Below are 60,948 nucleotides of genomic sequence, written 5' to 3'. Positions count from 1 at the left end.
TCAGTCCAGTAGGACCATACCAACATACCAGACTGGACATACACACCAGATCAGACCGGCGGGGCCATACCAACATACCAGACTGGACATACACACCAGATCAGATCAGTGGGGCCATACCGACATACCAGACTGGACATACACACCAGATCAGACCAGTGGGGCCATACCGACATACCAGACTGGACATACACACCAGATCAGACCAGTGGGGCCATACCAACATACCAGACTGGACATACACAACCAGATCAGTCCAGTAGGACCATACCAACATACCAGACTGGACATACACACCAGATCAGACCAGTGGGCCATACCAACATACCAGACTGGACATACACACCAGATCAGACCAGTGGGGCTATACCGACATACCAGACATGGACATACACACCAGATCAGACCAGTGGGACCATACCGACATACCAGACTGGACATACACACCAGATCAGATCCAGTGGGGCCATATCCGACATACCAGACTGGACATACACACCAGATCAGATCCAGTGGGCTATACCGACATACCAGACAGGACATACACACCAGATCAGACCAGTGGGGCCATACCGACATACCAGACAGGACATACACACCAGATCAGACCAGTGGGGCCATACCGACATACCAGACAGGACATACACACCAGATCAGATCAGTGGGGCCATACCGACATACCAGACTGGACATACACACCAGATCAGATCAGTGGGGCCATACCGACATACCAGACTGGACATACACACCAGATCAGACCAGTGGGGCCATACCGACATACCAGACTGGACATACACACCAGATCAGACCAGTGGGGCCATACCGACATACCAGACTGGACATACACACCAGATCAGACCAGTGGGGCCATACCGACATACCAGACTGGACATACACACCAGATCAGACCAGTGGGGCCATACCGACATACCAGACTGGACATACACACCAGATCAGACCAGTGGGGCTATACCGACATACCAGACAGGACATACACACCAGATCAGACCAGTGGGGCCTTACCGACATACCAGACAGGACATACACACCAGATCAGACCAGTGGGGCCATACCGACATACCAGACAGGACATACACACCAGATCACACCAGTGGGCCATACCGACATACCAGACTGGACATACACACCAGATCAGACCAGTGGGGCCATACCGACATACCAGACTGGACATACACACCAGATCAGTCCAGTGGGACCATACCGACATACCAGACTGGACATACACACCAGATCAGTCCAGTAGGACCATACCAACATACCAGACAGGACATACACACCAGATCAGATCAGTGGGGCCATATCGACATACCAGACTGGACAAACACGCCAGATCACACCAGTGGGCCATACCGACATACCAGACTGGACATACACACCAGATCAGTCCAGTGGGACCATACCGACATACCAGACTGGACATACACACCAGATCAGTCCAGTGGGACCATACCGACATACCAGACTGGACATACACACCAGATCAGTCCAGTGGGACCATACCGACATACCAGACTGGACATACACACCAGCATCTTTGTTCTCAATGCCATTACTCTTTCTTGTCGACTCGTATGTTTTCATGACCCGTGACGTATTTGGAGTTGATGCTTCCGCACATTAGTGTGAACGACTTCTCCAGAAGGAAGGGCATTGAAATGTTTATTTGGAGGAAATCACTATGTCCCTACTCGTGAAAGTATTTAACTGATCTATATCCATGTACAATTATAGTGGACCCCATTCATTTAACAGGTATGCAAATAGCACGCGCCACATACTACACAGTCATTCATTCGTTCAGAATATCTCATTATCTCTGTTCGGTTAGTACGCATGCACGGAATGACGGCTAGGGTAATTTGTTGTTTGACAAAATAAAAGTTAATTACCAGCACGTGCGTGTACATGTAGACTGGACGCGTGAAGGTTTGTTAGGGCGGTTATCGTGACCGCGGAGAAGATGATATTTTAATGACATACAAGTCTTGGGTGACAAATCATCTATGACTTGTAAACAGATCAAACCAGTTGAGTGTCTCAGGTTTAACGAGCTGGTGTTTGGTCAGTTTTCTATTTAGCACTGTTGTCTTGTCCTTCATTCAACTACCAATTAGAAATTTCCAATTAGACACGGTCAGTTTACAGAACGTGCTAGGACAACATGTTGTACCTTCGCTCACACCTGCGTGTCTCGTGTCATCTGCCGTTTTATTTGGGGTGTAACTTTATATTTGTGATATCGCGCCAACCGTTCAGAAATGTTTGTAACTACAGTCCAATGGCGTAAAGACGATTGGTTGTCTCGCGTTAAAACATTCACTATAAAACACTTTATATAAATCCTCCTTTCTTCAGTCTGCCACTTTGTCGTCGCATTTCTTGTCTCCGCATTATCATGACTGCTTTCATACGTAAATCTGCATCTAGATAATTCTATGACACAAGTGTAATGATAGCTTTATGTGAAAATGAATGCTTACACAAATCACATTTCTGGTATCTTTGTGTAACACTTTAAACTCCTATTTATAGTATATAATAGCTAGCAGTAATATTAGGACATAATTGTCACGTCACAAAGGTAGTGTATAGTTATACAGAATGTAATGGTGTTTGTTGGAAGTGGACGGTGCAGGGCAAATGGGTCGGACGTACACAAGTAGCTGGAGGGATGGAGGTGTTTTATGACCTACTAACCTCTACTAGACGTTAAATACGTACTGAATATTGAAATGGAGAGTTTTATCAGTAAGACGGCATAAGAAGGGATGTGGATGTACACTTTAATTGTTTCATGCGTATCTCGTGTTTACCGTTCACCCCTGCCTCACCTTGACGCGCGAACATGTTGGTATCGCGCGCGCTATCAGGTTGCTTTGGAATACGGTCGGAGTCGCGGTGGCACAGGCTGTCCGGATCACGTTTAACTCATTTTATCTTGTAGGTGGAAAAAATATGATAAACTTATTTATGACTTAGATACTTCCGTGTGGTGTCCTTTAAATCTTTCTCTCTTACTTGGATTTTAGACACAGCTGGTGACCGAATACATTGGTAGATACAAATTGACAGGTAGACAAAGCATGTTCTCATCTGTAATTTAATTACATTATATTACGACACATATTATTCAGTAATGTGAGTCAAAGTAATGCTTCCCGCCAAATATCCCAGATGCAGCGCTCATCAGCTCAGACTCACTAAAATACATCGATCCCGGTCGAGGGAGTTACGTAGTGCAGTGTCAGGACACTCCTTTTGTTTCAAATCTTTTCTAATTTAAATGAACACAATCATTTATCGCCATCTTTCTAAGACCACACGACATCGCTGTTGTCTGCTCTTCATTACACCACACTGGGTCAGAATATCAATCAGTATTGCCTTTTGTCCTCTGTTACGCATAAACTTTCACGTCAATCTTTAGGAAACACAAGAAATGTCAGATAAACAGCGTTAAAGTACAAAGCCCCCTATTTGCTAGGAAGTAGACATATTTGGGATAGCCTTCTCACGAGGAGTGCAATCTGAGGACTAGAGGGAGATACTCGTGGCTCTGATGACAGGGGGACGTGCTCTGCTTTCCCGATCGTAATACGGCAGATGTTGTAATGGGGCACGTGAGTGAGAGAAAGGGCGGGAACAGCGCAGACGACATGCGACAGCCGCCTCGAACATCATCGCGCGCTGATGATAGTGTTTTTGATGTTTGAATGTACATATATTACCAGAATAGCAGGGTCCAAAAATCAGCATTTCAATGAGATATTGCATGTTTTATCCGCGTCCTATTACTGGAAGCGATAACAACCCCAAAGATGCCAGTATACTCATAAAGAGTTCTGAAAATCGATCATTTGGTCGGCAGGCTGAAGGGTGTGATAAATGGATTAAATCAATCACGATATTACATTGAGATTTAAAGATATTTCAATTGTGGGGAACCAGTCGAGAACTTAGACACACAGGGCGACATAAATTTGAGGACGTGAATGTCCCGTTATCGATAACTAAGTTAGGGTGAATGTAACAAACTACTGATCAGCTAGCCAAGGAAAGGCTTCCTATGGGTCTAAATGCTATTAGGCCTGCTTCGTGTGAATGATTGTGAATACTGTTTAGTTGTGCTAAATAGCTGCGCAGAGGCTGCATGTGAAACCTTATGCTAAAATGTGCTAAACAGTTTGAAATAGCAAAGGTGTCATGTGAAATCGTGTGCTCATATGTGCCAAATAGCTCAAAAATAGCCAGCAAAGGTTTCCTGTGAGCCTTGTGATTAGCTATGCTACATGGCTCAAAATATTTGAGAAATGGATTCATTGGACAGTAATTTGTCTTAGGCCTATAGCTCGACATATCTGATGAAAGATTTCTTGTGATCAGTAGCCAAGATTTAGGTGTGTGGCCGTAAGATTATACTGTACGATATATAGCAAAGTCTTGTCATGGACCTAACTGGTCGTACGTTTGCTTCCTGTCAATGCGGTCTGTAGCTCGGTTTGTATAAATTAGCAGATTAAGGCGGACTATACAGCTGGACATGATTTAGGCGGACTATACAGCTGGACAAGATTTAGGCGGACTATACCGCTGGACAAGATTTAGGCGGACTATACAGCTGGACAAGATTTAGGCGGACTATACAGTCGGACAAGATTTAGGCGGACTATACAGCTGGACAAGGTTTAGGCCGACTATACAGCTGGACAAGATTTAGGCGGACTATACAGCTGGACTATACAGCTGGACATGATTTAGGCGGACTATACAGCTGGACATGATTTAGGCGGACTATACAGCTGGACAAGATTTGGGCGGACTATACAGTCGGACAAGATTTAGGCAGACTATACAGCTGGACAAGATTTAGGCGGACTATACAGCTGGACAAGATTTAGGCGGACTATACAGTCGGACAAGATTTAGGCGGACTATACAGCTGGACAAGATTTAGGCGGACTATACAGCTGGACAAGATTTGGGCGGACTATACAGCTGGACATGATTTAGGCGGACTATACAGCTGGACATGAGTTAGGCGGACTATACAGGCGGACAAGATTTAGGCGGACTATACAGTCGGACTATACAGCTGGACAAGATTTAGGCGGACTATACAGTCGGACTATACAGCTGGACAAGATTTAGGCGGACTATACAGCTGGACAAGATTTAGGCGGACTATACAGTCGGACAAGATTTAGGCGGACTATACAGCTGGACAAGATTTAGGGCGGACTATACAGCTGGACAAGATTTAGGCGGACTATACAGCGACTATACGCTGGACAGATTAGGCGGACTATACAGCTGACAGATTAGGGACACATGACTATAGGCGGACAAGATTTAGGCGGACTATACAGCTGGACAAGATTTAGGCGGACTATACAGCTGGACAAGATTTAGGCGGACTATACAGTCGGACTATACAGCTGGACAAGATTTAGGCGGACTATACAGTCGGACTATACAGGCGGACAAGATTTAGGCGGACTATACAGCTGGACAAGATTTAGGCGGACTATACAGCTGGACAAGATTTAGGCGGACTATACAGGCGGACTATACAGCTGGACATGATTTAGGCGGACTATACAGCTGGACAAGATTTAGGCGGACTATACAGCTGGACAAGATTTAGGCGGACTATACAGTCGGACTATACAGCTGGACATGATTTAATCGGACTATACAGGCGGACAAGATTTAGGCGGACTATACAGCTGGACAAGATTTAGGCGGACTATACAGTCGGACTATACAGGCGGACATGATTTAGGCGGACTATACAGTCGGACAAGATTTAGGCGGACTATACAGCTGGACAAGATTTAGGCGGACTATACAGCTGGACAAGATTTAGGCGGACTATACAGCTGGACAAGATTTAGGCGGACTATACAGTCGGACTATACAGCTGGACATGATTTAGGCGGACTATACAGCTGGACAAGATTTAGGCGGACTATACAGCTGGACAAGATTTAGGCGGACTATACAGCTGGACAAGATTTAGGCGGACTATACAGTCGGACTATACAGGCGGACAAGATTTAGGCGGACTATACAGCTGGACAAGATTTAGGCCGACTATACAGCTGGACAAGATTTAGGCGGACTATACAGGCGGACAAGATTTAGGCGGACTATACAGCTGGACAAGATTTAGGCGGACTATACAGGCGGACAAGATTTAGGCCGACTATACAGCTGGACAAGATTTAGGCGGACTATACAGTCGGACTATACAGCTTAACAAGATTTAGGCGGACTATACAGGCGGACAAGATTTAGGCGGACTATACAGCTGGACAAGATTTAGGCGGACTATACAGCTGGACAAGATTTAGGCGGACTATAAAGCTGGACATGGTTAAGGCGGACTATACAGGTCGAAGAAGTTGAGGAAAGCTGAGAATAAGCTTTGTGGCCTTAATCCTACAGACACTTTATTACTAGCCCTCCACCACTGGGTTGTGAGTTCGAAACCTACGTGGGGCAATTGCCAGGTACTGACCGTAGGCCGGTGGTTTTTCTCCAGGTACTCCGGCTTTCCTCCACCTCCAAAACCTGGCACGTCCTTAAATGACCCTGGCTGTTAATAGGACGTTAAACAAAAACAAACAAACAAAGTGTACTGTAGAATAGTATCTGTATACCTGGGAGTTGCGGCTATCATTGAAGCATTGAAAATTTGTCTACATTGTAAAGCTTGTATAATTTCAAGTTATTGAAATAAGCTGATCTATATTTAATTTGGTAGCCGGCAGTGTTTATAGATTCAGCGGCCAACAGTACAGGCCGCACAACCAGGGGAAACCCTAACAAGGCCGGAGCCAGCGTCTTCAAACTGATTACAAGCTTTAACATGGCATTAAACTTTTAATGCATTTTTGAAAAATTCGAGATGAAAAACCAATGAGGGGTCTCACAAGGTTAAAAGCTGTATTGAAACATCTGACAACGCTGGTAACCTGGGTACTTACGAACTGATTTAAACTCAAGGCGAGGGTATTTAAATAATTTACTTAAAGAGCCTAGAGCATCATTGACTGTAGATACATTCTGTACCTCGGAATGATCAGTGTTCGCGTTCAATAACCAAAACCGTCCCATTCCCGCCGAGTTACACACCGGCAATTAAAATACACGTCATCTGAGTTGGATATAGGTGGTGCACGATGTATTGACACGGAATTCGTTTTAAAAACTGAAGGCAGACTTTGTAACCCACATTCTACATCCGAATGGTTGTAACAATGTTGGAGAGAAACTCGATATACATTAGTTACTTTGCATGTGTACCAAACCTACATTTAGAAGGAGTTTCGTAACACTATTATTACCGAATGTGGCGCCACAGAGGATAAAACCGTATATGACATCACGAAATTATAGCGACCCTTTTAGTGCGCGCACCAAATGGTGTTTTCCAATGCAAATTCTGGATTAATTGCAGTCAGTCGTCCTGAGTAGACGGAGAAAATACAAAGTTGCGCAGCTTGAAATGTTACGAGACTGCGATTTCTCGACAAGCTGTTCCCGGCCATTGTCTCCTATGTCCGGATTCTTAGCTGAACACACGTGTACAGTAGAATGGCATGGACGTGAACTTCTGGGAAAGAAGTGGAATGGTAATTAATTGATTTTATTAACGACACACGATGTCATTGTTTCAATGGGAGATAGGCAATGTTCTCGATCATACAGCAATATTACCCCAGTGTTTCTAAAACTAGAAACCACATGTTAACGTCTCAAAATATTAACCTCCACTTGACCATGTTTTAACCAGTGACAATTGAGGGAAATGGTCCAAAACGCAGATAAGAAGAGTAAAAACATTACACAAAGCGCGAAGGCTTATAAGGCTACAGATCTTAAAACAACGAAAACCAAATTGTTAAAAAGAAGCTCATTTTTATGGATTACATATGATAAGGTGCTGAATAGTATACTTCAAATGTTCTCTGTTATAAAAAAAAACTCTGTACGGTTACATATCATTACTTGATCTTTATTTGCCAGTACTTTGGGCATTATCAATACATACATTACTCATTGACGTCAATTCAGAACACGTGTTGCAGCAATACAATATTTTAAATTCTGAACTCTGTACACGTGTACTGCTAATAAGGGGACATTTTTAATCTTTGGGCTTTCCCTTTAGATGCCCCCTATACCGGACCATTGGACATCAAAAGGGCACCTTTATTACATTTCCTATGAAATTACAGAGACATTCTCCACGCAATATTAATGTTTTCTCTGCCAAATATACATTTCCTGTTTATAAATAGACAACTAAACACTGAATGAATCCCGCGGCGCGTAATGTTTATGGACAAAAATCAATACTCTGATATAATTTCATGTGGATGTTGGCTCTTTCAGCAATCATTAAAATGGAGTTTACGATTCGGTGAGAAACCTATTACCTATAGCCCTCTACACCGGTGTGTATGATTTCGCATCAATCAATTACGACTCCTGTGGCCTCAATGTGTACGGTATTTTACACTATTTGGCTTTCTGCCAACTTTCTGCCCGGTGTTACAGTATATTGCAATGAACCAATCAGACAACGGTTCCAAATAGACTAGTCCAATGTGAAAGGGGGATGAAATCGGAATAATTTCTTTATAACTTTTGTTTTTTTCTTTAGATCGATTGTTTCCTAAAGTGTTTTTAAATATTATTTCCATATTATAGTTTTCTTGTATTTATTTTTGTAATTTGTTTCATTAGGTGCAATTTTATTAACTTGACCTAGTTTTCGTTAGAGTTTCCCCCCCTGTGCAAATGAAATATTCCTGCAGTTGATATACACAGTGCGATATCGTTTTACTACGGTCGTAGTAAGGGAAACCACACGTCGGGAGGGTGACAACGTGTGTAAAACTATGCATGATTTGTAAGTGAAACAATACGTACAAGAAATGGTTTATATTCTATGACATGGATACACGTGTGTTTGAGTGGTGACCATTCGGTGTAGATTTAATCTTTAGCCATCTGATGCACCTGCGGAATCTCAAAACGCGAGGACCGGCCTACCCGCAGCCTTCCTTGTCAGTAATAAAGTTGGAGTTCCTGGGGGTAGCCCGGGTGGCTAGCGGGCACCACCACCAGACCAGGGCATATGTCATCAAAACGGGATATGCTCAAGTATCTCACCCAAAAGCTCAAGTCACAGACTCTGAACGAAGTTCAGCCTTACCAAGAAAAGGTGAGATATCCTCAGATTTTAAAGAGGGTGGGGGTTATTTTTTATTTCTTTAGATCATAATCTAGACTTATATGTATTAAATGTTAGGCAAATGTTGCGACAATGGCACGGGTGGACGTATGGTAATAAATGAGTTGTAGTAGTTTGTGTGTTATTTTGATTGATCACATTAGAAGGGCAGTTATAACTCACTTCAGTGTCTAAAATTTCAGTTCCTGAATTTGAAACCATGAAATAATGGTCATGTTAAAAAGCTACCTTTCTATAATATGTCCATTTTCCTTCACTGGAAACACGCCTCAGACAATGCTTGGCACCTGGAGGGGGAGGAGATCTACACCTGCTAGTGTGATCGAAATGAAACCCAGGGGATATATGCAGCTGACCAGTGTTTGGCTGGGTGTATCCCTGGTCAGATTGATTCACATAGAAATAACTACAATAAGTATATTGTGAGAAGTAATAGAGAATAGAACTTAAAGCTTCGGTGTGTTGAGTGATGAGAGGGATGGAGAGAAGTTGGTTGATTATAGTCTACTGCAGGGGAATGTCTTGTCCCCTTAATCACAGACTCCAGACTGGTAGATCTACCTGTTGTTATTTGCCAATTTCAGAACGGGTGATTAGCTGATTTTAATGGGGAGTGGTTAGAATATAAGGGGATTTCTACTAGGGAGAGGGAATTGGGTTGAGGAAATTCTACTGAGGGGAGAGGTTAGGATTGAGGAAATTCTACTGAGGGGGGTAGGGTGGGGGGGGGAGGTTAGAATTGGTGAAATAACAACTAGGGGAAGAGTTTACGTTTAAGGTTGGTTAAATTCTACTATGGAGAGGTTAGGATGGGTGGAATTCATATTCTACTGCAGTACTGGGGGAGAGGGTGGGGTTGGGGAAATTTTACTGGAGAGGTTAGGATTGAGGAAATTCTACTTCGGAGAGCCTCGAAAGGTTAGGGTTGGTTAAGTTCTACTGGAGAGAGGTTAGGGTTGGGGAAATTATACTATGGAGAGGTTAGGATTGAGGAAATTCTACTTGGGAGAGCCTCGAGAGGTTAGGGTTGGTTAAGTTCTACTGGAGAGAGGTTAGGGTTGGGGAAATTATACTATGGAGAGGTTAGGGTTGGTGAAATTCTACTGGGGAGAGGTTAGGGTTGGTGAAATTCTACTGGGGAGAGGTTAGGGTTGGTGAAATTCTACTGGGGAGAGGTTAGGGTTGGGGAAATTCTACTGGGGAGAGGTTAGGGTTGGTGAAATTCTACTGGGGAGAGGTTAGGGTTGGTGAAATTCTACTGGGGAGAGGTTAGGGTTGGGGAAATTATACTATGGAGAGGTTAGGGTTGGGGAAATTATACTATGGAGAGGTTAGGGTTGGGGAAATTCTACTGGGAGAGGTTAGGGTTGGTGAAATTCTACTATGGAGAGGTTAGGGTTGGTGAAATTCTACTGGGGAGAGGTTAGGGTTGGTGAAATTCTACTGGGGAGAGGTTAGGGTTGGGGAAATTATACTATGGAGAGGTTAGGGTTGGGGAAATTATACTATGGAGAGGTTAGGATTGGGGAAATTCTACTGGGAGAGGTTAGGGTTGGTGAAATTATACTATGGAGAGGTTAGGGTTGGGGAAATTATACTATGGAGAGGTTAGGGTTGGGGAAATTCTACTGGGAGAGGTTAGGGTTGGGGAAATTCTACTATGGAGAGGTTAGGGTTGGGGAAATTATACTATGGAGAGGTTAGGGTTGGGGAAATTATACTATGGAGAGGTTAGGGTTGGTGAAATTATACTATGGAGAGGTTAGGATTGAGGAAATTATACTATGGAGAGGTTAGGGTTGGGGAAATTATACTATGGAGAGGTTAGGGTTGGTGAAATTATACTATGGAGAGGTTAGGGTTGGGGAAATTCTATTGGGGAGAGGTTAGGGTTGGGGAAATTCTACTGGGGAGAGGTTAGGATTGGGGAAATTCTCCTTGGGGGAGAGGTTAGGGTTGGTGAAATTCTACTGGGGAGAGGTTAGGATTGGGGAAATTCTCCTTGGGGGAGAGGTTAGGGTTGGGGAAATTCTACTGGGGAGAGGTTAGGATTGGGGAAATTCTCCTTGGGGGAGAGGTTAGGGTTGGTGAAATTCTACTGGGGAGAGGTTAGGATATAGTGTTACTATGAAATCTATTGAGGAGAGCTTATGATTTGGAGAATTATAGTTGATAGGGGAAATTCTACTTTCTTTGAGGTAAAGGAAGGCAAAACTTTTTTGAGGACAGGTAAGGCTTTGGAATATACTGATGAGAAAATTCTACCAAGGTGAGGTTAGGGTGATACAGTTCTATGAATGAGATTAAGGTTGGGAAAATTCTACTGACCAATGTGTAGCCTGGGTCAACAGTGACTACTTGTACATTGCCGGTTAGCTAGATTTATCAGGGTGTGGAGATAGCTGGTGGCAGACCACCAAGTGATTGGAGATCTTATCCCGAGTGTTCGGGGAGGAATCTGCTGATGCAGTGAATTTGATCTATTCATCAACAGTTTCAGGATATTGTGAGGAATTGGTGACGATCTGTTATATAGTAATTAAAGCACTTGTGATCATGATAATGCTGTACCAACCAAACAAGCTTTTTACATCAAAATAATGTTTTATGCTGTGTTCAGTGTAGTTGTACACAGACAATGTTGAATGTGTATTTATATCTATGATATTTGTTATTGCTAACATATAGACTGCCAAGTACAATAAGTACACAGAGATGAAGATTAGGTCACAGACACCAGTAAAATTGTACCTGTGTTGTTAAAATGCCCCGGAGACACCATTGACAATTTAATGATCACATATAGCCCACATTCAATTTCATTGGAAAAAATAACCCGGCTATTCTGTTTGAGTATAATGTATTTTTCACTGGCACTGTGCCATTGCTTGAATAATTCACCAGTAGCTATATTCCAATACAACCACATGTTCTCAATGGTGAAATCTGTTCAATATCTTGTGTGTCACACTGTACCTTTAAATTTTAGAATGACACATTTATAGAAATTGCAGAGATTCACATTTCATATGAGATGAATGTATTATTTTTAACACGTTTCAGTCAGACTAGAATGTAAACAGTTTTATTTTTAACACATTTCAGTCAGACTATAGTAATTGAAGGAAAAATTTGAAAGGTGTACATGTTCTGTGAATTCCATTTAGTGTTTTCTACCAACTGTTAAAATTCTTTTTACATCCTGGTATTCTATTGATTCTGAAACAAGTACATTTTTGTAGGTATATTCAGTTATTTATTGCTTGCAATTGGCTTTAAATTGATTTTCCCAATTGTCTCGCTCTGGTCCATGATAATGAAATACTTCAGAAAAATATATCAGATACCAGGGGAAATCACTGAATCTTAAAAAATATTGCAATCCTTTAATGTTAATGAACATCATGATTGCTTACATAGACATTATAAAATACTCTACATGTATATATATACGTAACTTTACATTTTTGCTTGGGACATTTAACATAGTGACACGTTTTTGCTTGAGACATGTCACATTTGCCGTAGTCACATTTTTGATTGCGACATGTATCGTAGTCACATTTTTGATTGCAACATTTACCGTAGTCACATTTTTATTGGGACATATACCATAGTCACATTTTAGCATGGGATATTTGATGTAGTCACATTTTTTATTGGGATATATATTTACCGTAGTCACATTTTAGCATGGGATATTTGATGTAGTCACATTTTTTATTGGGACATTTACCGTAGTCACATTTTAGCATGGGATATTTGATGTAGTCACATCTTTTATTGGGACATTTACCGTAGTCACATTTTAGCATGGGATATTTGATGTAGTCACATCTTTTATTGGGACATTTACCGTAGTCACATTTTAGCATGGGATATTTGATGTAGTCACATTTTTTATTGGGATATTTACCGTAGTCACATTTCTACTTTATTCTATAATTATTGTTTATACACATGACTTAATTCTTTGAAAGCAGGACATAGATATAGAATATGTTAATTTAATTTCAATATGTATGTCTATGGAGAGTGCTCAAGATTTATAAGTCAGAATACATGCCAGTAATATATTGAGATTAATTTTTTTATATGTTAATAATGGAAATAGAATACATTGGTTATTGCTATTTTTTGTCAATTGAATATACATGTTTGTAGACATTCCATTAGCTGGCATATAATGGATGAACTTATAAAAAGGATTTTAGTCCAGCTTTCTGCAGTATACATTAACTTTATACATGCATAAATTATGTATGCCATTTCATAAATATCGAGATTTTAAATATTTAATTAAGTGCACACAAAGCTGTTTCATAAATTCCTGGTGACTTGGTGTTATGTAATTATTGTACATATGTGATTTGTATAAGAAATGGAGACCTGAAAATGGAAAAATTTACACAGAGTTATATTTAGACCTGATGAAATACAATGTGTGTAACACCCAATAGCTATATAGTCTAACTTGCTGGCCTGCCCTGATACACATCACAGCCTACACATTTGGTATATATTTCTGGGCTTGTTGTTTCCTCTAGATGGTGAGTTACTGTGACATACACAGGCATATATTATGTGAAAATCTTCATCTTGTATTTTAATTTTTAATGATGTCAGTGATCATGACTCCTATACCCTGTACAGTAGATCCATGTCTGGTGGTTTATCATGTACATGTGTATTTAGATAAATGGAGTACAAAGTCCTTGTGACTGTTGATGGATGCTTTTTTCCCCAAAATTTTTGCCAGAAGTAACTCTATAAGTTCCCCATACACTTATAACGAATCATATACCTTTTACTATATACCTTTTAATACGCAAATTTATCTTGTGCCTTGACAAAGGGAGAATTGTCTGTATATATAATGAGAAATTCCCTTGTCTGCATGCTTTCACTTCCTTGATGACAGACGGGACATTATCAATGTCGTTTTGTTATTATGTTTATACCATGGTATAGTAAATTTCATTATTTGATTTGTAAACAGTTACCAGCCCACCATTTCTTGTACATCAAATAAAAATCCTTGTGGAAATTGAGGATTTTTAAATGAATAGGAATTTCAAATAAATAAATTACAAATTCTTCTTGATTTAATTGGGAACACATGTTCTCCTAGAATGTAGCTGTAGTCATTAGCATCAATGACCTTATAGGGAGTGTATCCCTAGGTAAGGTTTGGCATGTGTATTGAGTTTAAATCAAAATAGCATGTGGTAGCAATAAACTCACTGATCCTGAGTGACCCACAAAATTCAGTCGGAGCCCCAGTTGGAACTGCTGTTACCAGTAAATGATATTTATATTTTAACTCCCCCCTCCCCCCCAAAAAAACATATATATATGAAATATCTTACTGAGATACGTATACATATACCAGTAATCATCATATTGTAAAGAATCAACATAAACTAAAGTATCAAGTTAAAAGGATATACTTAATAATATTATTTTGTATATTAGGCTGAAGTCAAAATGAATATTTTATCTACAGTGGACATGTACAACATACTTCAATAATACCTAATAAATAATCAAGCCTGACAACAACAGTATGTAGTCCTATAACAGTTTATTTGATGTTTGGTACACATGCATATGACTTATGTATATCCCTTGATAGCAATTTGTATGTCTATCACTGATGCTGGAATGCTAAAAATGCCAATTATTCATACAAGGATGCACTTTTTGTCATTTGAAAAATTTGAGTGTTGAATTATTGAAGATAATTATTGTAAGCTTTCCTCCTGGGACTACGACAGAGTACAAATTCTGTTCAATGATTGATTCCTCTAGGCTTATCAGTATTCATATCAAGGAGTACAAATTCAGTTAATTGTATATTGTACTGTATATTGCTCTAGGGATATTGTCATATTTTTTGTACAAGTTCAGTTAATTGTATATTATACTGTATATAGCATCATATTTTTGTCATGATTTTGGCATGTGTTTTAATTGTCAGACATTTTTCAGGTTGATAAAGCAATTGTCATTTTCAATGAATCAGAAATGAGAATTAGAAGTTGTAAATTGTGATGACAATATTTGCTTTGCTTTTTCTGACTTTCAGGATATTTCTTGTTCATATTGATCATGATATCCTTTGTAAAACATTGAATATTCTGATGAACATTGAATATGCTTCGTGCATATATAGAATATCCAATTGTTTGCATTCAAACTCCTTGGTAGTTACAAATGTGCAAATAAAAAGAATTGAATTGTATACTTTTAATATCCTTTGTACAACATTGAATCCTTCAGCTTCAGTATACTTCGAATACATGTACATTGGATATGATTTGTATACATTGAGTATTACATACTTGGTAAACACACATTGATATTTATTGATTGGCTGTTCCATTAATTGTTGCCTGTAAATTTCACACAAAACAGCATCATTAATACAAACAGCTGTCCATATGCCTTTGTGATCTATTTAATATATTTAACTGTTCCTTTCTGTGTTACAGTTAGATGACGACCATGATTCTGGAACAGAATCCGACGATGAAAATCAGGACTTAGACGATGAGGATCCCAGAGGTAAGTTTCTGTTAATAGTGAAATGTAAATCAGGACTTAGACGATGAGGAACCCAGAGGTAAGTTTCTGTTAATAGTGAAATGTCACTGTAGTATGTGCAAAACTTGGTAACAGTCAAAAAATGAAAATGAAAATCATAATCTTAATAGACACTTTCACAAAACTTCTTAAAAGTGTTGAAACGTTGACTGTAGGTCTGACAGAGCTGTATTTCCTAAAAGCTAGCACTACTATCAGTAGTTGTTAATCAATTAGTGGAGGATTTTTTAAAGATTTAAATAAAAATTGTTCAGAATTTAGTAGACAATGTTTAAGCTGTCTGTTGATAGCACTAACAAGGCACTTAATGATGGGTCTGTTATATCACCATTATGTATGCTGAACCATAGTTGGTTTTATTGTGTATTTGATTGATCAGATCATACAAAACGTTTATGCTTGTTACCGTATAATCATGTTGTAGATGAAAAATAGCTGTTTTACATGTGAGGGTGTAGTAACTTAGTGTTACGGTGTAATACAGATGTTACATTGTAATACAGATATATTACCGTGTAATACAGATTTTACATTGTTATACAGATATATTACCGTGTAATACAGATTTTACATTGTTATACAGATTTTACAGTGTTATACAGATTTTACAGTGATATACAGATATATTACCGTGTAATACAGATTTTACAGTGTTATACAGATTTTACCGTGTTGTACAGATATTACTGCAGTGTAATACAGAGTTTGATATAAGTGTATAGCAGTATATATATGTTATGACCCTGTGTCACAGAACCATTTTGATATAAGTGTATAGCAGTATATATATGTTATGACCCTGTGTCACAGAACCATTTTGATATAAGTGTATAGCAGTATATATATGTTATGACCCTGTGTCACAGAACCATTTTGATATAAGTGTATAGCAGTATATATATGTTATGACCCTGTGTCACAGAACCATGCCAGGCCTGTCTGCACTAGGTGTCCTGTCCATGCCTTTAGTAATCATGTCAACTGTAACACCAGGTTTAGATCATTACACTCCACAAAACATCTTTTGAAGTATCAACAAAGGCCACATGCTTGGTTGGTTAACATGTAAAACTCCCTAGCTACCATCCTAGTAAATGGGGGTCAATTTCTGTTCGGCAGATTTATATCAGTTTTCCTTTGATTACTAAACATTTAAATATAACATGATAAATTGTTTGACTGGCTGTTTTAAGTGTTCTCATCGTACATTATAGCTGTAAACACCATTGAATGTCTGTCGTGGTATAGGCATACATCCTATGTGTCTTATTTGGCCATCAGATATATGTATTACATATACATACAGTATATATACTGTACATTGTTAGATCTACAATGTATTACACACAGTATATATACTGTACATAGTTAGATCTACAATGTATTACATATATATACATACATAGTTAGATCTACAATGTATTACACACATATATATACTGTACATAGTTAGATCTACAATGTATTACATATATATATATACTACACATAGTTAGATCTACAATGTATTACATATATATATATACAGATACATGGTTAGATTTACAGTGTATTACACACTCATGCAAAGTGATATTACCAGATCTACAATTTACAATCTATAGTCATATCTACAAAATTACATTGTATTACACGGTTAGGTCTACTGTATTGTGTACAATTGTACACTCTTGTTCTATACTGTAATCAATGGCTTGGCAGAGTTTTTCTTCCCTTAGCTTTATGCAAACAGATTACAGTCCAAGTAATCACATTCCAAAATTAACTTTTCATCGGTGGCTATTGATTTACAATAAATCTGTGTGCCTTAGGTCCGGCAGGTGAATACAGTAGGCGGGAGAAGGAGCTTCACACACAGTATCCTGGAGCTGTGTCAGATATTCTAGGACATGTTTTAGGATCTTTACATGGCTATGTGTACTTACAGAAAGTTTTTGGTTACCATACATAATGATATTCAGGGAAAATTATAAACATTTTCACTGTGTAATGTGTATACATATATGCATGATATACCAGTAATTGTTACTTACTATATATGTATTTATGAGTATGTAAAATTATGCTATAACAAATATTATCCTCGAATGCCATAGATTTTATCAGAAATTCTGGAGCCAGGAGAACTGTTGTTTAGTGTTTGCTAAAACTTTATGACTGGTATATATAGGTACTTCCTGAATATTTGCATATTCATGTATATACATATTATGGGTAACAGATCCATCCTGTATGCTTACTTACTGATAAATGGATAAATGTTGACCTTTCCTGGAAAAAGTGGATGTTGAAAACTTTTTAGTAGAGTTGAATATTTTTAGCTGTTTATTATAGCTATTTATACTATACTGTGATGTATGTATTATATCATAGCTATTTTATATTTTTAGCTGTTAAGTTTAGGATTGGCACAGCCTAATATATAATATAAAATATCATTATTTATGTCTTCTCAAGCATCTTGGTGACCTCCACTGTAGAAAATTTTCTTATACAGCATATTATAATACTGCAGTGTTAAATGCTGTCCAAGCTACCTTAAAATTAGATATACCTGATAATGTAGCATTTCTTGTGAATCCTGATCATTCCCAAGAAACAGTATAAAAAAATACTAATAAAGGTACCATGTAAAACTGACAAGGATCTAGAGTATTCAATAATGTCCAAGATGAGCATATAATATTGGTGTATCATGTTCGGACATTAAAGCTCCACGCCCGCATTCTCAGTATTAACATTATTGGCTTTTGGCTTCAATATATGTATACACATCCCCAGATTGGAATAAAGTCTTTTTAAAAATAGATTGCCCTTGTTAAATAATGATGGTTGTGTTTATATGTAGGGTTGGTAATAAAATTTAGCTATGAATTACCTTTACATATACGTACCTATTGCACAATAAAAGTTATTTCATTTGAGTATATCATTACAGGTAATTTACTTATATTGATCATGCAATTTTAAAAATTAATTACATGAAGGTTGGGCTTTATTTATCAACGGTACGGTGGATAATGTGGGAGTTTTAACAGGAGTGTATAGTCACTATGCATTTTCTGTGTATGAAGATATATTCTACCGCGACTCCTCTAGACTGACACTGTGTAGGCGGAACCTGTAGACTGGCTAATCCGAACCCGGGCAGTACTACAACATACCCAATACCCCAACACATGTACTCAGCTTAGGAAGGGACAATCAATTGCAATATACACAGCTGCACAAATATAAATATTCAAAAAGAATTTAAGTAAAATATATCCAGCTTATGTGGGGGCTCATATCTGAAGACACTGATACCAAATCCTTAATTTGAATACAGCTGCTTTGTGTGAAATTTTATATTGAGGTGAAATTTAAATAGTTTCCTGTATTCTGTGTATAGAAATAAAGATCTGCCATATCACTGACATCTGTCTAAATGTGTGATAGATAAACGTCACAAGGCAGGTAAATGGGATTTATACAAAACTTTAAATGTTTAAATGTCAAATCCTTCGTAAAATATGGTATTGGATGGTTGTATTGTGGAACATGGCCTTTTCTGAAATGTTTATTAGCACATTATAATAAGGTGGTATCAAACAACCTGTCATCTGAAAATATTTTTATCATAATATTCATGTGTACTGTATACTTGGTTATATAATGCTATCTATAGATACTTATTGCTTGAAGGAGAAAGAATGCCTGAACATTGTGTAAAACAGTGTAAGCTAGAAACTCCAATGTACCTATAGATGTAAATAAACATATAAAAATAAAGGAAGTTTGTCTGATGTTGGCGTCATCCTACTTATAATGTAGGAGTGTTTGTTCAGGCCACACTGCATATAGCACCACAGGAATTTGCTAAATATGTGATGGTGTTCCAGCAAACATTTGTTTTCCATGTGAAGTGGGAGGTTGTTTGAAGAATGATTCTGAATTTAAGTCACTGTAAGAATAACGAGGTGTGATCTCAGGTGTGTCACCACTCTGATATTGAGGCAATGCAAGGTCACAGGTGTGTCACCATCTTGATCAGAGGCCTAGCCTGGTCACATGTGTGTCACAACCCTAATAATGAGACCAGGTCACAGGTGTGTCATCATCCTGATCAGAGACCTAGCCTGGTCTAAGGTGTGTCAAAACCCTAATTATGAGGCAAAGTCACAGGTGTGTCACCACCCTGATAACAAGGTCTGGTCACAGGTGTGTCACCACCTTGATAATGAGGCTTGGTCACAGGTGTGTCACCACCTTGGTAACAAGGTCTGGTCAAAGGTGTGTTATCACCCTGATAACAAGGTCTGGTGACAGGTGTGTCGCCACCCTGATGACAAGGTCTGGTCACAGGTGTGTCACCACATTGATAACAAGGTCTGGTCACAGGTGTGTCATCACCCTGATAACAAGCTTAAAGGTCTGGTCACAGGTGTGTCACCACCCTGATGACAAGGTCTGGTCACAGGTGTCACCGCCTTGATAACAAGGTCTGGTCACAGGTGTGTCATCACCCTGATAACAAGGTCTGGTCACAGATGTGTCATCACCCTGATAACACGGTCTGGTCACAGATGTGTCATCACCCTGATAACACGGTCTGGTCACAGGTGTGTCATCACCCTGATAACAAGGTCTGGTCACAGATGTGTCATCACCCTGATAACACGGTCTGGTCACAGGTGTGTCACCACCCTGATGACAAGGTCTGGTCACAGGTGTGTCACCACATTGATAACAAGGTCTGGTCACAGGTGTGTCATCACCCTGATAACAAGGTCTGGTCACAGGTGTGTCACCACCTTGATAACAAGCTTAAAGGTCTGGTCACAGATGTGTCATCACCCTGATAACAAGGTCTGGTCACAGGTGTGTTACCACCATGATAACAAATTCTGGTCACAGGTGTGTCGCCACCCTGATAACAAGCTTAAAGGTCTGGTGACAGGTGTGTCACCACCCTGATAACAAGGTCTGGTGACAGGTGTGTCACCACCCTGATAACAAGGTCTGGTGACAGGTGTGTCACCACCCTGATAACAAGGTCTGGTGACAGGTGTGTCACCACCCTGATAACAAGGTCTGGTCACAGGTGTGTTATCACCCTGATAACAAGCTTCAAGGTCTGATCACAGGTGTGTCACAACCCTAATAACAAGGTCTGGTCACAGGTGTGTCATCACCCTGATAACAAGCTTAAAGGTCTGGTCACAGGTATGTCACCACCCTGATAACAAGGTCTGGTCACAGGTGTGTCACCACCTTGATAACAAGCTTAAGGGTCTGGTCACAGGTGTGTCGCCACCCTGATAACAAGGTCTGGTCACAGGTGTGTCACCACCTTGATAACAAGCTTAAAGGTCTGGTCACAGGTGTGTCAGATCCCTGATGCTCAGTTAGCAGGGAAGTAGAAAAGAAATCTTAAAGGGTATAACATATTATTATTTACATTTTTTTTTGTTATTCTGTAGCTGATATAGTGATTTACCTGGAAATAACTAACAGGGCCAACATGTTAGTTCACTAAAGTTCAGTCATCATAATATATTATGTACAGAAGATAAAAAAAAAGTTTCCTTTTTGTGCTGTTTATAATTAATTGACCTATGAAATTAATTATTTATATTTATTTGCCCTTTAATATCTATAGGTTTATTAAACTATTTATGAATTATTTTGCAACAATTTTCCCTACAAGATATGGCTACCTTTGCGCTAGAGGCAAGGTCATCAAGAACTGGACCTTTGTCCATCAGATCTGTCGATGGAATTACATGTTGGCAGAAATGACAGCAAGCCAATTAAACAAATATGACAATTAAACCCCACGTTTCTCTCTATAATTAGCCTGGCTTCTATAATCATAGGGAACATCATTTAAAGCCCTGATTTAAATTAGCTGTACAGATGTTTGTCCAGATTGTGTCAACAAATCTTATTTGTAGATAAATTGCCTCTGACCAGTACACCTGTCCCTATACTACAGGTCACATGACTATATGTCCCTTATACTACAGGTCACATGACTATGTATGTCCCTTATACTACAGGTCACATGACTATATGTCCCTTATACTATAGGTCACATGACTATGTCCCTTATACTACAGGTCACATGACTATGTATGTCCCTTATACTACAGGTCACATGACTATGTTTGTCCCTTATACTACAGGTCACATGACTATGTTTGTCCCTTATACTACAGGTCAAATGTACTATGGTCGTGTGACACAGTGGTAACCCACTTGCCTTTCACCTAGGTGGCTGGGGTTCGATTCTCCGATCGGACGTTCAATTCAATTCAATTTATTTATTCGTTTAGCCTTACACCAATCAGATTTTTACTGCGTACATAATGATATATACATCAAGTGACAATGTGGAATGTGAATAGGTATGGGGTCACCTGCCCGACCACGTGGTATTTCCCTGGGTACTCCGGTTTCCTCCCACAGTAAGACCCCTCGCGCTTCCAACAAGCGTAATTAATATAAGTTGATATAACTTTTTGCAATTGTTGTAAAATAAATAAAGTTAACATTTTTTACTATGGTCACATGACATGATGTACATGCGGGTGACACAGTATTGACTTCTGTGTGGAGGTGATACAATGAACAACTGTAGGACCTCTGTACTCTATAAAGTAGGGTCAACAGCCTATCTATAATAATGGTCTGGTAGTTAAATCCTAATCCATGGAGATAAGGCTTGAAAGTGTGCAGTTAAAATATTTCAAACTTTGGGGAGTGATTGCTGAGTACGGCCAGATGTGTTTATGTTGTTTGATCAGCCATAAAATGGGCACTGCTGTATATAATTATGGTATATACTTTCCCATATAAACAGGGGCTCTACCAGCAACATTACAAAGTCCAACCATTACACAATGTTTTATTTGTATACAGCAGATTGATGATTTAATGTCGACTAGCTAGGTAGGTACAGTGGATTTTAGAAATAATGCCAGCTTTCCTTGTGGAGTTTATGCCTTCATATTTGTTGTTGCAAATTGGTGCGCCGTGATGTAGTTTTTTTTTTACCACAATGCAGGAGAAGTATTGCTGGATGACATATTTAATATGCTAGATAACAATGACCATAAATTGGTGAATCATAATGTATAATTTGATGACCTGACAGACATGCACTAGTATAGATCTATAGATAGCTGTATGACTTGTGGCACTGCTAATGATGCACATTAGGACACATGACATGCCAGGTACAACTGTATTAAGGGTTCTCTAATTAGACGTGAGGTATCTTTGTCCGGTGTTGGATTTCCTTATTTCATGGTATGGTTATAAATTGAAGTTTTAGGATTACCATAACCCTTTCACATTTACAATTACATCACAACAAAAATACAATGTCATACCAAATATTTAATCGTATCATATCAAGATTGTCTTGTATGGATTTACTGTCAATATAAAATACATACGAAGGTAAAACAAGGTAGGAGAAAAACAATTGTTCACCCCTTCGGAGTCGACATGAGGATGCCAACCTGAAAGATTCTTCAAGCTGCCAAACACATATGGCAAGCCTTGTGTTTGTCAACTTAGGTACCTGGGTATCTGTCCCCTCTGGTTGGTTTCCCTCGAGATCTGTTATTACTGGTACTGATGTTTGGTTTGTTTGGTTTGTTTTTGTTAAATGTCCTATTAACAGCCAGGATGTTGTATGTCCCCTTTTTGAAACGAAAAACGCAAAAAAAACCCACTATCTTGTAACTGAAAATGCAAAAACATACACATATATAAATCATACAAGCTCTAAAATGCTCTCCCATAACATACTGTGCCTGTAGAAATTTGTGGGTCGGAGAAGAAAGCATATATGTCAAGATGTCATTGATTGTACAGTGTATATACCTGTGTATGACCTAAAACTTGCCAAGCATTTCTTAACAGTTGACATTTAATAGGGTTCTTTTTTATCAAAAGTGGCTTCAGAAATTGCAAGAACAACAACCAAGTTGAAAATGAATGGTGTGCTTAAAGTAAACAACAAGGCTTTGTTTACTGGTAAAGTCTATACCTTGAGGTTTTTGTAGAACTTGAAGGCTTTATTTAACTTACTATGTCAACAGCTTTGGCTGCTAGTTTCTATTTTATCCTGACTGATATGTTATAAGTTTGGCCATAGGGCAAGATATAAAAACCATTAGTCTAAATGTAGAATGGCTTTTATATATTGATTCATTCACATCAAAAAGAAAGAATATATATATATATTTGTATGTATAATGTATAAAATCGAATGGTTCTGAACATTGTCATTGTGTTATCAGAAAACATTCTAGAGAGTAAATATCATTGATATTTGGTTGTCATAAACCTTTTATGCTTCACACATATTAGGTGATATTGGAAGGAAGGACACGTTTAGGAACTTAAAATATCCGTTTATGTAAGTGCTGTGAGGTGTTATTGCCTTGCTGGCATTTACTGATATTGGCTATAACGCAGAGTGGTCAGGTTGTGGCAATCAATCAAGCTGACCTTGAAGTGTCTTATACACTACAGGACCCTGTATTACTGCATTATATTGTGTGTACATAGCGGTGAAAATGACCCGCAATTACGACTCCTCTGAACAACTTGTCCTCTATAACTTCCCATCTCACTAACAACCTCCCATCTCACTAACCACCCCAAACAAAACTTATCCTCTACAACCTCCCATCTCACTAACCACCCCAAACAAAACTTGTCCTCTACAACCTCCCATCTCACTAACCACCCCAAACAAAACTTATCCTCTACAACCTCCCATCTCACAAACCACCCCAAACAAAACTTGTCCTCTACAACCTCCCATCTCACAAACCACCCCAAACAAAACTTATCCTCTACAACCTCCCATCTCACTAACCACCCCAAACAAAAGTTGTCCTCTACAACCTCATATCTCACTAACCACCCCAAACAAAAGTTGTCCTCTACAACCTCCCATCTCACAAACCACCCCAAACAAAACTTGTCCTCTACAACCTCCCATCTCACTAACCACCCCAAACAAAACTTGTCCTCTACAACCTCCCATCTCACTAACCACCCCAAACAAAACTTGTCCTCTACAACCTCCCATCTCACAAACCACCCCAAACAAAAGCTGTCCTCTACAACCTCCCACCTCACTAACCACCCCAAACAAAAGCTGTCCTCTACAACCTCCCATCCCACTAACCACCCCAAACAAAACTTGTCCTCTACAACCTCCCACCTCACTAACCACCCCAAACAAAAGCTGTCCTCTACAACCTCCCATCTCACTAACCACCCCAAACAAAAGCTGTCCTCTACAACCTCCCATCTCACTAACCACCCCAAACAAAAGCTGTCCTCTACAACCTCCCATCTCACTAACCACCCCAAACAAAAGCTGTCCTCTACAACCTCCCATCTCACTAACCACCCCAAACAAAACTTGTCCTCTACAACCTCCCATCTCACAAACCACCCCAAACAAAACTTATCCTCTACAACCTCCCATCTCACTAACCACCCCAAACAAAACTTGTCCTCTACAACCTCCCATCTCACAAACCACCCCAAACAAAACTTGTCCTCTACAACCTCCCATCTCACTAACCACCCCAAACAAAAGTTGTCCTCTACAACCTCATATCTCACTAACCACCCCAAACAAAACTTGTCCTCTACAACCTCCCATCTCACAAACCACCCCAAACAAAACTTGTCCTCTACAGCCTCCCATCTCACTAACCACCCCAAACAAAAGTTGTCCTCTACAACCTCCCATCCCACTAACCACCCCAAACAAAAGTTGTCCTCTACAACCTCCCATCTCACTAACCACCCCAAACAAAACTTGTCCTCTACAACCTCCCATCCCACTAACCACCCCAAACAAAACTTGTCCTCTACAACCTCCCATCTCACAAACCACCCCAAACAAAACTTGTCCTCTACAGCCTCCCATCTCACAAACCACCCCAAACAAAACTTGTCCTCTACAACCTCCCATCTCACAAACCACCCCAAACAAAACTTGTCCTCTACAACCTCCCATCTCACTAACAACCTCCCATCTCACTAACAACCTCCCATCTCACTAACAACCTCCCATCTCACTAACCACCCCAAACAAAACTTGTCCTCTACAACCTCCCATCTCACTAACCACCCCAAACAAAACTTATCCTCTACAACCTCCCATCCCACTAAACACTCAATACCACATTCAAAGTAATTCAAAGTAACCATTTACTATGTATACAGGGTTTAGGTTTGGGGAAAAACTGTGGAAATTGTGTCAATAAATCAGTTTATAGATAAATTTTCTTGGAGAAAGATGGAACAAATGTCTGAAGTTAACAAAAACAGATAGTCTTTTCAGTAAAAATATGTGAAAACAAGAATTTAAAACCTATTACATGTACATGTATAATGTGCACCTTTTCATGATATCCTTATGAATTAAACTGAATTAATTAAGGCACACCCCTCCTATTCTAATTTCCTCCCGGATACATATTTTGTTTTTTTTATGTGAGATGCCATCATTTATAAACAAGTGTTTTAGTTTTGGTATATCATCATTTCAATATATAGCTTGTTTGTCATCTCTCCAATGTTAAAACTTTATAGCCTGGTGCCTATAGACTTTGTTATTGATCTGAAATAGAGGTCCAATTCCTACTTTTTCTGAATAAGTTGTTAACATTTTAAAGTGTTGTACAGGTAGTTTTAACCTGCTGAATACTTCTGTATAACTGAAGTTGTAATGATATCCTTGTCCAGTAGTTACACTGCACTTTACCGTGGGGAAAAGGCAGATGTTTAGAATGAAGTGTACTTAATACCTTTTATCTCTATTTCAGATGCTATGTCCCACCATGACACATCCAGTTACGGGAGTGTGTCCCCAGTCAACCACCCGCCCAGCCCCCTGATGCATGTACTGGACTCGAACGCCACTCATGAGATCAGTGAACACAACCTGGACAGCATCAGTTGTACCTCAGACTTTGAGCGACACAGCCTAGACTTTGATAGACACAGCTCCGAGGAGGAGCTGGAAAACATCCACAGGGAAGTGGTCGCCGAGAAACGAAAATGGTCACAGGTGAATAATCGCAACTGTGAAAGTGCAAGTTCTTCTGATGAGGAAGTAAAGGAACTAATGTTGGAACCTCAGCCAGTGTTATTTAGGTGTTCACCTCCACAAGGTGTCCATAAACTTAATAACAACAGTGTAAACAACAACAACAATATCAGTAACCATAACAACAACTTTTCTTGTACTAACATTACGGTCATCAGCTCCAGTTATGGTGGACCGACAAATCTTAGGAGCAAAAATAGTCTTAATAATAATGTCAAGTCCCAATTACACATAAATAAGGTGACTCCTATCTCAGTTATGAGTGTGTCGCCTAGGAAACGACATCGACAGACAACTACCTCTGACTCTCCTCCATTTACTGCGGACCTGGCACAGTCTGCCACAGTCATACGCAGACCTTGTCTCGATTTTGAAAAAATGCAGGTAAGAATATTTAAGAGATTTAAAACTCTTGTCAACTAGATATTACCTGCACGATAGACGATATTGTCCCCTCTTTGTGTTTTCACTAGTTAAATATTTTTGCAGAATAGTTGTTTCTGGAAATTCTCAGGAGGCAAACATTTGCAGAATTTTCATCTTTATTTAATATTTCATATTCATGTACATTACATATTTTTTGTTGTATATATTTTCTCATTGCAAGAAAACATTTAACTGTGAAAATAAAAGAGTTTTACAATACATTGTTGCTTTGAATTATGTGATTTTTTTTGCTTCATTGTTGTTTTTGCATGTGGACAAGTTTTAAGATATTCAGTGTGAGGTTGAGGTGGATATGGACTATATGGAACAGGGACATTTTCTTGGTTGAAAAATGTCCATGAAAATGTTCATGAAAAAATATACATCTATATATTATAAACAGAAGAAAATGCTTAAACTGGTCTGAAGTGCATTGATTACAATACATTTGGTATGTTAATGAAAAAAAAAAAGAAAAAAAGAAAACTATTCAAAAGTATAACAGTGAAACAAAAATGAATTATAGATTTTCTTTGTAAGAGATATTTGTGTGATGCAGTATATAATCCCTGGAACATGACAAGGCTTTCTCTGCATGCTTCTCAGTGGAAGTGTTCATAGCTCCCCTCAGTAGCTGCCACATCTAGATCCCTTAGTAGCTTGATTGGGTTCCACAGTTAAGTGTTGTTGCTGGATGAGCAGGGAAGGGTTGTTCAAAAGCTTTACTGAAAAATCCATTTAACAAAAATAATGAGTTTTTGATTGATTGATTCATTTGTTTATTTTCAAATGAAAAGTTTGAAGTTTACATGAACCAGATGGCTGTATTTAAGTGAATGCCATTACCTTTGTTTACTGAAGGAGTTTATAAAAATCAATAGACCCTATTACACATGGATTTTAACTTTTTATTGATAAACTCAAGTAGGCTTTGGACAACTCCACCCTAGAATTTAAAAGGGTCATGCAAATATACAATTAACATCCCAGAAGTTTTATTAGTTTTCTAGGTCAACATTAATTTTATCCAGACTACTGACACTATTGATGGCTGTTTAAAGTAAATATGGAAAATGAAGATGAGTGAAGTTTTAATAAAGAGATGTTGGTATAAGATACCTTGTAACTGAAGAATGATCTGTATGACTCATCGTGAGAAGTACATGAGATCGGACAACAAGAGACTACAGTAAACCTACACCATTACAGTGCTATTAAAGGCTTGTTTCTTGGCACTGGTCGGTTATCTGGTCCACCAGTTTGTGTATATATCCTGTAGAAATGCCTTATAGGGACCATAAATAGACTGTTTCCTGGTCCATTGTATCCAATCTCCAGAGAGAAATATCACAGATCCAGCACAGCTTTATGAGCTTTGAATTTATTTACAATATCATACCACTGAGCACATTCATTTAGGTTTTATAGAGTGCGGAGGGAGGGGAGGGAGGTATTCCAGTAAGATTAAGGATTATCATAATCATAGATACTGCATATTGATTTACCATTGGAATGGGGAAGATGAGGAACCATTACAGATACTTAGAAAACATCCTTGTGAACTTTGGAAGGATTGAATTGCTTCTACTTAGATTGGGATAAGGGTATGTTTATCTTGTGTAAAGCTCCACTGATTGTTATCACCACTTAGCAGACAATAGGTTCAGAGGTTACTCGGATTACTCACCTCTTGACTGGGTTAAAGCCTGTTGACTATATACTGTTTACCTGAAGATTTCTGAGAAAGATCTGATGTCTTTCTGACTCGGGTTCATAGTTGTCTCCTCTTGACTTGGTTTGAGGCTCCTTTCCTGGCTGGAAATGAGCTGGAGTTGTCTCCTCTTGACTTGGTTTGAGGCTCCCCTCCTGGCTGGATATGAGCTGGAGTTGTCTCCTCTTGACTTGGTTTGAGGCTCCTTTCCTGGCTGGATATGAGCTGGAGTTGTCTCCTCTTGACTTGGTATTAGGCTCCCCTCCTGGCTGGAAATGAGCTGGAGTTGTCTCCTCTTGACTTGGTTTGAGGCTCCCCTCCTGGCTGGATATGAGCTGGAGTTGTCTCCTCTTGACTTGGTTTGAGGCTCCTTTCCTGGCTGGATATGAGCTGGAGTTGTCTCCTCTTGACTTGGTATTAGGCTCCCCTCCTGGCAGGATATGAGCTGGAGTTGTCTCCTTGTGACAATATTGGATGTCTACTGTTTACATACCCTTTATATACTGGCATGGTACAAACTAGATTTTTCTCCTCTTGATAAGGTATTGAGTTATCTCCTTTTTACGTAATATGTTGTTATCTCCTCTTTTCAAGTAATAGGTTAACTCACCTTGATTTGGTATGAACTTGTCTCTTGACTTGGTATCAACCTATAATGACAGGGAATGAGCTAGAGTTTTCTGGTCTTGATAAGATATTGAGTTATCTCCTCTTGACTTGGTATGAGGTTGTCTCCTCTTGACTTGATATGAGGTGGTGTCTCCTGCTGATTTGATATGAACTTGATTTATCTTTTCTTGACAATTATTTAATTGTCTCCTCTTTACTCAGTATCAAACTGTTTGAGTACATGGGTATAGATTCCTGAATTGGTACATAGTTGTCTCCTCTTGGCTTGAGATTTGGTTGTCTCCACTTGGATAGGGATATGATAGTTTAAGTCTGGATTGGAAGTTTGATGGTTCTTCCTCCAGACAGATGAAATGAGATGCTGACAAGCTGTCATGGTATTTTCAGACAGACTGTTTGTTGTTCATTTAGACTTGAGCTTTCTGACTGTGACAGTTGAAATTTACAAGCCAGACTGCTGTGATTCAATTTGTTTAAATTGTCATCCTTCTGCAATTTTTTGTCCATGGCGTTGTCAAGAAGCAATGAGATTTGGTTTAATCCCATTTATTGGCTTGGCAGTCATCCAACTAACCCAGTAAGAGTTTTTTATCCTGAAGCATGTAGTTAAAACTGTTTACCTTTCTCCTGTTGTCACAATCCCCCTCTTACAGGTAGTACATACAGTACAGAAATAATAGGTTTATTTTGAAAATAATGAAATGATTGGTAACTGTTGCTTTGTACTACAGCTTTCCCTTTAAACTGTAGTACAGAAAGTCACCGGCCTGTGAAACAAGCTTTCTGGGAGGAACTTACTGAGACAGATCTTTATTGATATTGTAGTGCTTGTAGAAACATACAAATCAGATTTTGTCAAGGTGACAACTCAGGCTGAATAAAATCTTCATCTGCACTGGTACTATACAGCAATTACAATGTGATCATGGTGTGGCTGTGGACAAACTAGCTTCCATGATCACAGCTGACTGGTACAACACAGCAATGTGATGTGGCTGTGGACAAACTGTAGCTTCCATGATCACAGCTGACTTGTACAACACAGCAGTGTGATGTGGCTGTGGACAAACTATGACTTCCATGATCACAGCTGACTGGTACAACACAGTAATGTGATGTGACTGTGGACAAACTGTGACTTCCATGATCACAGCTGACTGGTACTACACAGTAATGTGATGTGACTGTGGACAAACTGTGACTTCCATGATCACAGCTGACTGGTACTACACAGCAACGTGATGTGGCTGTGGACAAACTGTGACTTACATGATCACAGCTGACTGGTACAACACAGCAATGTGATGTGGCTGTGGACAAACTGTGACTTCCATGATAACAGCTGACTGGTACAACACAGCAATGTGATGTGGCTGTGGACAAACTGTGACTTCCATGATCACAGCTGACTGGTACAACACAGCAATGTGATGTGGCTGTGGACAAACTGTGACTTCCATGATAACAGCTGACTGGTACAACACAGCAATGTGATGTGGCTGTGGACAAACTGTGACTTCCATGATAACAGCTGACTGGTACAACACAGCAGTGTGATGTGGCTGTGGACAAACTGTGACTTCCATGATAACAGCTGACTGGTCAACACAGCAATGTGATGTGGCTGTGGACAAACTGTGACTTCCATGATAACAGCTGACTGGTCAACACAGCAATGTGATGTGGCTGTGGACAAACTGTGACTTCCATGATCACAGCTGACTGGTACAACACAGCAGTGTGATGTGGCTGTGGACAAACTGTGACTTACATGATCACAGCTGACTGGTACAACACAGCAATGTGATGTGGCTGTGGACAAACTGTAGCTATACTATAATACAACACATGTTATTGTAGTTAATTAAATATGGTGACAGGACAAGAAAACTTTCATAAGAGAAATTTTATTGTTTGAAGACAGAGAAAACTAAAAAAGTAATACCTGTAATATCAATGTAATAAGTACTGTTATTGTCAAGAAAGGTGTCAAAGTTGTCCATGTTATGTGTGAAGGTTTATAAAGCATGTTGTACTAGTGTAGAGGACGGAGATGATGATGAATGGTGTATTGTGACCCTACTGTGAGAGCCTGCTATGCTAACTCAGTAGTGTAAATCCATTGACGTTGCTTGCTTGACCCCTGAGTGATTGGGAAGTAGAAACAAGTGGACACATACTGGTCAGTAGCTATTGCTTTCATTAGCATGTATTGACTAGCTGTCCATCATGAGGAGGGAGCCAACCATGACCCCTACGCACTGACCAGAATGTGGTGATTTTGGTGAGATGTATTATATACACAGTCAATGCTGATCAACGTGCTGGGGAGCTTGATTGGATCCTAATGATATGATTGGTCTCAAAAGAAAGGCTATAATAGTGCTGACCAGGACATAAAGGTCATTACCTAGCCTGACCATCACCTAAACAACACACTGTTGATATGTACCTCCAGACCATCACCTAAACAACACTGTTGATATGTACCTCCTAGCCAGACCATCACCTAAACAACACACTGTTGATATGTACCTCCAGACCATCACCTAAACAACACACTGTTGATATGTACCTCAAGACCATCACCTAAACAACACACTGTTGATATGTACCTCCTAGCCAGACCATCGCCTAAACAACACACTGTTGATATGTACCTCCTAGCCAGACCATCACCTAAACAACACACTGTTGATATGTACCTGGTAGCCAGACCATCACCTAAACAACACACTGTTGATATGTACCTCCAGACCATCACCTAAACAACACACTGTTGATATGTACCTCCTAGCCAGACCATCACCTAAACAACACACTGTTGATATGTACCTCCAGACCATCACCTCAACAACACGCTGTTGATATGTACCTGGTAGCCAGACCATCACCTAAACAACACACTGTTGATATGTACCTCCAGACCATCACCTAAACAACACACTGTTGATATGTACCTCCTAGCCAGACCATCACCTAAACAACACACTGTTGATATGTACCTCCAGACCATCACCTAAACAACATACTGTTGATATGTACCTCCTAGCCAGACCATCACCTAAACAACACACTGTTGATATGTACCTCCAGACCATCACCTAAACAACACTGTTGATATGTAGCTCCTAGCCAGACCATCGCCTAAACAACACACTGTTGATATGTACCTCCTAGCCAGACCATCACCTAAACAACATACAGTTGATATGTACCTCCTAGCCAGACCATCACCTAAACAACATACAGTTGATATGTACCTCCAGACCATCACCTAAACAACATACAGTTGATATGTACCTCCAGACCATCACCTAAACAACATACTGTTGATATGTACCTCCAGACCATCACCTAAACAACATACTGTTGATATGTACCTCCTAGCCAGACCATCACCTAAACAACACACTGTTGATATGTACCTCCAGACCATCACCTAAACAACACACTGTTGATATGTACCTCCTAGCCAGACCATCGCCTAAACAACACACTGTTGATATGTACCTCCTAGCCAGACCATCACCTAAACAACATACAGTTGATATGTACCTCCAGACCATCACCTAAACAACACACTGTTGATATGTACCTCCTAGCCAGACCATCACCTAAACAACACACTGTTGATATGTACCTCCAGACCATTGCCTAAACAACACACTGTTGATATGTACCTCCTAGCCAGACCATCACCTAAACAACACACTGTTGATATGTACCTCCTAGCCAGACCATCACCTAAACAACACACTGTTGATATGTACCTCCTAGCCAGACCATCACCTAAACAACACACTGTTGATATGTACCTCCTAGCCAGACCATCACCTTAACAACACACTGTTGATATGTACCTCCTAGCCAGACCATCACCTAAACAACACACTGTTGATATGTACCTCCAGACCATCACCTAAACAACACACTGTTGATATGTACCTCCAGACCATCACCTAAACAACACACTGTTGATATGTACCTCCTAGCCAGACCATCACCTAAACAACACACTGTTGATATGTACCTCCTAGCCAGACCATCACCTAAACAACACACTGTTGATATGTACCTCCAGACCATCACCTAAACAACACACTGTTGATATGTACCTCGTAGCCAGACCATCACCTAAACAACACACTGTTGATATGTACCTCGTAGCCAGACCATCACCTAAACAACACACTGTTTATATGTACCTCCAGACCATCACCTAAACAACACACTGTTGATATGTACCTCCAGACCATCACCTCAACAACACACTGTTGATATGTACCTCCAGACCATCACCTAAACAACACACTGTTGATATGTACCTCCTAGCCAGACCATCACCTAAACAACACACTGTTGATATGTACCTCCTAGCCAGACCATCACCTAAACAACACACTGTTGATATGTACATCCAGAACATCACCTAAACAACACACTGTTGATATGTACCTTCAGACCATCACCTAAACAACACACTGTTGATATGTACCTCCTAGCCAGACCATCACCTAAACAACACACTGTTGATATGTACCTCCAGACCATCACCTAAACAACACACTGTTGATATGTACCTCCTAGCCAGACCATCACCTAAACAACATACTGTTGATATGTACCTCCAGACCATCACCTAAACAACACACTGTTGATATGTACCTCCTAGCCAGACCATCACCTAAACAACATACTGTTGATATGTACCTCCAGACCATCACCTAAACAACACACTGTTGATATGTACCTCCAGACCATCACCTAAACAACATGCTGTTGATATGTACCTCCTAGCCAGACCATCATCTAAACAACACGCTGTTGATATGTACCTCCTAGCCAGACCCTCACCTAAACAACACACTGTTGATATGTACCTCCAAACCATCACCTAAACAACACACTGTTGATATGTACCTCCTAGCCAGACCATCACCTAAACAACACACTGTTGATATGTACCTCCTAGCCAGACCATCACCTAAACAACACACTGTTGATATGTACCTCCAGACCATCACCTAAACAACACACTGTTGATATGTACCTCCTAGCCAGACCATCACCTAAACAACACACTGTTGATATGTACCTCGTAGCCAGACCATCACCTAAACAACACACTGTTGATATGTACCTCCTAGCCAGACCATCACCTAAACAACACACTGTTGATATGTACCTGACCACACCAGTTATATGTAATAAAAGAGAGAAAAAACTAATATAGGTATCAATATGTATACATAATCCTCTGTTGGCTGACACTCCCTGTACACAGATGGACACTGCATGTACACAGATGGACACTCCCTGTACACAGATGAACACTGCCTGTACACAAATGGACACTGCCTGTACACAGATGGACACTCCCTGTACACAGATAGACACTCCCTGTACACAGATGGACACTCCCTGTACACAGATGGACACTCCCTGTACACAGATGGACACTCTGTACACAGATGGACACTCCCTGTACACAGATGGACACTCTCTGTATACAGATGGACACTGCTTGTATACAGATGAACACTCTCTGTATACAGATGGGCACTCCCTGTATACAGATGGACACTCTCTGTATACAGATGGACACTGCCTGTACACAGATGGACACTCTCTGTATACAGATGGACACTCCCTGTACACAGATGGACACTCTCTGTATACAGATGGACACTGCCTGTACACAGATGGAAACTCCCTGTATACAGATGAACACTGCCTGTACACAGATGGACACTCTGTACACAGATGGACACTCTCTGTATACAGATGGACACTCTCTGTATACAGATGAACAATCTCTGTATACAGATGGACACTCCCTGTACACAGATGGACAATCTCTGTACACAGATGGACACTCCCTGTATACAGATGGACACTCCCTGTATACAGATGGACAATCTCTGTACACAGATGAACAGTATATACATATGTGAACACTCCTTTTATGCAAATGAACATTTTCTGCATAGATGAACACTTCCTGTACACAGATGAACACTCACTGTACATGCATGAACATGAACACTTTATACATAGATGAACTCTCACTGAACACAAATGAACACTTAATTCATCGACAAGCACTTCTTCTGCAAACATGAACACTCCCTGTATATAGATAAACACTCCATGTTTATAAATGAGAACTCCTCATTAATATACCTTGTGTGCTGACCATGGTTTACCAGTTCTATTGGTGTATAGATTCATGTCTGTATATTTTATTAATTAATTTTATTTTTCAATCTGAAGCTTTAACAACACATCCACAGTTGTTACCAGGTAATTTCATCATGCTTCTAGGCTGAATGAAAATTAAGATTGGTCCAGGCTAAATAGAATCAGATTGGTCATCATAAGGCCAGCATGATGTTTATAGAGACCATCTGCCTTAAGTCAACCTGCTAGTGTCCAGCTGTTAGTCAGGAAACCCTGTTAGTGTCAATCTCTAATCTTCAGAGATATTTCCAGGGTATAAATACCTATATAGTCTCTAAAATACCTATATAGGTTACCCTGTATAGTGAGGGTCAATCTCTAATCTACCTATATGGGTTACCCTGTATAGTGAGGGTCAATCTCTAATCTACCTATATGGGTTACCCTGTATAGTGAGGGTCAATCTCTAATCTACCTATATAGGTTACCCTGTATAGTGAGGGTCAATCTCAAATCTACAGAGACATTTCCAGGGTATAAATACCTATATAGTCTCTAAAATACCTACCTGTATAGTGAGGGTCAATCTCTAATCTACCTATATGGGTTACCCTGTATAGTGAGGGTCAATCTCTAATCTACCTATATGGGTTACCCTGTATAGTGAGGGTCAATCTCTTATCTACCTATATGGGTTACCCTGTATAGTGAGGGTCAATCTCTAATCTACCTATATGGGTTACTCTGTAAAGTGAGGGTCAATCTCTAATCTACCTATATGGGTTACTCTGTAAAGTGAGGGTCAACCTAAACCTAAGGGTGACCTAAGACTGGTATAGTGTTGTGTTACTGGTTTGGTCCCAGACCTAAGACTGATATAGTGTTGTGTTACTGGTTTGGTCCCAGACCCAAGACTGGTATAGTGTTGTGTTACTGGTTTGGTCCCAGACCTAAGACTGGTATAGTGTTGTGTTACTGGTTTGGTCCCAGACCTAAGACTGGTATAGTGTTAACGTGTTACTGGTTTGGTCCCAGGTCTAAGACCGGTATAGTGTTGTGTTACTGGTTTGGTCCCAGGTCTAAGACTGGTATAGTGTTGTGTTACTGGTTTGGTCCCAGACCTAAGACGGGCATAGTGTTGTGTTACTGGTTTGGTCCCAGACCTAAGACTGGTATAGTGTTGTGTTACTGGTTTGGTCCCAGACCTAAGACTGGTATAGTGTTGTGTTGCTGGTTTGGTCCCGGGTCTAAGACTGGTATAGTGTTGTGTTACTGGTTTGGTCCCAGACCTAAGACTGATATATTGTTGTGTTAGTGGTTTGGTCCCAGACCTAAGACTGGTATAGTGTTGTGTTACTGGTTTGGTCCCAGACCAAAGACTGGTATAGTGTTGTGTTACTGGTTTGGTCCCATACCTAAGACTGGTATATTGTTGTGTTAGTGGTTTGGTCCCAGACCTAAGACTGGTATAGTGTTGTGTTACTGGTTTGGTCCCAGACCTAAGACTGGTATAGTGTTGTGTTACTGGTTTGGTCCCAGACCTAAGACTGGTATAGTGTTGTGTTACTGGTTTGGTCCCAGACCTAAGACTGGTATAGTGTTGTGTTACTGGTTTGGTCCTGGGTCTAAGACTGGTATAGTGTTGTGTTACTGGTTTGGTCCCAGACCTAAGACTGGTATAGTGTTGTGTTGCTGGTTTGGTCCCGGGTCTAAGACTGGTATAGTGTTGTGTTACTGGTTTGGTCCCAGACCTAAGACTGATATATTGTTGTGTTAGTGGTTTGGTCCCAGACCTAAGACTGGTATAGTGTTGTGTTACTGGTTTGGTCCCAGACCAAAGACTGGTATAGTGTTGTGTTACTGGTTTGGTCCCATACCTAAGACTGGTATATTGTTGTGTTAGTGGTTTGGTCCCAGACCTAAGACTGGTATAGTGTTGTGTTACTGGTTTGGTCCCAGACCTAAGACTGGTATAGTGTTGTGTTACTGGTTTGGTCCCAGACCTAAGACTGGTATAGTGTTGTGTTACTGGTTTGGTCCCAGACCTAAGACTGGTATAGTGTTGTGTTACTGGTTTGGTCCTGGGTCTAAGACTGGTATAGTGTTGTGTTACTGGTTTGGTCCCAGACCTAAGACTGGTATAGTGTTGTGTTACTGGTTTGGTCCCAGACCTAAGACTGGTATATTGTTGTGTTACTGGTTTGGTCCCAGACCTAAGACTGGTATTGTGTTGTGTTACTGGTTTGGTCCCATACCTAAGACTGGTATATTGTTGTGTTAGTGGTTTGGTCCCAGACCTAAGACTGGTATAGTGTTGTGTTACTGGTTTGGTCCCAGACCTAAGACTGGTATAGTGTTGTGTTACTGGTTTGGTCCCAGACCTAAGACTGGTATATTGTTGTGTTACTGGTTTGGGCCCAGGTCTAAGGTTGGTTGACCAGAGTGTAATATTTTAGTTTGTCCTCAGACATATAACAGATTTACAGGTAAATAAGACATGCATTATTATGTTACCTGTAGTCACCTGTAAGCCAATAGTCCCTAGTGGTCAGCCCTATGTAAATATCACTGTTATGTCAGGTAAAATACACATCCTAATGTTTACCTGGCTGTATGGCCCGGGGAACATTAATACCTCACCTTTGTGGTATGTCAAGGCCACCTTTACCTGCATTGTCTATCATTGCTGGAAATCTGAAGTATAATATCAGAGAAATTTTACCACCTGTGTGAGTATTTATCATATCACCAAGGTGTATATCAATAACACTGTATTATTGAATACTGTTGACAGTGTACTGGATTATTTAACAGCTAATCATATATATCATATATATCATGACCCTGATGTTACAAATGGGACAAATATTGAATAGGTAATAAAATGGGATAACTATAAATATAATAGGTAAAAAAAAATTAGGTCGCAGTGATCTACAATGTTTCTAGAATGGTCAGGCACAAGAATGGACAGACACAATGATGGACAGATACATTGATAGACACAATGATGGACAGACACTATGATGGACAGACACAATGGTGGACAGACACAATGATGGACAGACACAATGATGGACAGACACATTGATGGACAGACACATTGATAGACAGACACAATGATGGACAGACACACGATGGACAGACACATTGATGGACAGACACAATGATGGACAGACACATGAATAGACAGACAATGATGGAAAGATATATTGATAGACAGACACATTGATAGACAGACCCATTGATGGACAGACACAATGATAGACAGACAATGATGGACAGACACAATGATGGACACACATTTATGGACAGACACAATGAAAGACAGACACAATGATGGACAGATAAATTGATGGACAGACACATTGATGGACAGACACAATGATGGACAGACACATGTATAGACAGACACAATGATGGAAAGATATATTGATAGACAGACACATTGATGGACAGACAATGATAGACAGACAATGATGGACAGACACAATGATGGACAGACACATTGATGGACAGACACAATGAAAGACAGACACAATGATGGACAGATAAATTGATGGACAGACACATTGATGGACAGACAATGATGGACAGACACAATGATGGACAGACACATTGATGGACAGACACATTGATAGACACACATAATGATGGACAGACACAATGATGGACAGACACATTGATGGACAGACACATTGATGGACAGACACAATGATAGACAGACACAATGATGGACAGACACATTGATGGACAGACACAATGAAAGACAGACACAATGATGGAGAGATACAGATACATTGATAGACAGATACAAAGATGCTGTTTGTGTGTAATACTGTATGATGGTCATGTGTGATATTGTATGATGTCCATAATACTGTATGATGTCTGTGTGTAATACTGTATGATGTTTGTGTGTAATACTGTATGATGTTTGTGTGTAACACTGAATGATGTCTGCATTAATACTGTATGATGTTTGTGTAATACTGTATGATTTCTGTGTAATACTGTATGATGTCTGTGTAATACTGTATGATGTCTGTGTAATACTGTGTGATGTCTGTAATACTGTAAGATTTCTGTGTGTAATACTGTATGATGTCTGTGTAATACTGTATGATGTATGTGTAATACTGTATGATGTCTGTGTAATACTGTATGATGTCTGTAATACTGTATGATGTCTGTAATACTGTATGATGTCTGTGTAATACTGTATGATGTCTGTGTAATACTGTATGATGTCTGTGTAATATTGTATGATGTCTGTGTGTAATACTGTATGATGTCTGTGTGTAATACTGTATGATGTCTGTGTGTAATACTGTATGATGTCTGTGTGTAATACTGTATGATGTCTGTGTGTAATACTGTATGATGTCCGTGTGTAATACTGTATGATGTCTGTGTGTAATACTGTATGATGTCTGTGTGTAATACTGTATGATGTCTGTGTGTAATACTGTATGATGTCTGTGTGTAATACTGTATGATGTCTGTGTGTAATACTGTATGATGTCTGTGTGTAATACTGTATGATGTCTGTGTGTAATACTGTATGATGTCTGTGTGTAATACTGTATGATGTCTGTGTGTAATACTGTATGATGTCTGTGTGTAATACTGTATGATGTCTGTGTGTAATACTGTATTATGTCTGTGTGTAATACTGTATGATGTCTGTGTGTAATACTGTATGATGTCTGTGTGTAATACTGTATGATGTCTGTGTGTAATACTGTATGATGTCTGTGTGTAATACTGTATGATGTCTGTGTAATACTGTATGATGTCTGTGTGTAATACTGTATGATGTCTGTGTGTAATACTGTATGATGTCTGTGTATAATACTGTTTGATATCTATGTATTGGGCTATTATTGGGTGTTTATCTGACAGGCTTTGTTTTATACAAATCCTATTACATACCATTACTCCTGGCTATTTATATTAGTCAATAAGGAAAGCTGGGATGAAGTTGGCTGGTTGCCAGTGATACCAATATATATTGGTTATTTTGTGTGCCTCCAGATTTAGTATGTGATTTGTTTGGACTCCAGTGTGCAGTGATACAATATGCTAGTGTTGATTCTACCTCAGGGCCTCAGTGAAAACTATAAACCTTATTGTTTATCATACAATATATATATCCACACCTGACATGGTGTTTGGAGCTATGGACACAATCTCCTGACCTAAAATCCTAGGTTGATATATGGTTGATAGTAATGTTAGATAAATAAGTGTAAATCTTATGTCACCTGTCTGTATGTACTGGTCACCTTCTGCTGGACACTGGTATACACACTGACCACAACAACTCACTGCTGACTGTGATAACTACATGTACATACAAGTGTTTTCAGACTGTCGTACACCTGGGACTTCCCTTGTCAGTTCCCTCAGGCCTTGACAAAAACACATTTGATTTGTCTATGCTTTCATACATCTCATTAGCAGTTTATTTACACCATTTATCAGGGTGAGGATGACAACACTTGTGTGCTGACCACTAGCATATCTGACCAGTCAGCATGTCCAGTTATCCATCACCTGAGTCAGGTATACAGACTGAGGACCTGTTAGTTAATTAGTGGGAGACATTATGGACATTTTCGAGTGATTTATGGGAATGAATCACAGGTTATTGTTCACATCTGGTGTATGGGATATCTTACTGAGTGGTCTCCCCTTGTCTCCTCCCACACACTCAGTCTATATAGAACACAAGGTGTACTTCAGGGTGTGTTTATTTGGCTCCATTACTTCACTGATCTATAATTGTCTTTTTAATGTCTTCAATTTCTGAATCTGCATATACCTACTAAAACTTGAAAGCTTCCTATCTGTATTTAGTGCCTGTCTATAATGACCACCTGCCACCTGACTATTCAAACTTCCTGTCAATAATGATTGCATTTCTATTCAGACCACCTGTCTATACTGAATACCTGTATACACTAACCACCTGTCTATATTGATATATTCTGACAATCTATCTGGACTGACTATCTGTCTATTATGACTACATGTACTAGTATTTAATTTACCACCTGTATATTCTGACTACCTGTCTAGACTGACTATCTCTCTATTATGACTACATTACTAGTATTTAATTTACCACCTGTATATTCTGACTTCCTATCTAGACTGACTATCTGTCTATTATGACTACATTACTAGTATTTAATTTACCACCTGTATATTCTGACTACCTAATTGACTGACTATCTGTCTATCATGACTACATGTACTAGTATTTAATTTACCCCCTGTATATTCTGACTACCTGTCTAGACTGACTATCTGTCTATTATGACTACATTTACTAGTATTTAATTTACCACCTGTATATTCTGACTACCTATCTAGACTGACTATCTATTTATCATGACTTCATTAATAGTATTTAATTTACCACCTGTATATTCTGACTACCTGTCTAGACTGACTATCTGTCTATTATGACTACATTACTAGTATTTAATTTACCACCTGTATATTCTGACTACCTGTCTAGACTGACTATCTGTCTATCATGACTACATGTACTAGTATTTAATTTACCACCTGTATATTCTGACTACCTATCTAGACTGACTATCTGTCTATTATGACTACATTACTAGTATTTAATTTACCACCTGTATATTCTGACTACCTATCTAGACTGACTATCTGTCTATTATGACTACATGTACTAGTATTTAATTTACCACCTGTATATTCTGACTACCTGTCTAGACTGACTATCTGTCTATTATGACTACATTACTAGTATTTAATTTACCACCTGTATATTCTGACTACCTATCTAGACTGACTATCTGTCTATTATGACTACATTACTAGTATTTAATTTACCACCTGTATATTCTGACTACCTATCTAGACTGACTATCTGTCTATTATGACTACATGTACTAGTATTTAATTTACCACCTGTATATTCTGACTACCTGTCTAGACTGACTATCTGTCTATTATGACTACATTACTAGTATTTAATTTACCACCTGTATATTCTGACTACCTATCTAGACTGACTATCTGTCTATTATGACTACAATACTAGTATTTAATTTACCACCTGTATATTCTGACTACCTATCTAGACTGACTATCTGTCTATTATGACTACATGTACTAGTATTTAATTTACCACCTGTATATTCTGACTACCTATCTAGACTGACTATCTGTCTATTATGACTACATGTACTAGTATTTAATTTACCACCTGTATATTCTGACTACCTATCTAGACTGACTATCTGTCTATCATGACTACATTACTAGTATTTAATTTACCACCTGTATATTCTGACTACCTATCTAGACTGACTATCTGTCTTTCATGACTACATGTACTAGTATTTAATTTATCACCTGTATATTCTGACTTCCTATCTAGACTGACTATCTGTCTATTATGACTACATGTACTAGTATTTAATTTACCACCTGTATATTCTGACTACCTATCTAGACTGACTATCTGTCTATTATGACTACATGTACTAGTATTTAATTTACCACCTGTATATTCTGACTACCTATCTAGACTGACTATCTGTCTATCATGACTACATTACTAGTATTTAATTTACCACCTGTATATTCTGACTACCTATCTAGACTGACTATCTGTCTATTATGACTACATTACTAGTATTTAATTTACCACCTGTATATTCTGACTACCTATCTAGACTGACTATCTGTCTATTATGACTACATTACTAGTATTTAATTTACCACCTGTATATTCTGACTACCTATCTAGACTGACTATCTGTCTATTATGACTACATGTACTAGTATTTAATTTACCACCTGTATATTCTGACTACCTATCTAGACTGACTATCTGTCTATTATGACTACATGTACTAGTATTTAATTTACCACCTGTATATTCTGACTACCTATCTAGACTGACTATCTGTCTATCATGACTACATTACTAGTATTTAATTTACCACCTGTATATTCTGACTACCTATCTAGACTGACTATCTGTCTTTCATGACTACATGTACTAGTATTTAATTTACCACCTGTATATTCTGACTTCCTATCTAGACTGACTATCTGTCTATTATGACTACATGTACTAGTATTTAATTTACCACCTGTATATTCTGACTACCTATCTAGACTGACTATCTGTCTATTATGACTACATGTACTAGTATTTAATTTACCACCTGTATATTCTGACTACCTATCTAGACTGACTATCTGTCTATCATGACTACATTACTAGTATTTAATTTACCACCTGTATATTCTGACTACCTATCTAGACTGACTATCTCTCTATTATGACTACATTACTAGTATTTAATTTACCACCTGTATATTCTGACTACCTATCTAGACTGACTATCTGTCTATTATGACTACATTACTAGTATTTAATTTACCACCTGTATATTCTGACTACCTATCTAGACTGACTGTCTATTATGACTACATGTACTAGTATTTAATTTACCACCTGTATATTCTGACTACCTATCTAGACTGACTATCTGTCTATTATGACTACATGTACTAGTATTTAATTTACCACCTGTATATTCTGACTTCCTATCTAGACTGACTATCTGTCTATTATGACTACATGTACTAGTATTTAATTTACCACCTGTATATTCTGACTACCTGTCTAGACTGACTATCTGTCTATTATGACTACATGTACTAGTATTTAATTTACCACCTGTATATTCTGACTACCTGTCTAGACTGACTATCTGTCTATTATGACTACATTACTAGTATTTAATTTACCACCTGTATATTCTGACTACCTATCTAGACTGACTATCTGTCTATTATGACTACATTACTAGTATTTAATTTACCACCTGTATATTCTGACTACCTATCTAGACTGACTATCTGTCTATTATGACTACATGTACTAGTATTTAATTTACCACCTGTATATTCTGACTACCTATCTAGACTGACTATCTGTCTATTATGACTACATGTACTAGTATTTAATTTACCACCTGTATATTCTGACTACCTATCTAGACTGACTATCTGTCTATCATGACTACATTACTAGTATTTAATTTACCACCTGTATATTCTGACTTCCTATCTAGACTGACTATCTGTCTATTATGACTACATGTACTAGTATTTAATTTACCACCTGTATATTCTGACTACCTATCTAGACTGACTATCTGTCTATTATGACTACATGTACTAGTATTTAATTTACCACCTGTATATTCTGACTACCTATCTAGACTGACTATCTGTCTATCATGACTACATTACTAGTATTTAATTTACCACCTGTATATTCTGACTACCTATCTAGACTGACTATCTCTCTATTATGACTACATTACTAGTATTTAATTTACCACCTGTATATTCTGACTACCTATCTAGACTGACTATCTGTCTATTATGACTACATTACTAGTATTTAATTTACCACCTGTATATTCTGACTACCTATCTAGACTGACTATCTGTCTATTATGACTACATGTACTAGTATTTAATTTACCACCTGTATATTCTGACTACCTATCTAGACTGACTATCTGTCTATTATGACTACATGTACTAGTATTTAATTTACCACCTGTATATTCTGACTACCTATCTAGACTGACTATCTGTCTATCATGACTACATTACTAGTATTTAATTTACCACCTGTATATTCTGACTACCTATCTAGACTGACTATCTGTCTTTCATGACTACATGTACTAGTATTTAATTTACCACCTGTATATTCTGACTTCCTATCTAGACTGACTATCTGTCTATTATGACTACATGTACTAGTATTTAATTTACCACCTGTATATTCTGACTACCTATCTAGACTGACTATCTGTCTATTATGACTACATGTACTAGTATTTAATTTACCACCTGTATATTCTGACTACCTATCTAGACTGACTATCTGTCTATCATGACTACATTACTAGTATTTAATTTACCACCTGTATATTCTGACTACCTATCTAGACTGACTATCTCTCTATTATGACTACATTACTAGTATTTAATTTACCACCTGTATATTCTGACTACCTATCTAGACTGACTATCTGTCTATTATGACTACATTACTAGTATTTAATTTACCACCTGTATATTCTGACTACCTATCTAGACTGACTGTCTATTATGACTACATGTACTAGTATTTAATTTACCACCTGTATATTCTGACTACCTATCTAGACTGACTATCTGTCTATTATGACTACATGTACTAGTATTTAATTTACCACCTGTATATTCTGACTACCTATCTAGACTGACTATCTGTCTATCATGACTACATTACTAGTATTTAATTTACCACCTGTATATTCTGACTACCTATCTAGACTGACTATCTGTCTTTCATGACTACATGTACTAGTATTTAATTTACCACCTGTATATTCTGACTTCCTATCTAGACTGACTATCTGTCTATTATGACTACATGTACTAGTATTTAATTTACCACCTGTATATTCTGACTACCTATCTAGACTGACTATCTGTCTATTATGACTACATGTACTAGTATTTAATTTACCACCTGTATATTCTGACTACCTATCTAGACTGACTATCTGTCTATTATGACTACATTACTAGTATTTAATTTACCACCTGTATATTCTGACTTCCTCTCTAGACTGACTATCTCTCTATTATGACTACATTACTAGTATTTAATTTACCACCTGTATATTCTGACTACCTATCTAGACTGACTATCTGTCTATTATGACTACATTACTAGTATTTAATTTACCACCTGTATATTCTGACTACCTATCTAGACTGACTGTCTATTATGACTACATGTACTAGTATTTAATTTACCACCTGTATATTCTGACTACTCTATCTAGGACTGACTATCTGTCTATATGACTACATGTACTTAGTATTTAATTTACCACCTGTATATTCTGACTTCCTATCTAGACTGACTATCTGTCTATTATGACTACATGTACTAGTATTTAATTTACCACCTGTATATTCTGACTACCTGTCTAGACTGACTATCTCTCTATTATGACTACATTACTAGTATTTAATTTACCACCTGTATATTCTGACTACCTATCTAGACTGACTATCTGTCTTTCATGACTACTTGTGTGATTTTCTACTCAGTCATCCCCTAGTGTGCTTGTTTCCATCAGCAAATTTTACAGGCAAGCATTGTATTGCTTCTGTTCACGTTTAAAATTGATTTTTAATTTAAAAGCTGGCACCTATTTGCTCCATTACTGGCACCAAGTTTTACATTAGTTATAAACAGTATTGAGCTGTAGTATGTAAACCATTGTGTATTGACAGTAGGTTTATTTCTGCAGATTAACAGTTGTTGACAAGTGTTGTGTGTCTGTTTGGATCGATGTAACAATATTCCCGTTCTATCTACTTATAAATTATGTGAGTGTTTCTTCTAATTGCAATTTCGGTGTGTTCTTGCTGAATTCATGCCTTGTAATTATAGAATTTTTAATTCCACCATTCCACAGAGGTATGGATCTGATTACTCCTAGCTTATTAAATCAGCAGCGTTGAAAACTGGGTGGTTGTTATATTAGAAACAACCTAACAAACTTAGCGTTGATGTAGAATCAGAAATTGAAAACTTCCTTGGGAGTTATTGTTGGAAGACTAAATCTATACAGTGGTGTGTACAAGTGATATTAACCAGCTATGTATTGATAGGAGCCCCAGTAAGGCTCGACTGGCCCACGTCACGTACCATTGGTTTACCGTTAACTGGGTGGGGAAGAGAAATAAGTACGAATTGATCACCAAAATAATCTCACAATGGAGGTGATGAAGAGGTTGACATAGCCGTTTTGATGGCAGTATTATTGCCTTTGTTAAGCCCACTGGTCATTGTTATGTAGGGGGGAAGGTCACTCCCCGACTAATAAACCTCTATTGTCAACTTTAAAGCTGAAAGGGGATATAAAGAGTGTGTTCACAACTCCAACCCAGATATCATCTGTCAGGGTATAAAACAGCCAGTAACATTTAAACCTGTTTATCTCAAATATATCTCAAATACTTACAATGTACGATATATCTCAAATACTCTGTATATGTCTAAAACTCACTATATCTCAAATATTATATCACAAATACTGTATTTTAAATATTCTGTATATCTGAAATACTGTATATCAAATACTATGTATGTCTCAAATACACTGTACTCTATATATCTCAAGTACTATATATATATATCTCAGATTCTATACCTCAAATACTCTGTATATCTCATGAAATGTTGTATTTCAAATACAATATTACCTTAAATACTCTGTATATCTCATGAAATGTTATATTTCAAATACAATATACCTCAAATACTCGTATATCTCATGAAATGTTGTATTTCAAATACAATACATTGTATATCTCAAATACTCTGTATATCTCATGAAATGTTATATTTCAAATACAATACATTGTATATCTCAAATACTCTGTATATTTCATGAAATGTTGTATTTCAAATATGATATACCTCAAATACTCTGTATATCTCATGAAATGTTGTATTTCAAATACGATATATCTCAAATACTCTGTATATCTCATGAAATGTTGTATTTCAAATACGATATACCTCAAATACTCTGTATATCTCATGAATTGTTGTATTTCAAATACGATATACCTCAAATACTCTGTATAAGATATCTCTGTGTATCTCATATACTCTGTATATCACATTTTTTTTATCTCAAACACTGCATATCTCAACTATCCCTCAGTATCACAAATACTGGGCACAGGATGTTAATAAGTTGTTTTGTCTGCATATGGGACTGAAGTACAGCTTGGTCCCTTCAGGGAATTTCGTCTGGGACCATGTAACACATTGTAAGTGTCCTATACACATTCAAGCTGATTTAAAGCCTTCTGGGTTTATGTGACTGAACTGGCGTTTTGCCAGTTTTTATGCAAAGCCTGTATTTTTTGCCTTTAGCTAAAAAAATCTGTTGGTACACAGATTGTGCATTGCCAATAAATTAATTGCAAATCATGCATTAAATTTGTGTGTATAAACAGTATGTTGACCTGTGTTGGTAACCTTGACCTTTCCATGCTGCCTAGTAATTTCCTGGTGGTACATAGACTGTAGGATACCAGGTTTCCTGTATAAATTAACCATCAATCGGAGATTCATTCATCATACATGTTGTCTACACATGATCCATCTCATGTATACTGGGTGTCTCAAACAGATACCTACCCTACTAGATCACTCAAGTCAACACTTTACTAGATTAGTGAAGTCACACTTTACTAGATTAGTGAAGTCACACTTTACTAGATTACTCAAGTCAACACTTTACTAGATTACTCAAGTCAACACTTTACTAGATTAGTGAAGTCACACTATACTAGATTAGTGAAGTCACACTTTACTAGATTAGTGAAGTCACACTTTACTAGATTAGTGAAGTCACACTATACTAGATTAGTGAAGTCACACTTTACTAGATCAGTGATGTCACACTTTACTAGATTAGTGATGTCACACTTTACTAGATTAATGAAGTCACACTATACTAGATTAGTGAAGTCACACTTTACTAGATTGGTGAAGTCACACTTTACTAGATTACTCAAGTCAACACTTTACTAGATTGGTGAAGTCACACTTTACTAGATTAGTGAAGTCACACTTTACTAGATTGGTGAAGTCACACTTTACTAGATTAGTGAAGTCACACTTTACTAGATTAGTGAAGTCACACTTTACTAGATTACTCAAGTCAACACTTTACTAGATTAGTGAAGTCACACTTTACTAGATTAGTGAAGTCACACTATACTAGATTAGTGAAGTCACACTATACTAGATTAGTGAAGTCACACTCAATGTCACACTTTACGATATTAGTGAAGTCACACTATACTTGATTAGTTACAAACACCATGTTGTATCAAGCTTGTTTTACTGGTATTTGGAATAGATCACCAGAGCAGGTTTTAACTGCATGTTGTTGACATGATGAGGTGCTAGAGAAGGCCTGGTCAATCCTGGCACACTGCCAACTGCTGAGTTGGCACAATTCTATTGATATTGATAGCAGTAAGGATCAATACCACTTCATTTCAGAAATTGATGAAAAAAAAAAGAAAAAAAAACTATCAGTGAAATCACCAGGATTGTGTTTATTTTAAAACTATGATGATGATACAGTGTATATCATTTGTAGGGGATTAGGCTAGGTGTTAGTATTGGGTGAGGGAATGGGCTAATTTAAGGTGTTCAATCTAGATTAATGACTGTATTATTATATTATCTGACAAGCAATCAGACAGACCTTGTGTATTCCAATATCTCCATCCCTACATCTATAAGGTGATTCAATGGGCATTACTAATTTACCATCACCATATACATATAGAGGATCTTAAGTCACTGAGCATTTCATGTGTGACATTTGAAAATAAAACTTCGGGATGAGTTTCATACAATCTCATATGAAATAAAGACAAATTCCAGACACTTTTTATCATATATGCCAATAAAGTCAGAAAACTAACAACCGGTTTTATAATCAACAATCGAAGGCAGCCATTTTTGTTGTGCCATTTTCAATTGATGGTGTAATATGTCATTGTCCACGTTATGACATCACAATAAAATTTTGACTGTCAATGAGAAATGCTTAAGGATATAGGTCAGTGTTGAGTTAAATACAAAATATTAGAGGGAGAATTGACTGGATAATAGGCCAATTATGTGATAATAAAATATGTATGTTAACTTATATACAAAAATATTGAACGCTATCTTAAAATTTAGAATTAGTAATGATCTGAAGCCATTTTCTTCTGATGTACAAACTACACTGGAGTGTGCACTAGATTCAGGAGACTGGGGGACACAGATCAGATACTTGCTGATTTGGTTGAGCCATTACCATAGGATTCCTGTTCAGTACTGGTATACTTGTAGGTGTGCTTTGTGCACCTGTCTCCATCAATGATACTCTTGTCTCACTTTTCCTGTGCGAAGGACAAAGGAAATGGATCAATGGTAATTTCTCTACAATTACAATTAGTTAAACTCACATATTTCAGTACAAAACCAATTATATATCCTCTATAGACTTCACTTTATTTCCATGATATAATTATCTCCTAAATGATTAAAACCACAGCTTTTTTTCTTCAAAAACACTTCAGACCATTGCGTATACACATATTACGGAATAAAAATCCATATTTGCAATTCCGACTTTTAACATCATATGCAAGATAATATTAGCAATGGTGGAATAAAGTGTTTGTAGCTTCCTTAACAAATACATAAAATCATCATAGATACTAAATTTAGCAAGGGAAATTATTTTTCCATGAAAAATTAATTGTATTTATATAGATATCGCATGATTGGACTGACCAGTAATGAAAATACTGATGAATATCCTATATAGGATGTTGATGGTAGAAAACTAAACCACAATAAGGAATTAACAATTATTATACAGAAAAAAAAATCTGATTTGTACACATATATAACTTTCTCAATAAAAAAACATTTAATATTAATGAGTTTTATTGTTCTCATGGTTTAAATACCTAAAATTTGATTATGTGGTTGAATCAGCGAGGACAATTTTAAATGTAGATACCAATACATATTGGAGCAGGATGTAGACAGCAGACTTTGGAAGGGGAGGGGCCTAGTGGTGGCCAACATCTAGTATTGATAAAACAAATGTGTTTTTGTGATTTTGCTTTTATGCCAGAAATGTGGTCAGTTTTATGAGTATGCTGATGGTGTGTGGTCCCCATAGGTATCCAAGTAGATATATGACTGACCCTTATGGCCAGGCGCTGTAGTGAAATACAAATTTATCAATAGGAAGAATATATCTGATGCCATCCCTTTGTAGGCATTTGCCTTGTCTAGACAATCAACAATAGCAGAGTCTACTTAAGAAATTAGGGGAGATAGGGTGGAAAGGTCAGTGAGTATATTAGCTATCTTTTGGCTCTAACACCAAGGTTCTTTGCCAAATCTGATTGTGGTCAGCATCCAAAATGATTTTGGCCAGTCAGCAATTTCCTATTGACCAGTTATGTAATGGTCAGGTTTGGTGAGGGATTGGTGTTTTGACCAGTTTTGTAATATAAAAATGACTAAACTCTTAACCAAGCAATACTAGAAGATATCTAAAACAGTTCTATAACCAACCAAAAGATATCTTAAACAGTTCTATAACTACCCAGTATATATCTAAAACAGTTATATATCTACCCAGTAGATATCTAAAACAGTTCTATATCTACCCAGTAGATATCTAAAATAGTTATATATTTACCCAGTAGATATTTAAAATAGTTATATATTTACCCAGTAGATATCTAAAACAGTTCTATAACTACCCAGCAATACCAGTAGATATCTAAAACAGTTCTATATCTACCTAGCAGATATCTAAAACAGTTCTATATCTACCCAGTAGATATCTAAGCAGGTCCATACGTACCCAGTAGATATCTAAAAAGGTTCTATATCTACCCAGTAGATATCTAAAACAGTTCTTTATCTACCCAGTATATATCTAAAACAGTTCTATAACTACCCAGTAGATATCTAAACAGGTCCATATGTACCCAGTAGATATCTAAAACAGTTCTTTATCTACCCAGTAGATATATAACACAGTTCTATATCTACCCAGCAATACCAGTAGATATCTAAAATAGTTCTATATCTACCCAGTAGATATCTAAAACAGTTCTATATCTACCCAGTAGATATCTAAAACAGTTCTATATCTACACAGTAGATATCTAAAACAGTTCTATATCTACCAAGTAGATATCTAAAACAGTTCTATATCTACCCAGTAGATATCTAAAACAGTTTTATATCTACCCAGTATATATCTAAAACAGTTCTATATCTACCCAATAGATATCTAAAACAGTTCTATATCTACCAAGTAGATATCTAAAAACAGTTCTATATCTTCCCAGTAGATATCTAAAACAGTTCTATATCTACCCAGTAGATATCTAAAACAGTTCTATATCTACCCAGTAGATATCTTAAACAGTTCTATATCTACCCAGTAGATATCTAAAATAGTTATATATCTACCCAGTAGATATCTAAAATAGTTATATATCTACCCAGTAATACCAGCACAACTCCACAGACAGCTTTATACACATATCAAATATAGATGTGGAAAGTGGAGAAAGTCAAACAGTAATACATCTGATTTTCTAAACAGCTTTCCTAGCTGCAATATGTAGGATGTAGTATATGCATTCAACCTTCAAAAATAATTAGGGCAGACCTGTTTAATACCAAATCAGGAGTAATGTTTGCCAATTATACTGATAATGTATTTTATTTCTACGCCACCTTGATTGTATTAGGTAATAAAATTATAGACTGGATTCTACCAGGTACCATGGCCGTGGTTCTGATAATGTTTAACACATGATTGGTGTACTGTGGTCTGTACTGACCATTGGTATCAGGTTTGTTATAACCAGAGGTGTGTGGTGGTTTGTACTGACCATTGGTATCAGGTTTGTTATAACTAGTGGTGTGGTGGTTTGTACTGACCATTGGTATCAGGTTTGTTATAACTAGTGGTGTGTGGTGGTTTGTACTGACCATTGGTATCAGGTTTGTTATAACTAGTGGTGTGGTGGTTTGTACTGACCATTGGTATCAGGTTTGTTATAACCAGAGGTGTGTGGTGGTTTGTACTGACCATTGGTATCAGCTTTGTTGTAACCAGTGGTGTGGTGGTTTGTACTGACCATTGGTATCAGGTTTGTTATAACCAGTGGTGTGTGGTGGTTTGTACTGACCATTGGTATCAGGTTTGTTATAACCAGTGGTGTGTGGTGGTCTGTATTGACCATTGGTATCAGGTTTGTTATAACCAGTGGTGTGGTGGTCTGTACTGACCATTGGTATCAGGTTTGTTGTAACGAGTGGTGTGGTGGTCTGTACTGACCATTGGTATCAGGTTTGTTATAACCAGTGGTGTGTGGTGGTCTGTACTGACCATTGGTATCAGGTTTGTTATAACTAGTGGTGTGGTGGTCTGTATTGACCATTGGTATAAGGTTTGTTATAACCAGTGGTGTGTGGTGGTTTGTACTGACCATTGGTATAATGTTTGTTATAACAAGTGGTGTGTGGTGGTTTGTACTGACCATTGGTATCAGGTTTGTTATAACCAGTGATGTGTTGTGGTCTGTATTGACCATTGGTATAAGGTTTGTTATAACCAGTGGTGTGTGGTGGTTTGTACTGACCATTGGTATAATGTTTGTTATAACAAGTGGTGTGTGGTGGTTTGTACTGACCATTGGTATCAGGTTTGTTATAACCAGTGGTGTGTGGTGGTTTGTACTGACCATTGGTATAATGTTTGTTATAACAAGTGGTGTGTGGTGGTTTGTACTGACCATTGGTATCAGGTTTGTTATAACTAGTGGTGTGGTGGTTTGTACTGACCATTGGTATCAGGTTTGTTATAACCAGTGATGTGTGGTGGTTTGTACTGACCATTGGTATCAGGTTTGTTATAACCAGTGGTGTGTGGTGGTCTGTACTGACCATTGGTATCAGGTTTGTTATAACTAGTGGTGTGTGGTGGTTTGTACTGACCATTGGTATCAGGTTTGTTATAACCAGTGATGTGTGGTCGTTTGTGGTGATCATTTGTTTATGGTTCATTAGAACTTCTTGCACACTTCATCAAACATTCGGGATTATAATCAACATTTACAACTTTTCTAAAACATATAAAGGACAGTGACCTTTTGGCTTCACTTCTTGAAAAGGACCCAGGTCAGTATGAATGCTTGACCATTGGGTTATTTATACACAGGCTCTCAATGCCAGGTCCGCGGGAGGTTAGGGTGGCCATCCGTTTGAACATGTGTGTTGTGTTTACTCTCCCTAGGGGTCACTCATCTCGCTTCTCAATCCTTCTCTTTATTGAATAAAACATGTTTAAAATCAGTCATTCTGGTTCTGTCATTCGAGACAGGAAGTGTGTGTATTGCTGGCTGACCCCCAAAGGGTTGGTCAGCTGGTGACAGCGGTCAATACCGGTGGAAGGCATATTAGCCATTAGGCAGGCAGTGAAAGCCCTAAGAAAGTGTCGGTGTTCTTGATATTGAATTATTATTATTGGTACAGACTAAGGTTAGAAGGGTCATGAACTTCCTCTTCAAACAGAAATGGTAGGACAAATTGGACAAGTAGTCACATATGGAAATAGTTGATTGGATTGTTTTTCTAAGTAACTATATAGAGGAATTTACACAGCAATAAAGTTCTGTTTATAGAAGATTAATAAACAGTGCAGGATAGAGATTGAGTTTATATAGATAACGAACTAGGCGTCCCTTTCCCACTGACGGCCAGTATTCCGAGTCAATGAGTGAATGGTTAATAGGCTTTATAGCCACATGTTAAGCATCCTCAGGTCCATCTTTATTGTAAGTTCAAGTGGTTAAAATAGTTTTATTTGGTTAAGTACACTTAAGATTGGAAATGGGTCGTTCGATTGGAACTATTGTACTTGAAATAAAATTTTAAATGCCAGATCTCGCCTTATCTCCGCGGTGTTTGTGAAGTCATCTATCAACTCAATATAGTTCGCTTATATGGCGTCAAACAGCGTGTATACCATGTTCATGCGAATTATACATTTTTTAGTTTTAAACAATTATTGTCTAATGTGTCTTTAATTGAGTTGAGCGGTAAACTGTGAGGTTATACACCAGATTGCCGACCTACACCCATACACCCCGACTTACAGACGGAGACTGGGATTATCGTACAGTGCCAAGTCGGGGGTCAGGGGTTTAATGTCTGACTAGGAAGAGATCATTCTGATGGAGGATAATGATACATATGATGTTGTTCGCGTACCTACCTGAAAGTTCATCACTAAGCTACATTTCAAACATCGCCAAGGCCCTGACAAATGTTCAACAAAGATGGCTACCGTGATACTACATGAATGAGGGAAAGATGAATGAACGTTTCCTGCAAATTACTCCGAACATACCACCGGTTTTAAAATTGGAAGCAAGTGCCAACAAATTGGAGACTGTAGGCACGGCTATCATCGACATCTCTGGGTTACTCTTGCTCTCATTGTAGACATTTCGTTGGCTACTTTAACATCAGAAGCATAGTTATCTAGGAATCTTATCGCATACCTATAACACGAGTATATTACATGAGCCATTTCATGAAATTTTAACAGGTTTCTTGGCTTTCATCTTCAAAGCAGATACTTTACACGGAAGTCTTTACTACTCTTGTGTCTGTTTACTTAGTCCTGGCTCTCAGGGGCCACAGATCTTGTCACAAGAGACCCGCGTCCTGACTCACAGGGGTCACAGATCTTGTCACAGGAGACCGAGTCCTGACTCTCAGGGGCCACATATCTTGTGACAAGAGACCCGCGTCCTGACTCTCAGGGGCCACAGACCTTGTCACAAGAGACCGAGTCCTGGCTCTCAGGGGCCACAGATCTTGTCACAAGAGACCGAGTCCTGACTCACAGGGGTCACAGATCTTGTCATAAGAGACCGAGTCCTGACTCACAGGGGTCACAGATCTTGTCACAAGAGACCCGCGTCCTGGCTCTCAGGGGCCACAGATCTTGTCACAAGAGACCGAGTCCTGACTCTCAGGGGCCACAGATCTTGTCATAAGAGACAGAGTCCTGACTCTCAGGGGCCACAGATCTTGTCATAAGAGACCGAGTCCTGACTCACAGGGGTCACAGATCTTGTCACAAGAGACCGAGTCCTGACTCTCAGGGGCCACAGATCTTGTCACAAGAGACCGAGTCCTGACTCACAGGGGTCACAGACCTTGTCACAAGAGACCGAGTCCTGACTCTCAGGGGCCACAGATCTTGTCACAAGAGACAGAGTCCTGACTCTCAGTGGTCACAGATCTTGTCACAAGAGACAGAGTCCTGACTCTCAGGGGTCACAGATCTTGTCACAAGAGACCCGCGTCCTGACTCACAGGGGTCACAGATCTTGTCACAGGAGACCGAGTCCTGACTCTCAGGGGCCATATATCTTGTCACAAGAGACAGAGTCCTGGCTCTCAGAGGCCACAGATCTTGTCACAAGAGACCGAGTCCTGACTCACAGGGGTCACAGATCTTGTCACAAGAGACCCGCGTCCTGGCTCTCAGGGGCCACAGATCTTGTCACAAGAGACCGAGTCCTGGCTCTCAGGGGTCACAGATCTTGTGACAAGAGACCGAGTCCTGACTCTCAGGGGCCATAGATCTTGTCACAAGAGACCCGCGTCCTGATTCTCAGGGGCCACAGATCTTGTCACAAGAGACCGAGTCCTGGCTCTCAGGGGCCACAGATCTTGTCACAAGAGACCGAGTCCTGGCTCTCAGGGGCCACATATCTTGTCACAAGAGACCGAGTCCTGACTCTCAGGGGGCATAGATCTTGTCACAAGAGACCGAGTCCTGACTCTCAGGGGCCACATATCTTGTCACAAGAGACCGAGTCCTGACTCTCAGGGGCCACAGATCTTGTCACAAGAGACCGAGTCCTGGCTCTCAGGGGCCATACATCTTGTCACAAGAGACCCGCGTCCTGACTCTCAGGGTTCACAGATCTTGTCACAAGAGACCGAGTCCTGACTCTCAGGGGCCACAGATCTTGTCACAAGAGACCCGCGTCCTGATTCTCAGGGATCACAGATCTTGTCACAAGAGACCGAGTCCTGACTCTCAGGGGCCACAGATCTTGTCACATGAGACCGAGTCCTGGCTCTCAGGGGCCACAGATCTTGTCACAAGAGACCCGCGTCCTGACTCTCAGGGGCCACATATCTTGTCACAAGAGACCGAGTCCTGACTCTCAGGGGCCACAGATCTTGTCACAAGAGACCGAGTCCTGACTCTCAGGGGCCACAGATCTTGTCACAAGAGACCCGCGTCCTGACTCTCAGGGGCCACAGATCTTGTCACAAGAGACCGAGTCCTGACTCTCAGGGGCCACAGATCTTGTCACAAGAGACAGAGTCCTGGCTCTCAGGGGCCACAGATCTTGTCACAAGAGACCCGCGTCCTGACTCTCAGGGGCCACAGATCTTGTCACAAGAGACAGAGTCCTGGCTCTCAGGGGCCAGAGATCTTGTCACAAGAGACCGAGTCCTGACTCTCAGGGGCCACAGATCTTGTCACAAGAGACCCGCGTCCTGACTCTCAGGGGCCACATATCTTGTCACAAGAGACCGAGTCCTGACTCACAGGGGTCACAGATCTTGTCACAAGAGACCCGAGTCCTGAATCTCAGGGGCCACAGATCTTGTCACAAGAGACCGAGTCCTGACTCTCACGGGCCACAGATCTTGTCACAAGAGACCGAGTCCTGACTCTCAGGGGCCACAGATCTTGTCACAAGAGACCGAGTCCTGACTCTCAGGGGCCACAGACCTTGTCACAAGAGACCGAGTCCTGACTCACAGGGGTCACAGATCTTCACAAATCGTAACTGAGGTCTGGCAATTGGGGCGACACGATCTTGTCAATGTAGTGACTGAATTCTGGCTGTGGAGACCACATGGTCTTGCCACTAGAGACCGAGTCCTAACTCTCAGGGGTCATCAGTTATTTGACTCTAGATATTAAAGCTTAGCTTTCGGGAGTCATATATAATCTTTATCAATAGTCTTCTTTATTTGGACTGAAGCTTAGATCTCGGGAGTCATGTAATCTTTAACAATAGTCTTTTTAAATGTAACTAAAGCTTAGCTCTCGGGAGTCGTGTCATCTTTATCAATAGTCTTTATTGTGACTGAAGCTCTTAGCTCTCGGGAGTCATATAGTTTTTAACAATAGTCTTCCTAAATGTGACTGGAGCTTAGCTCTCGGGAGTCATATAGTCTTAATCAATGGTCTTTATTGTGACTGAAGCTTATCTCTCGGGAGTCATATAGTCTTAATCAATGGTCTTTTTAAATGTGACTGAAGCTTAGCTCTCGGGAGTCATATAGTCTTAATCAATAGTCTTTTTAAATGTGACTGAAGCTTAGCTCTCGGGAGTCATATAGTCTTAATCAATAGTCTTTATTGTGACTGAAGCTTATCTCTCGGGAGTCATATAGTCTTAATCAATAGTCTTTTTAAATGTGACTGAAGCTTAGCTCTCGGGAGTCATGTAATCTTTATCAATAGTCTTTTTAAATGTGACTGAAGCTTAGCTCTCGGGAGTCATATAATCTTTAACAATAGTCTTCCTAAATGTGACTGAAGCTTAGCTCTCGGGAGTCATATAGTCTTAATCAATGGTCTTTTTAAATGTGACTGAAGCTTAGCTCTCGGGAGTCATATAGTCTTAATCAATAGTCTTTATTGTGACTGAAGCTTATCTCTCGGGAGTCATATAGTCTTAATCAATAGTCTTTTTAAATGTGACTGAAGCTTAGCTCTCGGGAGTCATGTAATCTTTATCAATAGTCTTTTTAAATGTGACTGAAGCTTAGCTCTCGGGAGTCATATAATCTTTAACAATAGTCTTCCTAAATGTGACTGAAGCTTAGCTCTCGGGAGTCATGTAGTCTTAATCAATAGTCTTTTAAATGTGACTGAAGCTTAGCTCTCGGGAGTCATATAGTCTTAATCAATAGTCTTTTTAAATGTGACTGAAGCTTAGCTCTCGGGAGTCGTGTAATCTTTATCAATGGTCGTTTGTAGTGTTAGCTCTCGGGAGTCATGTAATCTTTATCAATGGTCGTTTTGTAGTGTTAGCTCTCGGGAGTCGTGTAATCTTTATCAATGGTCGTTTGTAGTGTTAGCTCTCGGGAGTCATGTAATCTCTATCAATGGTCGTTTGTAGTGTTAGCTCTCGGGAGTCGTGTAATCTTTATCAATGGTCGTTTGTAGTGTTAGCTCTCGGGAGTCGTGTAATCTCTATCAATGGTCGTGTGTAGTGTTAGCTCTCGGGAGTCGTGTAATCTCTATCAATGGTCGTGTGTAGTGTTAGCTCTCGGGAGTCGTGTAATCTTTATCAATGGCCTTCTTTATTATGACTGCAGCTTCTCTGGAATCATGGGATCATGTTATTTAATAGGTTTCGCAACAGGCCATTAATACTTAATAATAAATACACGGATAATAGACAGCATTTTAACGAGATACGTTATCAATTTAGACTTTAATATTAATACCCCACACATTTTAAACATTTTATTTGTACGGTTGCCATTAACGTAAAACATTTATACAGCATCATGTCCCTTTTTTAAGTTTGTGATATGTATTTAACATTACGTAGAGCAGGAATGTGATGCGAGATAAATCATAAACCATTTTAGTTTCATACATTGATAAAATCAATATTTATTTTATTTTGGCAACATTTGCTGAATATTCAAATTTTCATGTGAGAAATCTAAAATCTCTCTACCATTTAATATTATCTATGAAAACATCTGGTGCAGAAACACCTCACTTTGATTTGCTGCAAGCACCCCATCCTGGCTAGAGCCGAGTGTCACGTGTAATCACTTGTAATGCCGCTGTCCCATGTAGATCTATACCGGGCTCCATCCAATGTGTGCTATCTGGTTATCTAGATCTATCCGATACATACACACTGCCTAATGTAATACATACTTGACATATATTAGAAATTTTGTCATCTAATTATCTTCACAAGATGTTGGTCCTGTTAGACTCTCGTCCGATACACTCCAGAGAATGGCACTTGGGGAAATTCGTCTGTGAAGTGGCGACCTGTCTCTAAAGTTTTAGGATATGGAGTGTGTAATCAGTTGGGTCGTGAAAAAACAGCAGAGTAAAGGTTTCGTAGCCAGGCAGGTGCTCTCAGAGAAGAAAACACTCAATGATCCCAGGGAAGACGTTT

The 60,948-nt window shown here is 38.9% G+C and overlaps 1 protein-coding gene across 3 annotated transcripts; it reads left to right on the top strand.

The window, feature by feature from the left end:
• Positions 1–8,861: 8,861 nt before the first annotated feature.
• LOC117324174 (serum factor response D-like) lies at positions 8,862–27,678 on the top strand. 3 transcript variants are annotated; one of them, XM_033879858.1, is made up of 3 exons: positions 8,862–9,256; positions 15,781–15,853; positions 26,743–27,678. In XM_033879858.1, the coding sequence occupies exons 1-3, from the start codon at positions 9,170–9,172 to the stop codon at positions 27,447–27,449; spliced, it is 867 nt and encodes a 288-aa protein (XP_033735749.1). In that variant the 5' UTR covers positions 8,862–9,169; the 3' UTR covers positions 27,450–27,678. The 3 variants fall into 3 exon arrangements, with proteins under 3 accessions (XP_033735749.1, XP_033735750.1, XP_033735751.1); XM_033879859.1 differs by lacking the exon at positions 8,862–9,256 and adding an exon at positions 13,734–13,836; XM_033879860.1 differs by lacking the exons at positions 8,862–9,256; positions 15,781–15,853 and adding an exon at positions 15,863–15,911.
• The last annotated feature ends 33,270 nt before the right edge of the window (positions 27,679–60,948 follow it).

Source organism: Pecten maximus, chromosome 3 (assembly GCF_902652985.1).
Source record: "Pecten maximus chromosome 3, xPecMax1.1, whole genome shotgun sequence".
NCBI lineage: Eukaryota > Metazoa > Mollusca > Bivalvia > Pectinida > Pectinidae > Pecten > Pecten maximus.
This window is presented reverse-complemented; position numbering and strand designations above follow the sequence as displayed.

Coding starts and splice junctions, on each gene's coding strand:
- LOC117324174 (XM_033879858.1), top strand. CDS start 9,170: ATGTCATCAAAACGGGATATGCTCAAGTATCTCACCCAAAAGCTCAAG. Junction 9,257..15,780: donor TTCAGCCTTACCAAGAAAAG/GTGAGATATCCT, acceptor TCTGTGTTACAG/TTAGATGACGACCATGATTC. Junction 15,854..26,742: donor AGACGATGAGGATCCCAGAG/GTAAGTTTCTGT, acceptor TCTCTATTTCAG/ATGCTATGTCCCACCATGAC.